The sequence below is a fragment of the Schistocerca gregaria genome, unplaced genomic scaffold (assembly GCF_023897955.1).
Source record: "Schistocerca gregaria isolate iqSchGreg1 unplaced genomic scaffold, iqSchGreg1.2 ptg000362l, whole genome shotgun sequence".
NCBI lineage: Eukaryota > Metazoa > Arthropoda > Insecta > Orthoptera > Acrididae > Schistocerca > Schistocerca gregaria.
In genome coordinates, this window is record NW_026061819.1 from 577,192 (window position 1) to 649,280 (window position 72,089).

Below are 72,089 nucleotides of genomic sequence, written 5' to 3' on the forward strand. Positions count from 1 at the left end.
TTTGGGCAGTTAGTACAAATAAAGCAATTGGAGCGACAATGGAAATAACTGTCAGAGGTTGTTATTTTTCTCTAGCTGTTATTATTCTCTCTAAGTTTCATTCTCTGACACTTAACAGGCTACCACTACAGGTAAGCCAGTGACATTTCCGGAGAGAATATTTACTGGAGTGAGCAAAATATTTTTGTACCGCTATGGAAATAACTATCTAGAACCCCCAGTGTCCAGCAGTTGACAACTAATGGGATTCTGTTCTTTCCATTTCTTGTAGTTCCTGTAACAGTTGACCTTCTATCTGGCCTTCGGTTGTGTTAGAGGGTATTGTTAATGGTTTTTAGAGTTTTACACATATTGAAATATTTGAGCATTGTACATGATCTAAAAATGGAGAATAGTGGAGTACCTTCTCAAAGAACACCATAGCCCCAATGCCTAGCGGCGCCATTATGATGAAAAAACGCTGGTGCTGTATGTAATTAGTGTATCTTATCAACTTGAGTACAAAAAACTTGTGTAATTTCATAAAACTTGTCTATGTGGCTTTACTAAGAAAAATGAGCTTTCTCAATTTGTACATATACACTGCAAATGGACTTTTTTTTATTTAATTAATTATTGGCGACTGATTTTGAATCATTTTCCACATAGTATTGAGCACATCAGTTTTATACAGGGAAATTGTACAATGGAATATTTACACTTCACATACAAGTATGGAAAATTAACCATTTGATCGCAGCATAGATGGAATGAATACAGGTATGCTTACAACAATAGTCAGATCAGGTACTTTGTCAGGAGCATTCAAATAAAAATATAGATTTACTTATATTAGGGTCTACTTGTACTTGGGTATTCTACATGAAATTTTTTGAATAATATATGCTCTTTCTGTTTTGAAAGAGGCCAAGGGTGTTCATTTTGGCCCTTTGGCCCTTTATTTTAAGTACACACACACACACACACACACACACACACACACACACACACACACACACACACACACACACACACACACAGGATACTGGGGCAGGGAGGGAGGGTGAAAGTGATGTAAAGTGCTGCAGGGAGGGAGGGTGAAAGTGATGTAAAGTGCTGCAGGCTAGACCACGGGTTTGGGAGAGGTGGGGAGGGGTGCAGAAGTAGCAGAAACAGAGGGAAATAAAAAGACTGGGAGTGGTGGTGGAATAATGGCTGCATAGTGCTGGAACGGGTGCAGGGAAGGTGTGGGATGGATGAGAACAGTGACTAATGAAGGTTGAGACCAGGAGGGTTATGGGAATATTGGATGTATTGCAAGGAAAGTTCCCACCTGCACAATTCAGAAAAGCTGGTGTTGGCGGGAAGGATCTATACAGCACACACTGTGAAGCAGTCATTGAAATATCATGTTTGGCAGCATGTTCAGCAACAGGGTGGTCCATTTGTTTCTTGGTTGCAGTTTGTTGGTGGCCATTTGTGTGGACAGACAGCTTGTTGGTTCTCATTCCTACATAGAATGCAGCACAGTGGTAGCAACTTAGCTTGTAAATCACATGACTATTTTCACAGGTAGGCCTGCCTTTGATGGGATTAGTGGTGATGGTGCCTGAACTGGAGTAGGTGGTGGCAGGAGAATGTATGGATGTCGGTGTGTTACAGAGGCATGAGCCATGAGGTAAGGGATTGGGAGCAGGGGTTGTGTAAGAATGAGTACATTATGTACGTTTGGTGGATGACAGAATACCATGTGAGGCATGGGAAGGATAGTGGTCTGGATACTTCTCATTTCAGGCCACGACAAGAGGTAATCGAAACCCTTGCAGAGAGTGTAATTCAGTTTCTCCGGTCCTGAGTGGTGCTGAGTTATGAGGGGCATGGTCGTCTGTGGTCAGACAGTGGGATTTTGGGAGGTGGTGGGAGACTGAATAGATAAGGCACGCAAGATTTGTTTTTATACAAGGTTGGGAGGATAATTATGGTCAGTGAAGCCTTTAGTGAGATATTTAGATTGGGGCTGCTCATCACTGCAGATGCGGTGACCGAGTGGGGATAGGCTATATGGAAGGGACTTCTTGGTATGGAATGGATGGCAATTGTTGAAGTGGAGGTATTGCTGGTGGTTAGTAGGTTTGATATGGACGGAGGTACTGATGTAACCACATTTGAGGTGGAGGTCAACATCTAGGAAGGTAGATTGTTGGGTTGAGTAGGACCTTGTGAAGCAAATGGGGGAGAAGTAGTTGAAGTTCTGGAGGAATGTGGATAGGGTATCCTAATCCTCACTCCAGATAGCAAAGATGTAATCATTGAATCTGAACCAGGAGTGGGGTTTAGGATTCTCTGTTTTTAGGAAGGGTTCGTTTATATGGCCCATGAATAGGTTGGCATTAGATGGTGCTATGAGGGTGCCCATAGCCATACCCTGGATTTGTTTGTGGGTAATGCCTTCAAAGCAGAAGAAATTGTGTGTGAGGATAAACTTGTCATGGTGACTAGATTGTTGGTTTGGAATCTGTCAATCTTTGGGAAAGGGAGTGTTCAATAGCAGGAAGGCCATGGGCATTAGGGATATTAGTGTACAGGGAGGTGGCACCAATAGTGACAACCATGGCACTTTGTGGTAAAGAGTCAGGAACTGTGGAGAGTCAGTGAAGGAAATTGTTCAAATGCCTCTGAACACTACGGGATGGCTACAGGACAAATGTAAGGATGTGGAGGCTTATCTCACTTGGGGGAAGATAGATACTGCCTACAGGAAAATTAAAGAGACCTTTGAAGAAAATAGAACCACTTGTATGAATATCAAGAGCTCAGATGGAAACCCAGTTCTAAGCAAAGAAGGAAAGGCAGAAAGGTGGAAGGAGTATATAGAGGGTCTATACAACGGCGATGTACTTGAGGACAATATTATGGAAATGGAAGAGGATGTAGATGAAGATGAAATCAGAGATAAGATACTGCGTGAAGAGTTTGACAGAGCACTGAAAGACCTGAGTCGAAACAAGGCCCCAGGAGTAGACAACATTCCATTAGAACTACTGACGGCCTTGGGAGAGCCAGTCATGACAAAACTCTACCAGCTGGTGAGCAAGATGTATGAGACAGGCGAAATACCCCCAGACTAAAAGAAGAATACAATAATTCCAATCCCAAAGAAAGCTGGTGCTGACAGATGTGAAAATTACCTAACCATCAGTTTAATAAGTCACAGCTGCAAAATACTAACGCACATTCTTTACAGACGAATGGAAAAACTAGTAGAAGCTGACTTCAGGGATGGTCAGTTTGGATTCTGTAGAAATGTTGGAACACGTGAGGCAATACTAACCTTATGACTTATCTTAGAAGAAAGATTAAGAAAAGGCAAACCTACGTTTCTAGCATTTGTAGACTTGGAGAAAGCTTTTGACAATGTTGACTGGAATACTCTCTTTCAAATTCTGAAGGTAGCAGGGGTAAAATACAGGGAGCGAGAGGCTATTTACAAATTGTACAGAAACTAGATGGCAGTCATAAGAGTCGAGGGGCATGAAAGGGAAGCAGTGGTTGGGAAAGGAGTGAGACAGGGTTGTAGCCTGTCCCCGATGTTATTTAATCTGTATATTGAGCAAGCAGTAAGGGAAACAAAAGAAAAATTCGGAGTAGGTATTAAAATTCATGGAGAAGAAGTAAAAACTTTGAGGTTCGCCGATGACATTGTAATTCTGTCAGAGACAGCAAAGGACCTGGAAGAGCATTTGAACGGAATGGACAGTGTCTTGAAAGGAGGATATAAGATGAACACCAACAAAAGCAAAACGAGGATAATGGAATGTAGTCAAATTAAATTGGGTGATGCTGAGTGAATTAGATTAGGAAATGAGACGCTTAAAGTAGTAAAGGAGTTTTGCTATTTAGGAAGTAAAATAACAGATGATGTTCGAAGTAGAGAGGATATAAAATGTAGACTGGCAATGGCAAGGTAACCATTTCTGAAGAAGAGAAATTTGTTAACATCGAGTATAGATTTATGTATCAGGAAATCGTTTCTGAAAGTATGGAGTGTAGTCATGTATGGAAGTGAAACATGTACGATAAATAGTTTGGACAAGAATAGAATACAAGCTTTCGAAATGTGGTGCTACAGAAGAATGCTGAAAATAAGGTGGATAGATCACGTTACTAATGAGGAGGTATTGAATAGAATTGGGGAAAAGAGCAATTTGTAGCACAACTTGACTAGAAGAAGGGATCCGTTGGTAGGACATGTTTTGAGGCATCAACGGATCACAAATTTAGCATTTGAGGGCAGCGTGGATGGTAAAAATCGTAGAGGGAGACCAAGAGGTGAATACACTAAGCAGATTCAGAAGGATGTAGGTTTCAGTAGGATCTGGGAGATGAAGAAGCTTGCACAGGACAGAGTAGCATGGAGAGCTGCAGCAAACCAATCTCAGGACTGAAGACCACAACAACAACAACAACAACAAAACATTTTTCGCAAGCTCGGAACCTTCTGGTCCATCAGAAACTATCACATTCATTTTTCCATAAATACAGTCTACAAATCTCACAAAATTTAAAAAGACAACCCTCTGGACCTTACAAAAGTAAGAGAAAGAATGAATAAGTAATTGTTCCTTCTCTTTCAACAACATTCAAATATTCACAAATAATGTTTGATGTCGCACTGAGACGGCGCGTTTGTTCCTCGAGCTGGACGTGTAACTCCTTACAAATCGAAGGCCTCAGACACGGCCAACCGATTCGGCTCAAATTTGGCAGGTCGCTTGTGTACAACCTAAAACGGAGGAATCTAAGATATTTTAGGTCAACACCGCCGCGTTATTGAAAAAATCATCCCTAAAAGTTATGAAGAGCAATCGACTCAAAATTGGTGGGATCGATAGATAATTGTAAATAGAGCATTTTTCAGTATCAGCTATGGTATCCGAAAACGCATACTGTTCCAGAAACCGAGGAAAGAAAGTTTTACAACTGTCGCTTCTGTTCCAACTTTTTAAACGGTTTTTGCCGACAGCACTGATAGCGCAACAGCAAAGGTAACTGGCTGGGAATCTGAGAACCCGTGTTCGAATCGCGAGGAAACCCAGTGGATGTTATTATTTTCGTTTGTATTTTTCCATATCTCACTTCATAGGAATAGGAGGGTTAATAAGGTAAATCTATAAGGAACGATAAAAATAAGGTAGGCAAATAAATTTCTGAAACTTCTTGGGGTAGTAAACAACTAAAATGTTACTCCAGGTCACTTTAGAATGGCTCTTCCAGTCACTGTTACTTGTCCTCATTTTTCGTCGAACAACTAGATGGGTGGTACTTGTCACATAAAAATTTGAAACAAATATACTCACGGCACCAAGAACATCTAATGAATGCAATCTTTCGAAAGCTACACTGTTCCTTCCCAAGAGTAGGCGGAAAACAAACTTGGTTTACATTTAAAAATGTCTTTTTCGGGAATTAATTTTGATGCGTACCACGCATACGATATCATTGCGTGAAAAATCGATGCTGAAAGTTGGTTATGAATTATGTTGTAATTAGTTATTGTATCCGTGCGGTTGTCCAATTCCCGCTGTGTTTCCAGAAGCACACTGCAATCCTGAAGCCTGGAAATAAAGTTTTTAACCTGGCGTTAGAAATCAACATCACACGGCTGGTACACAGGTGTACAGTTGGGCGGTATTACTTTTACCGTGCGCGTCGGCTGACCCTCGCCATTTATAATCATTGTGTCATATAATATAGCATTACTTTGTCCACTCCAGGAATCCACTACTAGAAAAAACTTGCTATCGGGAACGTATGGTCTTAAAACATTCTCAAGAAATGTTCTGTAAATCGCAATCGTCAGTTTGGAGAAGGTAATGTAAACATTTTTCAACGAGTCGGTTAAACGGTTGACCTCTTCTATAACCTGAGGACCAAATGTAACATTCGTTTCTTGTAAACATAGGAAAACCTTACGTGACAGTTTTCCAGAGGCTGTAGTGGCATGTTGCGCCGTGTACGAACGTGTTAGTAGGTTTTTACTGCCAACTGCCACAAGGATTCGTTTTTCTCCCTTATGCGATAACGTGCGTCGAATGTTCACCCAATACTCGCATCCTGTATGACCGGTGTTGATCACGTAATCACTATTACAACCGGTCATAAGTGACGCCGTTTGCCTGTTGAAAAGAGCTCCCACTTTCTGTATATCTTCTATATCTTGTACCTCCTTATGAGAGACGTATTTAGTGACTCGCCGTTGACGAATTTTATACCCCGATCTGAAATTTTTTGCCCAAGATAATGATGCAGCAGACGTAGAATCCTTGTTGGCAGTATATTGAAGCGCTGCAGCTGCAGCCCACTCCTGAAGTATTCTCGCTGTTACATTCTCGTTACGTCAACAAGATTCGACAATTCGGTCGTATGTCCACATATTTATCGCCTGGTATTTGTCGTATCTTGTCCCTCCTTTAACGATATCACTTTCCCACAATTTCAAGTCCTTCTTCTGTGACAGGGCTGTTGTTGCTCCATTCTTTTGCAGTGTTTGTAAGTTCAAATTTGGACGATTCCTGGCTAGCGCTACCGCCTTAACTTTTACTTCAAGGGGTATAGAGCTGTAGTTAAGTCGTTTAGTAACCGGTTCGTGATACTCATCGGGAACGGATGAAGCACATATTCCCAGTGACGTGGAGATTTCTGAAATGTTATGACAATTTAGCGATTCACTAGTCGGGATATCTTCCACTGAATCACCTTCTGCTTCGTCTTCATGGTATAGTACCTCAGTATCAAGAAAAGTTATTTCGTTCGTCACCACAAAAATCTCTCGACCATAGCCGTTCCTATCAACCTGGAACGCCGAGAAACAGACCTGGCTGCTTCCAGTAGTGCGTTGATAATGCATCTGTATTTGGCAAACCAAAACACAGCGACGGTAACTTCCCGCTTGCCATCGTCTGTGACAGGCTCCCAACTATATATTACAACGCTAGTCGAAGGGTGTACATCCTCCGTTACTCAGATTATGCACCTGAAAGATATGACAACAAATAATAACTAGTTACTACGGCATAAACAGACGAGCTAATTTCTACAAAGTACATACAGCACTCGTCATATGTTACTTACAGAATAACACTGTATTCATTCACGAAACTTATTTCATTCGGCACATTAATGATGGAAAAATCACTACTGTATCCGCCAGGATCGCGGCAGCCAAATGACGGAAAACAACTCTTTCCGATTTACGTCTATAAGGCTCGTGCTGGACACCTTCTCTCTTCCAGATTCACAACTATGATATGACGAACAGGCAACCGGGACAACATAACTCTCCCCGCGTGCATTCTGTCCCGTGCCTCGCTGTAAACAAGCGTCGCGCGGTTGGCTGTCTGTGATCCCTCGTGAGGAATTGGAAGCACTCTTACAAGGGGAGGACGCCAATTGTGAAATTCAGATTCAATTCATACTGCGCATAATAAAAGCTCATGGCCAGAGGTGCTATGTGGGAAAGCACCAAGATGTACTTCTCAGCCGTTGTCGAGAAAATCGACAGTTAAAAGGAACCGTTGCGGTGAAATACTCACTACGATTAATAGTTTTCTACAGCGTCGTGGCGCAGCGGTAAGCTCTCGGATTCGGGTTCGTAATTCCGAAGTGCGCCGGATCGAATCTCGCGCCATGCAACCATTTTTTTTTAGTATTTGTTTTTTGTAAGTCAAATGTGTGTACATACACACAATATATATATATATAATTCCCAGCAATCAGTTGCAACAATTATGCATATAATAAGTTGTTGAAAGTCGTTTGTCGTGGAAAAACTGGCAACTTCGAACATCATTATGTTTTCCGCAAACAAAGTTGTATTTCATTAATGTTATTAATTGTCTTCATAATGTTAACCAAGTATAGTTAACGGAAGACGTAGAAACGATATTCCGAAACGAATACGTATAGCGTAAATCAAACGTTCGAATTAGAATAGAAACCCCACGTACACAAATTTGCTGTGGCAGGTATGAAATATAAACTCCGTTACTCACTCGTTACACTCGAAGGACAGATGTTGAATGGACCGAAACGAGCCGCCGCATAACAGCGTAGTTGCCTGCCAACTTCGAAAGAAGGTAGGTGCGGTCCCTAGCGCAACTTATAACATCGTCGAAAATCAGTGCGGACGTGAGAGCTTTGGTACACCCTGTTAAACAAACGGAAAAATGGAGGCGGTACAATTGGAGAGCGATCCGCCTTCACCAACATGTGTAAGCAATTCATATATGAATTACAAAGCACTAATAATAAAAAATGTAGCATGGCGCGAGATTTTTTTTTTTATTTTTCCGCCTCTCCCGACACGCTTCATATACCCTGCGCTGCTTGTGCTGCTAGTTAGTTGGTTAGGCGTTCCATAGATTTTTTTATTTTGTTTATTTTTTTATTTAATTTTTGTTCATTGTATCTGCTCGGGGCGGACGTCGCAAGACACCCGTTTCAGTTCGTCGTTGATCCATTAACTCAGTTTTTTTTTTTTTTTTTATTACAGACGGCAGCTAACACACTGACCGAACACGCTAAGCTACCGTGCCGGCTGTTCGATCCGGCCACCTTCGGATTACGAACCCGAGCGTTTACCGTTGCGCCACGACGCTGTAGAAAACTATCAATCGTAGAGAGTATTTCACCGCAACGGTTTCTTTTAACTGTCGATTTTCTCGACAACGGCTGAGAAGTGCATCTTGGTGCTTTGCCACATTACACCTCGGGCCATGAGCTTTTATTATGCGCAGTAGGGATCGAATCTGAATTTCACAATTGGCGGCCTCCCCTTGTTAGTCGTAGTTGTGGTCATGTGACAAGGCTTAAAAGTTTAATACTTTACTAACCAACGGCGTTGGGGTAATTAGTTTGCCTACCTTATTATTATCATTCTTTATTAATTTACTTACCTTATTAACCATCCTATCCCTATCAATTGACATATGGAAAAATACAAACGAAAATAATAACATCCACTAGGGTTCTCCGATTCCCAGCCAGTTAGTTACCTTAGCTGTTCCGCTATCGCCGCTGTCGGCGAAAAGCGTTTACCATGTGGGTACATGAGCGACAATTGTAAAAGTTTCTTTCCTCGATTTTTGGAAAAGTTTGCGTTTGCGGACCCCATACCTGATGATGAAAAATGCTCTATTTACAATTATCTATCGATCGCTCTAATATTGAGTCCGTTGCTCGTCAAAACTTTTAGGGTTGATTTTCTCAAAATTGCAGGGGTGTTGACCCAAAATATCTTGGAGTATTTCATTTTAGGTTCTACACAAGCAACCTGCCAAATTTGAGCCGAATCGGTTGGCTGTGTCTGAAGCCTTCCCCTTGTTAGCCAGGATCGGCGACTACCTGCCCGCGCCTATCATCCGTCCCATACATGTCCGTCCTGCACACACATAATTGTGGTGCAGTAGATACATTTTACTTTACCACACTCATCTCTAAAATAACCCGTGTTCAAGACGGTGGAAATACGAGGGTCTCTAGGATGTACCCCGAAATTCTCGAGACACTACAATGCCTTCCAGAATGCTGGAAGTTAGCAAAGTATAATTATTAAATTGTCATTACTTCAACACCCCCATCAATTTAATACTTTCCTTAATTACCAGTAAGATTCACTATCCCCAGCTTTTGACATATTTTACCAAAAGCAACTAGGACTGGACATTTCAGTAAACTGCCATTTGTTCCTCAGAGCTAATGTATTGAACATTTAGATGGCCTCGCCCTGTATAAAGACCAACAGCCGTTCTATCACATTTCGTTGTCTCTGATGAACCCTCACCGTCGATGACAACATACTGCGTACTATTATTCAAGAAGTTTTCGAGCCATTCACATATCTGTGAAGTTATTCGATATGCTCGTAGTTTCTTTAACAATCTGCAATGGGGCACGATGTCAAATTCTTTCCGGAAATCTAGAAATATGGAATCTGCCTTTTGCCCTTCATACATAGTTCTCAGTATGTCACGTGAGGAAAGGGCAAGCTGAGTTTCGCACTTACGATGCTTCCTAAAGCCATGTTGATTCGTCGACGTAAGTTGCTTAGCCTCAAGTAAGTCTATTATAATCGAACTGAGAATGTGTTCAGGGAGTCTGCAGCAATCAGAAGTTTTGGATATTGGTCTCTAATTTTACGGGTCCGTTTCTTTACCTCTCTATATACTGGAGTCATCTGCGCTTTTTTTCCAGTCGCTTGAAACTTTACGCTGGGCGAGGGATTTACGACAAATGCAGGTAAGGGACCAATGACGTATAACACTCCTTGTAAAATCCAAAACCTATAACAATATTAATATACAGAAAAAACGCTGCGATCTTATGCACCATCCTAATAGCTTGCGATCTCAGAATTTGCGGCGTGAGGCACCGTCACACGTCGCGAGGGCCAGGGAAGACCACCCTCCCTTGGAAAAAGCACTTGCATTAACGTGCCTGTATACTAGACTTGCAGTCATTACGACACTCGCTTTCTAAGTGGCGCACACATTCCGCCAGTATCAGGGTTATCGCCTGCTAGTTAGACAGCAAGCTATACACGCCAGCTCCTATCTACACTCCTGGAAATAGAAATAAGAACACCGTGAATTCATTGTCCCAGGAAGGGGAAACTTTATTGACACATTCCTGGGGTCAGATACATCACATGATCACACTGACAGAACCACAGGCACATAGACACAGGCAACAGAGCATGCACAATGTCGGCACTAGTACAGTGTATATCCACCTCTCGCAGCAATGCAGGCTGCTATTCTCCCATGGAGACGATCGTAGAGATGCTGGATGTAGTCCTGTGGAACGGCTTGCCATGCCATTTCCACCTGGCGCCTCAGTTGGACCAGCGTTCGTGCTGGACGTGCAACCACGTGAGACGACGCTTCATCCAGTCCCAAACATGCTCAATGGGGGACAGATCCGGAGATCTTGCTGGCCAGGGTAGTTGACTTACACCTTCTAGAGCACGTTGAATGACACGGGATACATGCGGACGTGCAATGTCCTGTTGGAACAGGAAGTTCCCTCGCCGGTCTAGGAATGGTAGAATGATGGGTTCGATGACGGTTTGCATGTACCTTGCAATATTCAGTGTCCCCTCGACGATCAGAGGGTGTACGGCCAGTGTATGAGATCGCTCCCCACACCATGATGCCGGGTGTTGGCCCTGTGTGCCTCGGTCGTATGCAGTCCTGATTGTGGCGCTCACCTGCACGGCGCCAAACACGCATACGACCATCATTGGCACCAAGGCAGAAGCGACTCTCATCGCTGAAGACGACACGTCTCCATTCGTCCCTCCATTCACGCCTGTCGCGACACCACTGGAGGCGGGCTGCACAATGTTGGGGCGTGAGCGGAAGACGGCCTAACGGTGTGCGGGACCGTAGCCCAGCTTCATGGAGACGGTTGCGAATGGTCCTCGCTCGCCGATACCCCAGGAGCAACAGTGTCCCTAATTTGCTGGGAAGTGGCGGTGCGGTCCCCTACGGCACTGCGTAGGATCCTACGGTCTTGGCGTGCATCCGTGCGTCGCTGCGGTCCGGTCCCAGGTCGACGGGCACGTGCACCTTCCGCCGACCACTGGCGACAACATCGATGTACTGTGGAGACGTCACGCCTAACGTGTTGAGCAATTCGGCGGTACGTCCACCCGGCCTCCCGCATGCCCACTATACGCCCTCGCTCAAAGTCCGTCAACTGCACATACGGTTCACGTCCACGCTGTCGCGGCATGCTACCAGTGTTAAAGACTGCGATGGAGCTCCGTATGCCACGGAAAACTGGCTGACACTGACGGCGGCGGTGCACAAATGCTGCGCAGCTAGCGCCATTCGACGGCCAACACCGCGGTTCCTGGTGTGTCCGCTGTGCCGTGCGTGTGATCATTGCTTGTACAGCCCTCTCGCAGTGTCCGGAGCAAGTATGGTGGGTCTGACACACCGGTGTCAATGTGTTCTTTTTTTCATTTCCAGGAGTGTAGTTTAGGCGACAAGACTTCATAAACACTGACTGCGTGGAAAACTACCATATCATGCAAGACGTTTAAATCTATTACTTAGTTGCTACTTATTCTATTCGCAACATTTTTTGCAGACAATATCTACATTTGTACCTACAATATATCATTCTACAACTCATCTCAGTATTTGACATGTCTCCTGAACCATGAGTGAAAAACGTTCAGATTATGCATGACATTTTAATTTATCACTTATTAGAAACCAACTCTAGTCGCAAACATCATTCATATATGGCGCTCAACGTACCTACAAAATTATATAATTTTATAACAAATAGTTCAAAAGATATGACGTCATAAACAGTGAGATGCGCGAGAAACTGTCAGATGATCTGTGACGTTTTAATTTATTACTTCTTTACTGCCAACTGTGTTCACAACGCATTTCGCAGATAGTGGCCACGTATACTGCTGGATCTACCTGGAAAATTATCTCATTGTACAACACATATTTCAGGATATACGACGTCATAAACATTTAGCTATATGAAAACACAACAGCAGGGTGAAAATTCGCTAGGCATACAGGTGAAATATGTATACAAATATGATCGAAATTTGTCTGAAATTAGGTGACGTGTACGTATACGAGCAAACTAGCGGTAAAATGCTCATCCTAATCCTTGAAACGACTTCAGTCATATTTGGCACACATATTTGTCCCTGTCTAGAATGAAGAGCTAAAATCCACCAGCTTCCTGCTGGGGTGAGCGTGATAGCGTGGAGAGAGACGAGGGGAGGAGGAGGAGGAGGAGGAGGAGGACATGGACAGCAGAAGAGAGGAAATGGACAGAGAGAGGGGAGAGGACGAGATGGCAAGAGAGAGAGGGGAGATGTGGAGGCCGTGGATAAAGGAGGGACGGGAGAGAAGAGTGGATAAAGAGAGAGAGAGGATGGCTAGAGAAAGGGGGGAAGGAGGTGGACAGAGTGAAGCGGGAGGAAGAGATGGAATAACAGAAGACTAGAAGAAATAAATACCTGCTCAATGCCTGGTTTCTCTTCTAGTTAGAGTACTTAATTTTTTGCTCATTCAGGCTTCGAAAATTAATAGACAGTGAAGCTACATCAGGCAGTGACAAGCGGCAGCACATCGAGTCGAACTAAGCTCGTGTGACAGACAGGGGTGCCGCGAGGCATTCCACGCTGATACGACTCTGTATCGTACTGAATGGAGGGTGGTGATCCGCCACACAGAATACCAAAATATCACAAGAGTAGCGACTATGTTAAGGTACTGTCGCAGAGACCGACACTAGCGCTCCAAATGGCCTGGCGGTGAACTTTGAATTCGGGGAAATATGACGTGATAATCTGTATTCTTGCTCTGCAAAATGCGAGTACTATATGATAATATTTTTCATTTATATGAGTGGGTCTGGTGCCAAAGTGCATTTATTTTAAAACCCAATAATGCAATTTCTAACGTTTGGCTGTAATCGAGTTGAAATTATGTTCCCGATTAAGACATCTCTACCGCGAGACCGCTACGGTGGCAGGTTCGAATCCTGCCTCGGGCATGGATGTGTGTGATGGCCTTAGGTTGGTTAGGTTTAAGTAGTTTTAGGAGACTGGTGACCTCAGATGTTAAGTCCCATAGTGCTCACAGCCATTCAAACCACTTGAGGACCTCTCTGTGTGTATTGCAGTCTTTGAATTGCATTGCAAATACGTTGCTCGTATTCTGTTTAATTTTTGCTGACATCCGTATTATAGGGTGAACTAAATGCTTCTGTATTTGTTTTTGTTGCATGCTAAAGGACGCTGGTTTTGTCTCGCGGTGTTCTGCAGACTCACGTATTTTTGTTACAGCTTAAGAACCTCGATTGAAATCCATTGTTAGTGTACTCTTCGTATCCTTTGTTATTTTTGTTCCCATTCGTTTTTCGTACTCCACCAAAATTTTCATTGACTTCTGCTAAAATGCACTATCTGCACTGCCTGTTAATAACGTGTGAAAACATTTGCTAGTTACTGAGACTACGAAACAGACATCTACACCTACATCGACACTCTTCGAGCCATTGTGAAACGCATGGCATCCAGTGACGAGAAGCAACAGCACTCAATGCAGAATTAGATACAAGTTCCGCAACAGATGTAATAATGTGGAATAGCAATACTGTCGACACCCGCTAAGATGGAGTTCTTCATTAAAAGCGTGAAAGTACAGGACACGTATGTAAACAGATGTAAAGTGTTGTGTTGGCAGAAGAGCCAACACCGTGTTACAAGAGGTGGGCGAAATGCACGCGTTGTAGCTCACGCAGGCTGGCGTGAGGAGGAAAGTACTATACTGACGTCAGATCTGGAACATGACAAGGAATTAGAATTCAGAAAGCGGACGTAATTATTTTGATACTTAACTTTAATCCATTAATGATGAACGTCGCTCTTGACGGTACATGATTCACAATATTATCTGTTCAGAATACATTCATATTAACTGAATATGGCGCCTTGCTAGGTCGTAGCAAATGACGTAGCTGAAGGCTATGCTAAATTGTCGCCTCTGCAAATGAGAGCGTATGTAGACAGTGAACCATCGCTAGTAAAGTCGGCTGTACAACTGGGGCGAGTGCTAGGGAGTCTCTAGACTATACCTGCCGTGTGGCGGCGCTCGGTAAGCAATCACTGATAGTGGCGACACGCGTGTCCGACGTATACTAATGGACCGCGGCCGATTTAAAGGCTACCACCTAGCAAGTGTGGTGTCTGGCGGTGACACCACATAAAATATAATAAAAGCAGCGTTCTTAACAATTGTCTAAATCGCGTAGTTAACACACAGATTCGTAAGTGGTAACAAAAATCATAAATCTCAGAACATCATGTGAAGAAACCAACTTCTGTTTTATTTGAACAACAACCAAATATGGAATCATTTACCCGACCCAGTATTACTGATGTCAACAGAGCTCAATCAGAATATGAGCAACATACTTACAACGTAACTCAAAGAGTGCAAAGCACACAATAAGGAATAAGATGCACAATGATTTGAAACGAGCATCTGTTAAGTTCCGTTCACTACGGAACGAAAACAAACACAGAACCTAACGATCATCCAATAAGAAAGCGACATGATGCATTAATAAACTTGCAGCACTGCAAGTGGCCTGACAGCGAACCGAAGTCGTGTTACGTGTAGCCCCTACACGGGTTTCACCCCCTGTTGTGGCTGTCTCTGCACAGTTCGTAGCCAGTGTTTCTGGTGTCTGTTTAAAGCAACAGTCTGGAACGCTCTGTATCGACGCAAAGAGGATTATATACTGAGCATGGTGGCGCAGTGGTTACCACACTGGACTCTAGTTAGGGAGAACGACGGTTCAAACCCATTCCGCCATCCTGATTAAGGTTTTCCGTGATTTCCCCAAATCGCTTCAGGCAAATGCCGGGATGGTTCCTCTGAAAGGGCATAGCCACCTTTCTTCCCCATCCTTCCCTAATGTGAGGGACCGATGACCTTGGTGTTTGGTGCCCTCCAACAATTCAACCAACCAACAGTGGATTACATGTACCGAAATCCTGGCCAAAATTATTTTTGATAGTTTCAAACCTTTAAAGCACTCCCTTTCACTACTAGGTTAACTGTAGTTGTGAATACCCCTAAACTACTCCACTGCCGTCCATAGAGAGGTGCCTGGGATGAATCGGCATGCATTTGTTAGTTTGTGTGCCTGTCTTTCAGTTTGTACCATGCCACTTTCCACTAGTTCTTAACCTTTTGTACTTGAAAATTTCAAAGTAGATTCGTGTGATACCCTTAATTTGCTGTAACGATTTTACTGGTGACGTGATGACAGGACTGCTTCTACTAGGGCACCGAATTGCTCGTCACGTGTATGATTGTTCCATATGTAGTTAGTTTGCCATACTTTTCTCGCAATTTTTAAATGCGCCTTCAAACTAATTATAGCTATGTACTGTGTTATATATGTGCGTATTGAGAAGTGTATGTTAGTGTGTGTAATCTAGGTTGGTTCTGCTACGTTTATTTGTCTAATGTTACCGATCACAGCAGGTGATTGTCCCAGGCCTGTCGCAAAGTTCTTTTCAATTGCACGTTGGTTTACTTTCTAACTTCTCGCAGTTCACAGCCTGATGCGATAGATGGTGCTGCATGCAGCGCTAGATTGCAAGCAAAATCTATCGACGTAGGGGGGCAACACATCTGCACGCTTCACCGTGACGTAATCCAGCAAATTAGATGCCTTCCTATGAGTATGAAAGAGGGAACCTTGCCAGTTCACGACAGTCAGTTTTAGTCCCTGACGACGATGGTGGAGGGTATCATCGAAAGCGTGGAATTTTCTGAAAATTTGACGAGGCAAGTGAACCGAGAATCTTTCATGTACTTGCTACAATAGTTGACCAAACGTCCATTTTTGCCATTTTGGCCATAATTTCGGTAAATATGCTCCGGTGTGAGGCACAGTTCAGCACAGCAAGGGCAACATGCGATGTTGCTGTAATGTGTTGAAAGATAATGTCAGGAACATCACGAAGAAGGGTCATAGCCACCGTCCTTAAGGCGCCAGAAATGTGATAGGTACAGTCCAAATTACCATCTGTGTGGACAAGACGCGATCATCTTATTTACCCAGTGGTACCCCATACCAACAAGTCAGATGATGAGCCCATGAGAAGATGACGAAAGCAGTCTGGCAAAGTTCGTCCTCCTCAGAGCTTGCATGCACGGATACGTCAAATGTGATGTTGTACACAGGACTGGGACTCGTCTGCAAAGACGACATAGTGCCACTTTGGTATGTCCAGTCTCCTTGTTGGGAGTTCCACTGTCGGCCGCCTCGGTCTGCTGTCGCGTCGATGTGGGCTTCGACAGCTGTTGTCGCTGGACGTCGCCGCACTGTCCGTGAGGGCGCTCTTCTGGCCACCAGTGAGCTCGCTGTGTTCCTAGACACAGGGGACCTGGTGTGTCTGTGTGCTCCTGCACAGCCAACCAAACAGCACGTCGAGCCTCTCAGGCGCTAGTCACGTAGGGCCATTAACAGCCTACGTGACGCTCGCGAACCGATAGGCACCGTATACACGTGACAGCGCGAGCAGCGTAACGACAAACTGCAGTCTCGGACTTTGGTAAGTGCTGGTAGACGTTTCCCCTTCGTACACAAGGTGTCACACAGTCTTCCCACAAACAAACAACACTCAAATGCGATTTCTGAACGACAAACCCGCTGTAAAATCTTTACTTACATACAGAGCATAGTGGCAGCTTTGGAAAATCAATGTCCACATCTACCCTATACCCTGCAAGCCGTGTAATATGATGTGGCAGATGGTGGAGTCCGTGCTGGATACAGTGGCCGATGCGCAGGGAAAAGTTACTGAGCGAGTTCATTTGGTTCTTTAGGCGGGGCCGACCTTGTCTGGTCACTTCCAGCCGGCTGGCGACACACTGCGATGGCAGAAGCGAGCCACACGCCCAGCGTTCTTCCTCAAACGATTTTACAGATACTATTCCGTAAAAAAAAAAATCATTTTTCCCTACTTATAGCTTTATATGCCAGCTTCGTGTGACGTGCCCATCATTTCGTTAATGGTGACAGTTATTATGGTACTTCGATTTAAGTAAGACACTGCATGAAATATGAAAAAGTTTAAAATAGAAAATAGGGGTTGCTAAGATTTTGCGTTTGGTACACATTACATAATATGTTGCCGCGTATAAAATTCAGCTGAGATAATGAATTTTTCTTTATAGACTTTGGTGGAAGTCTCAGTCACCAATGACGGAAAAATTAACCTTATGTAGCGCACTCATCTGCAACCGTCCGAGCCAGCGAAAAAGCCAGAATGAGATATTCTCAACATTCCTCACATCTCAAACGGTTTGAGATATGGAAACAAGATTTTGGCAAATGACAGCACGCAAAGAGAAGAGTGCTTTGCCGTATGGTTAACATGCAAAACTTAATTATTGACCGCATTATACGATGAAACAATGTAATTATTAAGGGGCATCGATAGCTGGTGAAACGATACATACTGTGGGATATAGTACAACGTAAGTGAAGACATTACAAGCTCATTTTTGTATCGGCGATGTGCTTTTTCATAAACGTTTCCTCCCTATTTTTCCTCAGTTTCTTACTTAAAAAACTTCATAACCACTGTCGATTTTCAATTTCTCGCGGCGTAATGAACAGTCCATTAAATTTTGGGCACGCAGGCGCGCAAATAAAATTTTCTCCACTGATATTTCGGCCGCGTATCGTCCGGCCATCCTTAGAGTGAGTCATAAGACTGACGACAAGATGCCAAGCGCGGCCTTAGATGCTCCACCGCGGCGGTACTGCGCATGCGAGTCAGAGATGTTGGTCGGCGGCAAAGAAATACGCTTATACATGCACCGCGTGTGGCGAAGGCGTACAGACATTCGATTCGCTTATCGATGTATGATCGGCGGCGGTGACACCGTGACGACTTCTCTGCAGTTCAATTACCCCAAGAGCCGGATTCCATGCTTTGTCCAAATTAAAACCATTATCTCTGTTAATTAAATTATTAGCTGCTCTAATCTCTATACCTTGAAGACAGATTCCCAAAAGGAAGACGTGGATGTTAAAATATTCACATCACTGTTATTCATGGAATGACCTGTACCAAGACAATGTTCGGCCACAGCTGACTTGTCTGGCTGTAATAAGCGTTTGTATCTTCGATGCTCTACACATCTCTCATGAACGGTGCGTGTTTGATCTCTGTACGATTTCTCACAATTTCCGCTATAAATCTGATACACACCCGCTTTACGAAGCTGTAAATCGTCCTTCACAGAGTATAGCTGCAGCAGTCTTCGTTGGGGGGGGGGGGGGGGTGAAAGACCACCACAACACAGAGTTTCTCAAGAATACACCCACATCGACAAAAAAGTACTAGATTTGAAAGAATTAATATCTTCTTCCTAGGTTTTACATTGAATGCTCTACAAATTTGTTGCGGGGAAAATCCATTCGAATTAAAAATGCTCTTAAGGTATGTAAGCTCTTGTTGCAAATTGTCTTTATCGGAAATAGAGTGTGCCCTATGCACTAAGGTCTTAAGAACACATACGGTCTGTGAAGGGTGATGGCAGCTACTGGCATGAACATATACATTTGTATACGTTGGTTTCCGGTATACGGCGTGTCCTAATGTGCCATCAACTTTACGGCGAGCGACAACATCCAAAAATGGGAGGTAAACGTCTTTTTATATTTCCATAGTAAATTTGATACTAGAATGGATGGAATTCTAATGCTCAAGAAATCGATGTAATTCATTCGTCCCGTGCGGCGATACCACAAATGTGTCGTCCACGTACCTCCAGAAGACCGTTGGTTTAAAACTTGCTGAGTCCAGTGCCTTGTCCTCGAAGTCTTCCATGAATAAATTAGCTACCAGAGGGTAGAGGGGGCGTCCCATGACAACACCATCGATCTTGTATGAATGCATGGTTTCTCGGCGATATGAATTAATAAAATGTTCTCAGGCTTCCAGCGGTTAAAATCGCACGAGCTTCCGACCGAGCTCTCCCCGGTCATTGTCAAGTGGTAAGACTGACTGCTGTGTCGACGTGGCCGCGTCGTTATACAGCCGCACTGCTAGCTGTGACGTCACTGGTGCTCTCTTCCTCGACAAACAGGGTGTTGCAAAAAGGTACGGCAAACTTTCAGGAAACATTCCTCACACAAATAAAGAAAAGATGTTATGTGGACATGGGTCCGGAAACGCTTAACTCCATGTTAGAGCTCATTTTATTACTTCTCTTCAAATCAAATTAATCATGGAATGGAAACACAAATCAACAGAACGTACCAGCGTGACTTCAAACACTTTGTTACAGGAAATGTTCAAAATGTCCTCCGTTAGCGAGGATACATGCATCCACCCTCTGTCGCATGGAATCCCTGATGCGCTGATGCAGCCCTGGAGGATGGTGTATTGTATCACATCCGTCCACAATACGAGCACAAAGAGTCTCTACATTTGGTACCGGGGTTGCGTAGACAAGAGCTTTGAAATGCCCCCATAAATGAAAGTCAAGAGGGTTCAGGTCAGTAGAGAGTGGAGGTCATGGAATTGGTCCGCCTCTACCTGTCCATCGGTCACCGAATCTGTTGTTGAGAAGCATACGAACCCTTCGACTGAAATGTATAAGAGCTACATCGTGCATGAACCACATGTTGTATCGTACTTGTAAAGACACATGTTCTAGCAGCACAGGTAGGGTATCCCGTATGAAATCATAATTACGTGCTCCATTGAGCATTGGTGGAAGAACATGGGGCCCAATCAAGACATCACCGACAAATAATGCCTGCCCAAACGTTCACAGAAATCTGTGGTGATGACGTGACTGCACAAATGCGTGCGGATTCTCGTCAGCCCACACATGTTGATTCTGAAAATTTACAATTTGATCACGTTGGAATGAAGCCTCATCCGTAAAGAGAACATCTGCACGAAAATGAGGATTGACATATTATTGGATGAACCATTCGCAGAAGTGTACCCGTAGAGGCCAATCAGCTGCTGATAGTGCCTGCACACGCTGTATATGGTACGGAATCAACTGGTTCTCCCGCAGCACTCTCAATAAAGTGACGTGGTCAACGTTACCTTGTACAGCAGCAACTTCTCTGACTCTGACATTAGGGTTATTGTCAACTGCAGGAAGCATTGTCTCGTCCATTGCAGGTGTCCTCGTCGTTCTCGGTCTTCACCAGTCGCGAGTCATAGGCTGGAATGTTCCGTGCTCCCTAAGACGCCGATCAATTGCTTCGAACGTCATCCTGTCGGGACACCTTCGTTCTGGAAATCTGTCTCGATACAAACATACCTCGCCACGGTTACTACCCCGTGCTAATCCATACATCAAATGGGCATCTGCCAACTCCGCATTTGTAAACATTGCACTGACTGCAAAACCACGTTCGTGATGAACACTAACCTGTTGATGCTACGTACTGATGTGCTTGATGCTAGTACTGTAGAGCAATGAGTCGCAGGTCAACACAAACATCGAAGCCAACATTACCTTCCTTCTATTTTGCCAACTGGAGGTGAACAGAGGAAGTATAGTACATACTGACGAAAGTAAAATGAGCTCTAACATGGAAATTGAGCGTTTCCGGACACATGTCCACATAACATCTTTTCTTTATTTGTGTGTGAGGAATATTTCCTGAAATTTTGCCGTCCCTTTTTGTAACACACTGTATATAGTCATGTTTTCATTCCGCGTCCGTCGCGCCCGTTTTAACATCGCGATAGTCGGGTTCCGTCCTTGTTGTTGGTGTTTTCAGCGGTTTTTATTTCAATAGCTTCTTTCATGACGCTATCGCAAAATCCCTCCTTCATATCGACATGTTTCGTCGAATAGAATTCGATGTCCACTTTCTAAGGCGTGTTCTTCCACGGCTGATTTTTCTGGATAGCGTAGGTGTAAGCACCTCTCGTGTTCCTTCCCGACGTTGCTCTACCATGCGTACTGTTTGGCTGACGTAGTAACAGCCACACTGACATGGTATCTTGTACACTCGAAGCGTTCTAAGCTCTAGATCGTCCTTCACAGGCCTCATGAGCTGACGAACTTTTGCTGGGTACCTGAACACCGATGAAATGTTATATCCCTTCAGTAGCCTGCTAATCTTTCCCGACACTGTACCACAGAAAGGCTAAAACACAAGTTTCTTGTTTTCTTCTTCGGTGGTGTTCTCTTCTCTCTTAGTTTGTTTTTTGCGTGTCGCGCCAGATATAGCCTGTGATACCTGTCCGTGGCTGTACCCGTTTTCCCGGAAGACGTTTCGGAGGTGGCTCAGTTCTAGTGGCAGACTTGCTGCGTCTGGGACGACTTTAGCACAATGAACGAGGGTATTCAGAAGGCCACTTTTTGTGCCGGATGGTGGTGGCTGAGTTACCGATCTGTGTGTGTAGGTTTCCTGCGGGCACTGTGGCTGAGGTGCCCGTTGGTTTTCCGTCGAACGAGTACGTCAAGCAAGGGCAGTGCATCATCTGTCTCGACTTCCATCGTAAACTTGATGTGGCCGAGGAGAGCTCGGTCGAAAGTTCGTTGGATTATAACCACCTGACGCGGCTGGAAGCCCGAGAAAATCTTATTAATTCATATCGTTACGAAACCACGCATTCATACATGGCGTACCTCTACGGGGGGGGAGACGTGGCGCCTAGGGAACCTGCTTGGGAAGAAGGCTAACCTGTTAAGCTCTGTAGCCTTCCTGCTACGCTGTTGAGATGAGAACGCGATTCCACGATTTACCTCGGCAGCCAGGTGAATCTACCGTTCAGCCAGCTCTGCCCTGTTGCGGGAAACGATATACTTCACTAGGAGGCAGCTGGATTTAAAAGGTCGCGAACTGCTGGCTATACATCTGCAGTTGACAGAGGTACTCTCACAATTAGATTTTGAGTGGGTCGACGCTGCCACCACAGCAAAAGAAGGCCACAGAGAAACAGAAAGGGTAGTTCGCGCGGATATCTTAACAACAACACGGTGCAGAACGGAAATCAACAGAAGGAACTGTCATCAATATGACGGAGAAAGAGGTCGATGCGGGTGCCATTTCGGCGCTTAAGAAAGGTCTTAACTTCGCACCAGCGCCTCAGAGCATCCCTGTCTATGATGATATAAGTGGGGTTGAACAAGCAATCCGTAAGATGCCTAGTGAGAATGCTGACGAAATTCATCGCGAATCGTGTCGCATCATTTCAAAATCTAAACCACCGAGGTCTAACTTGACTAGGGCTAAACGCAATAGTCTTCACGCACTCCGCAACGACGCACTCATCGTGGTTCTGCCAGTCGACAAGGGCAATGCATCCGTCATTCTAAATAAAGCTGACTACGATGCCAAAATTCAGTTAATGCTTGAAGAGGATATATAGCGTTAACTGCCACGGGACCCGACGTCAAGAATAATGAGGAAGACATCAGAGCTTCTAAAACAGTCAATGCTGGAAGAGGGCGTTATTAAGACTCTGCTCCCTCAGGCGCCGAGACCACCTTCGCTTTTTGGACTACCAGAAATCCACAACCGGATTCTCCTCTTCGTCCCATTGTGAACACCATTGGGTCACCCACTTATAGACTGGCAGAACACCTGACCAGCCTCCTTGCTCCGCATGTCGGTCGTTGTGTGCATCACATCAAGAACACCGTCGACTTTCTCAACAGAATTAAACAACTGCGTCTTAGTCAAGGAGATATGATGGTTAGTTTTGGTGTGGTCTCCCTGTTTACACGTGTTCCGGTCAAAGACTGTATAGATCTCCTCTCACAATTATCTGATAGCACAATTGTGGGACTGTTTAAGCACACAGTGACATAGTCGTACTTCCTACATGGCGGCCAGTATTTCGACCAGTTGGACGGCGTGGCTATGGGAAGCCCTCTGGCTCTATCCATAGCCAAACTTTTTATGGCAAAATTTGAAGACTTCGCCTTGGACACGGCTCCAGCTAACCCAAGTTGCCTTTAGCGTTACGTTGATGACACTTTCATCATGTAGCCCCATGGTCGTGAATTTTGGAACACGTGAACAGCATTCACGGCCACATCAAGTGTAAGATGGAAGTCGAGACAGAGGGTACATTGCCCTTGCTTGACGTCCTCATTCGACGGAAAACCAAGGGGCACCTCAGCCACAGTGTCTACAGAAAACGGAGACACACACACACACACACACACACACACACACACACACACACACACACACAGATCAGTATCTGCACGCTCTCAGCCACCACCATCCGGCACAAAAACGTGGCGTTCTGAATACCCTCGTCCATCGTGCTAAAGTCGTCCCAGGCGCAGCAAGTCTGCCACTAGAACTGAGCCACCTCCGAAACGTCTTCCGGGAAAACGGGTACAGCCACGGACAGGTGTCCAGGCTATATCTGGCGTGACACGCAAGAAACACACCAACAGAGAAGAGAACACCACCGAAGAAGAAAGCAAGAAACTTGTGTTTTAGCCTTTCTGTGGTACAGTGTCGGGAAAGATTAGCCGACTCCTGACGAGATATAACATTTCATCGGTGTTCAGGCCCCCAGCAAAAATTCGTCAGCTCATAAGGCCTGTGAAGGACTACCTAGGGCTAAGAACGCCTGGAGTGTACAAGATACCATGTCAGTGTGGCTGTTACTACGTCGGCCAAACAGTACGCATGGTAGAGCAACGTCGGAAAGGAACACGAGAGGTGCTTACACCTACGCTATCCAGAAAAATCAGCCGTGGAAGAACACGCCTTAGAAAATGGACACCGAATTCTATTCGACGAAACATCTGTCGTTATGAAAGCGGAAGGATTTTGCGATAGCGTCATAAAAGAAGCTATTGAAATAAAAACCGCTGAAAACACCATCAACAAGGACGGATGTTTGCAGCTCAGCACAGCCTGGGACCCGGCTATCGCGATGTTAAAACGGGCGCGATGGACGCGGTATGAAAACATGATCATATATGGCGTGGAAGAGAGCACCAGTGACGTCACATCCAGCAGTGCGGCTGTATAACGACGCGGCCACGGCGACACAGCAGTCAGTCTTACCACTTGACAATGACCGGGGAGAGCTCAGTCGAAAGCCCGTGGGATTTTAACCACCCGACGCGGCTGGAAACCAGCAAATTTTTATTAACTATCCAATCTTCTCATAAAATTCACCATTAAACTGGAAATAAGATGATAAAAGCACATGTTCAAATAAGGCCGTAATGTTCGTATCAAGATGTTGGCTGATAAGAGAAAGAGTCCTTTAAAGGTACCGGTGCATAATGACAGCAACGTCAGGCTAAATAATAATGATGTGCTAGTTAGTTTTGACGTGTTAAGTCTCAGAATAAAATCCATAGAATTACGAATGTGGTGACTCCATTTTCCTACCAATTGTTTTAATTAGGAAGCCAAGTGTTTGGCAGAAAAATACGTCGGTGAACCAATAGCGCTCGTTATAGGTCTCATAGACCTCTACACTCTCATACTTAGACATTTTGTGAACTTTAGGAAGACCATAATATCTCGGTGGTACTTCTTTTGACTTCCTTTGGTAGTGATGAAGCGTTCAGCAAGGCAGCAGTCCATACTGTCGCCTTGATAGTAGGATCTTTGTTAATCTTCCGGTATGCACCAGAACTAAGTAGACCACATAGCTCTTCCTTGTAGACTTTCTGAGGCAAAGGGACCGGAGCATTACCCGCACGCGCTGCAGTCGGAAAACTATAAGCGCGACGCCACAGATAGTACAAGGGTACTAATATCGATACGCGCTGCTGCTGCGACTCACGGAGAGAGAGGATAACAGCATAACCGCGAGAGACTAATCACAGAATATCAACCAAAACCAAGATTTAATGGGAAGCATAACACGAGCCAGCCACGGCTCAACCTCCCGCCCTCAAACAAACACGATGCCGGAAGGGGGGGGGGGGGGCTACTTAACCATCAGACTAACTAACTGGATTTAACCTGGCTAAGGTGAACCCAGTACTGGTTACCGGAATGGTTATCCTTAACCAGCAGATTCACCGGGCCTAAAATGCGCAAATTGGTGCTAGGCCCCAGAAAATGAGGAGTAAATTTACTCATATTTCCGACACGCACCTGCCTACTGGGGAAACTACGGACATAGACCTGATCTCCTGGCCTCCCTCTAAAGGTTCGCCGATTACGATTGTAACGCTCACCTTGATTATTATGGACCCTGAGTATATTACGTCTGGGACGGTTCCAGTTTTCATTGATGACTTGAGGAACTAGATCTTGAATTCCCCACAAGTTCGAAAAAGGGGAATTAACAGGATAGGAAAGGATCAAAGAGGCGGGAGTAGCTCCCAAGGCTTCATGATTTGCGGTATTAAAAGCAAAACTAAGCCAAGGAAGACTAGAGTCCCACTTACTAGGCGTTTTCTGAAATCAAAGCGGATTTACGATTTCGGTTAACCCTCTCCGTAAAGCATGCCTGCGGATAATACGACGCAGTCGTGATATGCTTGACACCGTTCTGAAAATAGGACGCCTTGAAAGGAGCCGAAAGGAAGGCCGGCGCATTATCGCTAACAATTTTCTTAGGGGGGCCAAAAACAATGAAAACTTTAGTTAAATGAGAAATAGTGGTGGTAGCAGTGACGTTACGGCTCGGAAGGAGCCAAGTGAATCCGGAGAACGCATCAATAATAACTAACACGTATCGATGACCTTTCTTAGTACGAAGAAAGGGTCCTAGATAATCGATATAGAGCTTGTGCGTAGGACAGGACTCGCGCTCAGAGCTCAGCAAACCCTGTTGAAGAGCATTCTTGGGTTTGACTACATTATACAGCCGATATTGCTATACCATCTCTCTGACATTTCGCTCCATGGTGGGCCAAGTCAAATGCTCCTTGACTTTTTTCAGAGTCTTAGGAACTTATAAGTGGCTACCCACCAACGAATCATGAAAGTACCGACAAACCGGGCGCACCAGAGCTACTGGCAAACTTCTTTAACTGCTTCGCATGTACGACCCTTTTACGCAGAATGCAACTGTTAATAATATACTCATGCGACAGTTCCCCAGCCAAATAGGGTCCTGATCCCGACGCTGAGCGACATCAAACTAAAGAGGAATTTCTCCCAATCCTGCCTCCATCTGTCTCCCGGGTTCCCTCACTAGGTGTAGATTCGGCGAACTACCGGCTGAGGACATCCGCAAGGATATTTTCAGTGTCTCTCACGTATTTAACTTCAAATTAAATGCGTACCTCTCATCTGGCACTACGGCCAGTTTTACGCGGCCTAGCCAGCACCCAGCTCAAAGCCTGATTGTCGGCTTCTAACTGAAATTCCCGATGCTCAAGGCAGAAGTGGTACTTCTCCAATGCAAACAAAACGGCCAACGCCTCGCACTCGTAGATGGAGTACTTAAGTTCGGCGCCAGTGAACCGACGAGACGCGTAAGCTAATGGCTGCGTCTGACCATCGAACAGCTCAAATACCAGCATTAGATGTGTCATTTTGGACAATAAACCTTTTATTAAAGTATGGTACTCCTAGAAATGGACGATTGGCTACAGCTGCCTTAATATACTCAAACGCGGGCTCCTGGACAGGTCCTTATTCAAAACGCACTCTCTTCCGGCACTGTTCGTTTGAGGTCGCGGCCAACTAAGCAAAATTAGGGACAAAACGCCTAAAATAGTTCAACATGCCTATGAACCTAGCAAATTCCGCCTTTATCAGTAGGCGGAGGCAACGCCCGTATGGTCTTAGTTCGCTCTTGTTCGATGCGAATACTCTGACCTGACACTAGGTGACCTAAGAAGAACACCTGCTGCGTTTCTAATGTCATCTTACTGGGTTTAACAGTCAGCCCGGCTCCCTGAAACCTCGAAAGACCTTTCTGGATATGATCCAAATGGTCCAGAAACGAACGGCTATAGATGACTAAATCGTCCAAATAATTATAGGCAAACACTAATTTCAAGTCCCTAAGGATATTATCCAGCAAACGAGTTGCCAAACCAAAAGGAACTCTGTCAAACAGATTCCAATCAGTACAAAATGCGGTAACATGTTTACATTCTTCAGCTAATGGAATCTGATAACAGGCTTGGTTCAAACCAAGAACAGTAAACCAATTAGTACCGGCAAACCAGGTAAAAGTTATGTAGATCAGAGGCAGAGGCACATTCGAAGACAACCTTAGTGTTCAAGCACCCGGTAGTTAACCACAGGTCTGAAATAGTGCTCCTGATCCTTGGGAACATGCATATGGGGGAAGCATAAGTAGATGTAGAAGGCGTAATAACTCCTTGTTGGAGCATTTGTGATATTCTCGCCTTCAGTATCTTCACCTTAGGAGGTGAGAGGCGACGTGGGGGCTGCCTGACAGGACTATCGTCGGATAGAAGGATATGGTAATTAAGAACATTAGTGACACTCAAGTTATCACTAAGAAGCTCAGGAAAACTCTGTAACAAATCCCGTAATTGAGAAGCGTGATGCGGCGAGAGATGGGTAAGATCAAACTCATTAGCCACATCCTGAACGGCCAATGCATCTGCATTTCGATGCACAATACGTTTAGCGCACTTATAAAACGAAACATAAGGTGGCTTGCGGAGTATGGATGTAGATGTAGAAACTTCTCCACAGGACCTAACTTAAAGAAAAAGGTGTGCCCAGAATAATCCAAGAATAACCAAGTATTTATTGAAATCACATCCCAAAATTAGATCGACCGGCAGCTCCTTGACCGAGGCTAATGACAATGGCCAGGAAAAATCCCCCATCGATATACTCCCTCGGACCCAATCATGCAGAGGCAACACCTGGTCATTGGCCACCCGACATCTCTGCACCGGAGAAAGCACCGACCGAAGTTTCGTAAAATGACCAACTTTCAAAAACCACTCGAAGCACAATAATGAAAATGAGCTACCAGAATCGGAAAGAGCACAGATCGGTTCGCCACCTACTCGAGAACAAACGTAAGGTGAGGGCGGTGAAGAGGGAGCGACAACACGGGTACGCCAGCGTCTAAAGGCTCGATCACGAGATAGCTGCCCAGTCCGGCGTCATTTATTGGCTCTGAGAGCGCGAGGCTGAATCCGAGAGAGCTCCAAGTGAGCCGTGCTGCCGCACCTGAAACAACACCGGGGTTCCAGTTTTACTGCTTCAGCGGATGCAGACACTTCGGAATTTCCCTAGCCACCGCCGGTGGCCTGCCCCTTAACTTCGTGACATACATCGTATCCAAGCGGCAACGCCCATATCGCTACAACCGCGGCACGGAGTTCTTCCCAAGTTGAAGGCTGATTACGGAAGACATAGTGCTACTTATCCGCAACGCGCATTCCCCTAAGAACAATAGACACCGGCTGTTGTTCAGGCAAATCGATTAACAAAGCCAAGGACGCCGTCTGAACTCTGTCCACATACTGATGTAACTGCTCTTTATCCCGCTGCAACTCCCAAATGTAACGACATTCAAGCGGTTTTCGAACTCCTGTGGTCAATCTCTGCCTAATGACGAGCTCCCTGAACTGCTGTAAGGAGAACACTTCAGCCATGGCTCGGAAGAGGAGGTTCTGCAACTCACTTCTAGCTAACAGGTACGGCAGTGACAAAATTACTTGGTGTGGAACCACGAAAGGGAGAAGCATAAAGTTCAAGACGAACCGACAACCGTAATAATTTTTCGACCTGTTCAAGCCGCTCCACGACTAATTCAGTAATATCACGAGAGGATTAGGCAACTTGGCAAACATTGCGTCTAACTTCACCAAGGACGTAACAGTACCATCCCGGGTAGGCTCTCGCCTTCTCCCGAGCACAGCAAGTCCCGCTACTCAATCCTCCTCTCACCAACTCTAAACACGTAAGATTAAACTGCAATGCACTAACCAAAGAGCCCAATTCGGCGGCTAATTTTTAATGGTGATCTTCCAAAGCTAACATGCCCAAATCCGCTTTCCGATTTGTTAAATACATTAACTGGGCCTACACCGTATCCAATAGACTGGCACTAGGTTGAGTGCCTTCCAAAACGCAAATAGTGTCCACAAGGCCCCTAACAGCCTTCAACAAAAATTCAGTGGCCGCTTCTGTCTCACCCAACACCGCCGGCGTGACGTCAACCGGCTGAAAAACGGCAGCACCTAAACGGGCCACTAAATCCGGATCACTGCCCTCAGTAGCTTGGCGCCTTATTTCCAACTCGTAAACAAGATGTTTCTGAGCAGGCCGATCCCCGGACTCTGACTGACCGCCATTACAATACACCTGAAACAATCAACACCCAAAACAATGTGGTGTCACAGAACAGAAATAAAATTGAAACTAACAGTAACTGGAATGGCAAGAACACAAACGTAACCACGCTCTGCTACCAGTGAAATCCCTGGGCTAGCAGGACGGAGCGGATGCGGTTAGATTTGTGGAAAGAGGTCAAAATATGTTACTGTCAGTTGCACACCAACATACAAAATTTATTTCTTAAAACACACAATCAGACAAGCAAGAATCAAAACTCTCAAGGTTTTAACGAAAGACCTCCTTTGATTTAATTTAGATCGGCTGAAGGCCACATCGAAAATCCAAGGCACAAGGCCTAAGCAAGGTACAGGAGTTCTTCTGGCGGTTTCACTTCTTCAGAATTTTTTTTATCTTCAATATAAATAGGTTGAAAGCCTTAGCTTTAATTTTATCCCATATAACGCGGCTGAAGGCCTCACGTTAAACAAGAATAGTGTCGCAGCTTAAGGCCGAGACAAAGATTTTCAAAGTTTAATTTAAATTGGCTGAAAACTCGGTTGAAGGCCGCATATCAACAAAACAATTTTACGGATTTTGCCTGGGAAGAAGAGCTTTCAATTTGAAAAGGCTGAAGGCCTGATCTCAAAATACTTCGTGTAAAACTCTGCTGCAGGCCTCATATTAAAAAATAACAATCTTATGACTTAAGGGCAAGACAAGGATTTTGAATTTTTAATTTAATAGAGATTAAAACACACATCATGGAGAAAACAATTTTACGACTTAAGGCCTAAAGGAAGAGATTCTGAATTTCAACTAAAATAGGCTAAAGTCTTTATCCTAAAATGCTTCACATAACACTCGGCTGAAGGCCACATACGAAACCCAAACAATCTCACGTCTTAAAATTAAAAATTGGAAATTTCTTTGTCTGGGCTTTAACTGAAAAACTCGGCTGAAGGCCACATAAAAACTACAAAATATTTCTTCCGGCTTAAATCCTAGACAAAATTTTCAACTCTTGATTTTAAAAGGCTGAAAACTCGGCTGAAGGCCACATACCAGTCAAGAAACTTTTTTTACGCCTTAAGGCCTAAGAAGAAAAGCCTTGAAATTTCAATAAGAAAAAACTCCGCTGAAGGCCACACACAGTACTTAAGACTAAAAAGGAAATCACTCTGTAAAACACAAGGAGCGGCGCTCAGAAGGTTCCAACCTGGGGAAGTAACTAACGCACTTTCAGGTGAAACAGGCAGCCAGACCGACAACTTCTTAATCAAAAGGCAACCCAACAAAAAGCCAGCCGAGGAACCAACCAACAACATCAGTTCTACTGCATCTGAACAGCAAAACGACAACAAGATGTCAATCGCAAAACGTTCCGGATACTGGTGGCCAATCAAGCCAAATGAGAATAAACGCCCAAAACTACCAACACCTTAGCTGTCACACTACACGCTGTGCTGCACACACGTTGTTGCTCGCGTGGATCTCTCAGAAAGTGACAACCAGGATCAAACCAAGAGATGTGATAGCAGTTGAGGCTTGATAGTAGGTTAAGTGAGCACTCAACTTTAGTGTCCAGTTTTGGTGGCTGACGAACTTCGTAACCCTCGCAAGAAGTGCCTCACAACTCCAACCGCACGTGCACGCCGCCAGCGGCTCCGGTCTGACCACGCGCCACAGATACTTCCTCGTTGCTCTGACCCAACGGACCGACTGTCACACACAGCACACCCGGAAAACATATCCGCCACACCAGACATAGTACAGCAGTACTAGTATCGATACACACTGCTGCGGCTCACGGAGAGAAGACAGCAACGTTATTGCGGTAACCACTGGGCTACAACAAATGATAAAAAAAAAAAAAAGCAAGGCACCCATCCAGCCAGTCACGGCTCACATACGTTGCAAAGAGCAATGGTGAGGACAATTCTTTTCAGTATTCAATACTGCCTTCTCACGTTGCCATCCTGATAAGTCAATGTTGACTTTTATAGAAGAGATATTCATTTTCCAAAAACATCGCAGTTCTTCCACATAAAACATGTTCCTTAATTCTACAACAGTTATTCAAAAATGGCTCTAAGCACTATGGGACTTAACATCTATGGTCATCAGTCCTCTAGAACTTACAACTACTTCAACCTAACTAACCTAAGGACAGCATACAACAGCCAGCCATCACGAGGCAGAGAAAGTCCCTGACCCCGCCGGGAATCGAACCCGGGAACCCGGGGGTGGGAAGCGAGAACGTACAACAGCTATTGTTTCTATACAGGCTACACTTTAGTTTCTCTTTTTGGCGTGCTTCTGCCTAGAGCGGAATGCTGTCTGTGTATTTCATTGGTCAAATTTTTCAGTGTAACGAAAATATGATTCTCTATAAATTGTTCGAAACAAAGAGTAGGATATGACCAAATGAGGAAGCAAATAGACCATCGTGAGGCCTAGTTTTGCGAAAAACGATTTAACTTCTTTAAATAAATCAGGGTAACTGAGAAAAAGTTAAATCTTTAGTTGCTGATGGGATACATCTGTCATACTAAAGTCATACGCAGTGTTTAGAATTGTCACGTCGATGTCTCATATCTGCCTAGTGTTAGCGAGATGCTTTAGGAGCTTTAAGTAGAATGCTATGGACCACAGGGTGTACTCAAAAAATGTCTGAAGTAACTAATTGTGTTTTCTTATACATCATAGGTATTGTTTTGCAACACTACTATAAATCTCAGAAATTCTGCTGGTTTGTACATAATGCGGATGTAGTGGAACATAGATGCTCCAGAAAATGGCGCAAAATGTGCAAAATATTGATTTGTGTTATGTCAAAGTCATCTGTAAATATTATGTCGAAATTTTGTGACCATACTTTGTCCATAATTAGCGTCCTGATACAATCGCTCTAAAACAAAAAAATTAAGTCTGAAATCCTAGGTTCACTTGAAAATATGTATCTATTAGGCTGGTGCAGAAGTTCACAGCTTTTTCTTTTTTTTTTTTTTGTCAGCTGGTATTCAGGTTGCTATGGGTTTATTTAACGATTGTCAGTTTTTATTTTTAGTTTACTGTTGCTATTTGAGTTTACATGTTGAAATATTGTGTCTGAAGATAGTGAGTGGAGCTGTCGACGCTACAAAATGGAGTACAAACAGGAGAAATCGGAACATTTCCGACATTTTTCACGGTCTCAGTTCATTCGAGGGGCTACAGCAACGGAGGCACCCAGAAACATTTGCACCGTGTGTGGGGATAATACTATTGGACTATTGGACAGAGAACTCTAAGGAAGTGGTTTTCTCTTGTTAAGGAGGATCGTTTTGACGTTAATGATTTCGCTGTTTGATGGAAGTCGTTCACACACATGAACCCACAATGATCCACGCGAGTGTTCTCGAGAGCTGGTAAATGTGGTAAACTGCAATTATTTCACCACCGTACGAATTTAAGTGTAATGGGAAAGGCTCAAACATCAAGAGTACGGGTGCCGCATGCCCTAAGCCAAAATCACAAAATCAGCAGGTGACCACATGTGCATCATTGCTTGGCTCGTGAACAACACCGACGATGACTACTCCGTACCGCTACTGGGGTGCAAAATAACTGATGATGGTCGAAGAACAGAGGATATAGAATATAGACTGGAAATGGCAGGGAAAGCGTTTCTGAAGAAGAAAAATTTGTTAACATCGAGTATAGATTTCAGTATCAGGAAGTCGTTTCTGAAAGTATTTGTATGGAGTGTAGTCATGTATGGTTCAAATGGTTCAAGTGGCTCTGAGCACTATGGGACTTAACATCTATGGTCATCAGTCCCCTAGAACTTAGAACTACTTAAACCTAACTAGCCTAAGGACAGCACACAACACGCAGTCATCACGAGGCAGAGAAAATCCCTGACCCCGCCGGGAATAGTACCCGGGAACCCGGACGTGGGAAGCGAGAACGCTACCGCACGACAGCCGTGTATGGAAGTGAAACATGACGATAAATAGTTTGGACAAGAAGAGAATAGAAGCTTGCGAAATGTGGTGCTACAGAAGTATGCTAAAGATTAGATGGGCAGATCACATAACTAACGATGAAGTATTGAATAGAATTCGGCAGAAGAGGAATTTGTGGCACAACTTGACAAGAAGAAGGGACCGGTTGGTAGGACATGTTCTGAGGCATCAAGGGATCACAAATTTAGCACTGGAGGACAGCGTGGAGGGTAAAAATCGTAGACGGAGACCAAGAGATTAGACGGAGACCAAGAGATGAATACACTACGCAGATTCAAAAGGATGAAGGTTGCAGTAGGTACTGGGAGATGAAGAAGCTTGCACAGGATAGAGTAGCATGGAGAGTTGCATCAAGAAAGTCTCAGAACTGAAGACAGCAAACAACAACAATGCTAACACAGGGAAACGAAAGGAATGGTTGAGCTTAGCAAAGCAGCAACTCCCCGAACAACGACCTGTAATCATCTACAAAAGATGATGTTATGCATCTGGTGCGCTACGAATTGCTTCCCCGAAGTGTAACCATCACTGCTGACGTTTATTCTCAGCAGCCGCGACGTTTTGCAGACGCAATCCAAGAACGACAAGGAGGAAGACCGCGTGAAGTGATGCTACTCCACGATAACGACCACCCGCATTTTGCTAGGCTGAGGGAAGACACTATACGGGAGTTGTGTTGGGGAGTCCTTCCGCAACCACGTTATTCAGCTGATCTGGTGTCCTCATACACAGATACAACCTTGAAGGAACTTCCCTTTCCAATGAAGATGCTCTATGAACATGGCTCGACGAGTTCTTCGCCTCAAAACCACGTGATTTCCACAGTCGCGGAATATAAAACGTACTCCAGCGTTGACGGATTGTTTTAAATAGAGAAGGAGAACGTATTATTGATAAACGTCTGTGTTACGTTAGAACTTATGCACCAGCCAAATACCTTTTCTGCATGAGACACGGCAGTCCGCAGAGCTTACCGGTGTGACGGGATGCCGCAGCGTGAGGGGAACGTGCATCCAGCCATGAGGTTGCCCCGCTGAACCGCAGGCGTTCATGTACAGTACAAGGCGTAGGGTAGTATCTGACAACTTCTCGCGCTTCAAACTACCCATTTCAGCGGTAGTATTGCTCTTAACGGGAATATTTTTCAGTCTCTGAGTTTTGACGTTATAACAACAGCAGTTGCCGAAGAGCACTGAAACACATAAATCAAAAGAAGGCAGCTGTAGTAGACGAAATTCCTTCAGAGTTCTTGAAACTCTGGGTGAACTTACCTTCGTAGCACCATTCCACTTGGTAAGCGAGATATATGCATCGAGTAACACATACTCTGACCTCAATAAAAAATATAAAACCGCAATTCGGAAGATGCTGACATCTGTGAAGAATATTACGGCTACGAAGAAGTCTCGGACGAAATATCAGCACAGGTCAGTTACTGGATGCAGCAGTATTCCGAGCACTTTATTCACCGTGGTCGTTTCTTTACGTTTGATTAGCCAGATAGGATTCTACAAGCAGTCAGCTGAATTACTTCTTAGCAGCTTCCCTTACGGTTGGGCAATGCCTTTGCCACACACATAAAGAAAGACGTATTTCACAAAAAAATTGTCAATGTAAAAGGATTCCTTTCCTGGTTAATGGTTGGTTTACGATATCTCTCAGCATTCGCAACCACTGTGTCCTGATGATTAGTAAATCTTCTTGGCCTCAGTATCATCCACGGGCAATTATCGTCCTAACTTACAGGCAAAGCAAGTGGAGGTCCTTCTGTACATACAAAAGCTTGGTGAATGTTGGGCGGTCACATCATTGTCCGGCGAGTTGCAATACCTACCTGTCACTCTGGGAATGATGGGATTCCCTCAAACATATATACATGAGATAGTCCTTCGGATGTACGCGTGAGACTCCTAGCAGTTGACGTCTAAATGTGATTTTTTATGTATTTATTTGCAATGGATTTCGGTGTCTCTCCATTTTCTGGCATGTCTACGGTACCACGTGATCAGGCGTGTACCGGGTAATCATCAATATACACATGTCTCATAGAGGGTATAACACCAAAAATGCAGACAAAGTACCGTCTGCAACATCCAAAATTTTCGCCGTTTAATTTTCGTTGATATCTTGCACTATACTCTTGATTCTGATGCTATATGCTGCACTACAGAAATTAATTACATCAATACTTCGATTACGTATTATATAAAAATTTGACTGTATATAATTGATTGTAATTATAATAGAAATATTATAAATTGCCGGGTAATAGCCAAGGGAGCTTTATTGAGATGTATCAATAGCAACGACGAAATGATAATAGCTGTACCGATGTTTATCTTTGCGCATGGAGAGCCTCTGTCGCGTGGCGTGCAGATGGGAGGCAGAGCAGTTTGTGTCATGAAAGAGTGCGGAAGTGTTTGTTGAACGCTCCGGCCGACCTGGTGTGTACCTATACTCGCGCCAGTGTAGACATCCCTCACTCGTTAACCTGCGATTACTGAGAGCACGGTAGGAGTGGACAGGCGGGGGAAGCTGCAGTTTCAGCTGTTGCCTGTCCCGTACGTATCCGTGGCTCTGGAGACGACTCGGGGTTCCTCTCATCAAGCAGCAGCAGCAACAGCAGCTCCGCATTGTCGTCGGCTACATACTTGTCATCCGCACAGCTACAATATCGAAGGACTGTTAATTGACAAACATTGTAGTGTAGAGAGGCTTCAACCAGCAACATTTCATTCACAGAGTATGAATAACTTGAATAATAACTTGCAAAAGTTAAAATTTCTAGGACACCTGTGTTGCATTGTCCTCACACATTATTACCATGCAGGGTCCCTTTCCTTTCTATGCAATAATCGAGTGTCATAAGAATATCAAAACTGATTCAGCAGATTGTAGCGCAGTCGTTAGGCATTTGTACAAGTTAGTTGATATATTCTTTGCGTGTTCCGCTTGCGTTATCTAGGCACGTTCTCGTGTTTCGGTAACTGTTGTGAAACATCGATTAGAATGGACAGGGACTGCGATTGCTGTGTTCGGATGAGGGTTGACTTGGCATCCCTTCGCTCACAGCTGCAATCGGCGCTGACTTCGGTCGCGCAGCTTGAGGCTGTTGCCAATGGGCACCACTGTGGGGAGCCGGGCTCGGGTATCACGGGGATGTCAACCTCGTCCCGTCTGTCCCCAGATCGGTCTGCCGCTGTGGTTGCCCCGGTTGCTGCCCGCAGTGGGGCTGAGCCCTCGCCTGTGGTTGATTGGGAGGTCGTTCCAAGGCGTGGCAGGCAGCGAAAGGCGTCCCCGGAGGCTGATCAGAAAGCCTCCCCTGTGCGTCTGACAAACCGGTTTCAGGCACTGTCTCTGGCTGAGCCAGATGTAGCTGCCTGCCCTGTTTCAGAGGATCATTCTCAGCCTTCAAGGTCCGGGCAATCGCAGAGGGTGGGCTTACTGGTAGTTGGGAGCTCCAATGTTAGGCGATGTAATGGGGCCCCTTAGGGATACGGCGGCTAAGGAGGGGAAGAAATCCAGTGTGCACTCCGTGTGCATTCCGGGAGGAGTCATTCCTGATATGGAAAGGGTCCTTCCGGATGCCATGAAGAGCACAGGGTGCAGCCAGCTGCAGGTGGTGGCACATGTCGGTACTAATGACGTGTGTCGCTTTGGATCTGAGGAAATTCTCTCTCGATTCCAGCGGCTATCTGATTTGGTGAAGGCTGCCGGTCTTGCTTACGAGATGAAGGCAGAGCTCACCATCTGCAGCATCGTTAACAGAACCGACTGCGGACCTTTGGTGCAGAGCCGGGTGGAGGGTCTGAATCAGAGGCTCAGACGGTTTTGCGACCGTATTGGCTGCAGATTCCTTGACTTGCGCTATAGGGTGGTGGGGTTTCGGGTTCCGCTGAATAGGTCAGGAGTTCACTACACTCAGCTGGCGGCTACACGGGTAGCGGAGGCTGTGTGGCGTGGACTGGGCGGTTTTTTAGGTTAGAAGTCCTCGGGAAAGTGCGGGATGGGCTGCAATGTCAAAGGGTGCTTGGCAATTACAGGACGTGCTTGGATCAAGGAACAGTCGGAATTATAGTTGTAAATTGTTGTAGTTGCGCTGGAAAAGTCCCTGAGCTTCAAGCGCTAATAAAAAGCACAGAAGCTGATATCGTTATAGGTACAGAAAGCTGGCTAAAGCCTGAAATAAGTTCTGCAGAAATTTTTACGAAGTCTTAGACGGTGTTCAGGAAAGATAGATTAGGCAGAATTGGTGGTGGACTGTTTGTGTCTGTCAGTAGTGGTTTATCTTGTAGTGAAGCCGAAGTAGGTACTCAGTGCGAATTCGTATGTGTGGTGGTTATACTTAACAACTGAATTGGCTCCTCCTACCGACCCCCAGACTCCGATGATATAGCTGCTGAACAGTTCAGAGAAAATTTGAGTGTCGTAACAAATAAATACCCTCACTCTAACGGTTATAGTTGGTGGGGAATTCAACCTTCCCTCGATATGTTGGCAAAAATACTTGTTCAAAACCGGTGGTAGGCGAAAACATATTCCGAGATTGTCCTAAATGCTTTCTCCGAAATTGTTTCGAGCAGTTAGTCCACGAACCCACTTGAATTGTAAATGGTTTCGAAAACACACTTGACCTCTTAGTCACGATGCTATTAGCTCTGGACTGTTTGTGGCTGATACAGGGATTAGTGATCACAAGGTCGTTGTAGCTAGGCTCAATGCCATTTCTTCCAAATCCACCAGAAACAAACGCAAAATAAAAGCGGATGAAGTGTCACTAGAAGCCTTCCTAAGAGACAGTCTCCATTCCTTCCGAACTGACTACGCAAATGTAGACGAGATGTGGCTCAAATTCAAAGATATAGTAGCAACAGCAATTGAGATATTCATACCTCATAAATTGGTAAGAGATGGAACTGATCCCCCATGGTACACAAAACAGGGCCGAACGCTATTGCAGAGGCAACGGAAAAAGCATGCGAAGTTCAGAAGAATGCGAAATCCCGAAGATTGGCTAAAATTTACAGACATGCGAAATTTGGCACGGACTTCAATGCCATATGCTTTTAATAGGTTCCACAACAAAACATTGTCTCGAAATTTGGTAGAAAATCCGAAGAAATTCTGGTCATATGTAAAGTACACAAGCGGCAAGACGCAGTCAATACCATCGTAGCGCAGTGCCGATGGTACTGTTACCGACGATTGTGAAGCTAAAGCGGACTTACTGAACGCAGTTTTCCGAATTTCCTTTACCAGGTAAGACGAATAGAACATTCCAGAATTTGAAACACGAACAGCTGCTAGCATGAGTTTCTTAGAAGTAGATATGGGCAAGTCTTCAGGTCTAGATTGTATACCGATTAGGTTCCTTTCAGATCACGTTGGTACAATAGCTCCCTACGTAGAAACCATATACAACCGCTGGCTCACCGATAGATCTGTATCTACAGATTGGAAAATTGCGCAGGTCGCACCAGTGTTTAAGAAGGGTAGTAGGAGTAATCCATCGAACAACAGACCTGTATCATTGAATACAGTATATGCTCCAAAACCCTACTGAAAACCGACGTCAACCATTATGAATTACCTCGAAGGGAACGATCTATTGATACGTAATCAGTATGGTTTCAGAAAACATCGTTATTGTGCAACGCAGCTAATTCTTTATTCGCACGAAGCAATGGCCACTATCGACAGGGGATCTCAAGTTGATTCAGTATTTCTAGATTTCCGGAAAGCTTTTGATACCGTTCCTCAAAAGCGCCTTCTAATCAAGCTGCGCGCCTATGGGGTATCGTCTCAGTTGTGTGACTGGATTCGTGATTTCCTGTCAGGAAGGTCGCAGTTCGTAGTAATAGACGGCAAATCATTGAGTAAAACTGAAGTGATATCAGATGTTCCCCAGGGAAGCGCCCTGGGACCTCTGCTGTTCCTGATCTATATAAATGACCTGGGTGACAATCTGAGCAGTTCTCTTATTTTGTTCGCAGATGATGCTGTAATTTACCGTCTAGTAAGGTCATCCGAAGACCAGTATCAGTTGCAAAGCAATTTAGAAAAGATTGCTATATGGTGCGGCAGGTGGCAGTTGCTAAATAACGAAAAGTCTGAGGTGATCCACATGAGTTCCAAAAGAAATCTGCTGGAATTCGATTACTCGATAAATAGTACAATTCTCAAGGCTGTCAATTCAACTAAGTACCTGGGTGTTAAAGTTATCAACAACTTCAGTTGGAAGGACCACATAGATAATATTGTCGGGAAGGCGAGCCAAAGGTTGCGTTTCATTGGCAGGACACTTAGAAGATGCAACAAATCCACTGAAGGGACAGCTTACACTACACTCGTTCGTCCTCTGTTAGAATATTGCTGCGCGGTGTGGGATCCTTACCAGGTGGGATTGGCGGAGGACATTGAAAGGGTGCAAAAAATGGCAGCTCCTTTTGTATCATCGCGTAATACGGGAGAGAGTGTGGCAGATATGATACGCGAGTTGGGATGGAAGTCATTAAAGCAAAGACGTGTTCCGTCGCGGCGAGATCTATTTACCATATTTCGGTCACCAACTTTCTCTTCCTAATGCGAAAATATTTTGTTGAGCCCAACCTACATAGGAAGGAATGATCATCAAAATAAATTAAGAGAAATTAGAGCTCGAACAGAAAGATTTAGGTGCTCGTTTTTCCCGCGCGCTGATCGGGAGTGGAATGGTAGAGAGATAGAATGAATGTGGTTCGATGAACCCTCTGCCAAGCACGTAAATGTGAATTGCAGAGTAGTCATGTAGATGTAAATGGGGGGTAAGAAATGAAAGAGGAAGCAGCCTGGTAGAATTTCGCACAGAGCACAACTTAATCAAAGCCAACACATGGTTCAAGAATCGTAAGAGAAGGTTGTATACATGGAAGAATCCTGGCGATACTAGCAGGTATCCGATAGAGATTTAGGAACCAGGTTTTAAGTTGTATCTTACCGTTGTATAGTCTAAGAGATTTCCAGGGGCAGATGTGGCCTCTTACCACAATCTATTGGTTGTGAACAGTAGATTAAAACTGAAGAAACTGCAAAAAGGTGAAAATTTAAGTACATGGGACCTGGATAAACTGACTAAACCAGAGGTTGTACAGAATTTCAGGGGGAGCATAAGGGAACAATTGAAAGGAATGGGGGAAAGAAATACAGTAGATGAAGAGTGGGTAGCTTTGAGGGATGAAATAGTGAATGCAGTAGAGGACAAGTAGGTAAAAAGACAAGGGCTAGCAGAAATCCTTGGGTAACAGAAGAAATATTGAATTTAATTGATGAACGGAGAAAATATAAAAATGCAGAAAATGAAGCAGGCAAAAAGGAATACAGACGTCTCAAAATGAGAACCACAGGAAGTGCAAAATGGCTAAGCAGGGATGGCTACAGGACAAATGTAAGGATGTGGAGGCTTATCTCACTTGGGGGAAGATAGATACTGCCTACAGGTAAATTAAAGAGACCGTTTGAGAAAAGAGACCCAACTGCATGAATATCAAGAGCTCCGATGGAAACCCAGTTCTAAGCAAAGAAGGGAAAGCAGAAAGGTGGAAGGAGTATATAGAGGGTCTACGCAAGGGCGATGTACTTGAGGACAATATTATGGAAATGGAAGAGTATGTAGATCAACATGAAATGGGAGATACGATACTGCGTGAAGAGTTTGAGAGAGCACTGAAAGACCTTTCATTTACTCTGTATTAACCTTAGAGAGTGACTTCTGCTACCTTGGTATTTATTTGATTGTTGTTATTTTAAAAGTGAAACCTATTTCTCATATGCTTAAAGGTAATTCAGTTCAATCTTTCAATAGTCAAAAATAAATGCTTGCCGTTTTCTAAATTTTGCATTAAGTTACACTGAGGTTACTGAACGTCTTTTTTTGCATTACATTTAACGTTACTTTCAAAATTTAGTGTTTCAGAATGAGTAACTTCAAGTAGTGGGGCAACTGATAACGCGATTGATGTTAGCTGATGACACGATTACCGTTATCCAAGATGGTGGCTTTTGGAGGGAAGATAGCTCAATTGCGCTACCTCTACTAACCTAAAAAAATGGCGAGAAAGAATTGGCTATCTCCACTAACCTAAGTCAACTCTTCCTAGGAAGTAGGCATAAGTCTTTATTAAAACCATTAGAGGTAGTACCACTATCAAGTGTTTTCGCCATGCTCTTGTCAAATGTTCACGAATTTTCCTCTAAGAGCTTACTCCTGCAGCTGATGCAAGTTATTATGATATTGTCATTCAATTCGAATATAATTTTTATAAATTTGTTTAAATATGTTTAAATTTGATTAGATTTCTTTAAATTTATTATCTACCTACGGCATTAGTGTGTTACCACCACGAGGCTGAGATATAGGTTGTCGGTATGTTACATCAAATCATTCAACTCTACACATAAGTCCTTATTAAGCAGTTAGAGCGAAATTAACGTGCATTTTCCAAGAGGATTGTGGTACTGCCTCTAAGAGCTTACTCCCACAAATCATGGGAGTTAGTGTTGTGTTGCCTCCACTAGAGCCTGCTCATTCAATTCGGATATAATTTGTTTAAATTTATTATCTACCTACAGCATTATTGTCGTGTTGCCGCCATAGGGGGCTAAGATATCGATAGCTCTATTACTTGCACTGGACATAAGTCCTTATTTAAACAATTAGAACCTCTACAACCCTCAAGTGTGTTCGCCACCGTCTTTGAGAATGTTCACGAAATTTGCTCTAACACTTTATTCTTGCAGCTGATGAGAGTTAGTATGGTGTTTCCTTTCAATTCGAATATAATTTGTTCAAATTTTTATAAATTTATTGCCTATCTGCTGCATTAGTTTTATGCTACCGCCACAACAGGCTGAGATATGAATAACTGTATTACATGAACTAGACATAAATCTTTTTTTTAACGACTATAGCACTACAACCATCCACTCTGCTCACGAAATTTGCTCTAGCAGCCGATGGGAGTTAGTAGCGTGTTTCCAATTCACTTCGAATATAATCTCTGTAAATTTGTATTAATTTCTTTAAATTTGTTTAAATTTATTATCTACCTACAGCATTAGTGTTGTATTACCGCCACAAGAGGCTTAGATATCGATGTTTTAATACCTGTAGTACATGCACTGTATCTACGTGACAGCGTTGTGTTTCCTCCTCGGATAATAAACATCGTCCGGGTAGAGTAGAGTGCGGGAATCGGCATAAGAGGGTGACATACGTAAAAAGAGAGCCAGACTTTGACGCTCAAAACACCAGATCTCTTCCACTGGCCCACAACGGAGCCGGTGTTGGTCTGTATTCTAGACGTTGCAGTTCACACATAAGGCGAATCTGCAAGATGGGTAATACGGAGAGTCCCTCGAATACCAGGTCGAACGTACACCAGGATCGAGAGTCACCGCGTTGACAGTGCACCATACTACGTTCCAGTGCACGGTAGGACACGTCAATTCGACGACATTAAGCGACCGGCGGCGAAGTAGTGTGCGGCAGGTGACTGGCTGTTGGTAAGCGAGAGACGGGGAGGTTGCCGTACTCCAGGTAAAGCCTGCCAAAGCAGGAAAAGGGCACCCGTGTCTGACCTGAGGGTCAAGGGAACACGGTGCCAGGCCATCCGTCAGTAGGCCGGTGAGGCTGGTCGGTCATCGTCGCCAAAGCCTGCGGTGCAAACTAACGAAGAGAAATACTGCTCGATAGTGAACACTGACAAGGCCAAGTCCGCCTCGTTCTTTCGGAAGAGTGACGGAGTAATATCGAACCTTTAATATCATTCCAGCGCTGACAAAGGAACCGAATGCGGCGACGATGCTCCGAGCTATGTGTTTAGGCATCGGTAGTGTTTGCGCTACGTGCGGAATTCGTGATGCCCGATAGACGTTAACATATTCGGTCCGTTGATGTAGGTCCTACACACGAAGACGAAGATCCACAAGCCCAGCACTTGCAAGAGACTCCGATAATTGATGGTGGTCGTGCGTGAGATGTAGTCCGTGAAGTCGATACCGAGACAACGGATTTTATCGCGCAGTGCCACCCTCGCAGGTGTCATCCCACGCCAGTGTTCAAAACCATTGATTTATGTACATTTACACGGCATCTCGAAGCTTCGAAGTGGCTAACCAATCCAATGATTTGCGCACATCACGTTCGTCACGAAGAGGTAACATCAGATCATCAGCATACGCAGTGCACCTAAAAAAGAAGCCACCAAGAGACAAACCCGTGAGGCGGTGTCGCAGCCCGCACAACAAAGGTTCTACTGCAAGGCGTACAGTATTGTCCATAATAGGCGTACCTGTGTAACACAGCGGCGAATTTACAAGGTGTTCGACAGTCTAACGTTGACAAGCGCTTTCCCTGTTGCGCCACGTAGGAGACGAGTAACACCTCGGAGGAAGCGTCGGGGTAATGCTTATTCTGAAGAACAGCAGTTTAGTACGTATGACTGACGCAATCAAATGCTTGACGAACATCACAGCCAGAGCTCCCGATACGCGACGCACCTTAGCGAGGGCAATCAGCGGCACAGGGCGGAGCGGATATTATGCGTCCCACCTATCGATGACTCATCAATTGATAGGACACGGGATGTCGTACGCAGAATTCGAGCTGCCACTCGATGCGTGAGATTTAGGAACCAGGTTTTAAATTGTATGATATTTCCAGGGGCAGATGTGGACTGTGACCACAATCTATTGATTATAAACTGTAGATTAAAACTCAATAAACTGCAAAAAGGTGGGAATTTAAGGAGATGGGATCTGGATGAACTGAAAGAACCAGAGGTTGTAAGGAGTTTCAAGGAGAGCATAAGGGAACAATTGAGAGGAATAGGGCAAAGAAATACAGTAGAAGAAGAATGAGTAGGTTTGAGGGACGAAGTAGTGAAGGCAGCAGTGGATCAAGTAAGTAAAAAGGCGAGGGCTAGTAAAAGTCCTTGGGTAACAGAAGATATATTGAATTTAATTGATGAAAGGAGAAAATATAAAAATGCAGTAAATGAAGCGGGCAAAAAGGAATATAACCGTCTCAAAAATGAGATCGACAGGAAGTGCAAAATGGCTAAGCAGGGATGGCTATAGGACAAATGTAAGGATGCAGAGGCTTATTACAAAAAACTCAATGGTTTGTCACCTAATGGTTCCATGTCACAGACATCAGCGAAAGTTCTTCACCAAATGTTATGCACAGATCACATCTGGATCACCAGTGAAGACGGAACAGGCTAATATTGTTGCTCACATGCCAGTTGCGCAGTGAACTAGCTTTATTGCTGTACACCTGTACTGTGTTGAGGGACAAGGATAAAGTGATGGCATGGCGATGGAACTTGATGAGGTTTGTTTGCCATAAATACATTGACTTTGCACAAAAGAGTAAACAAGTAACCGGCAAATGAAATCTATTTATAATGTCTACTAGATGGTGAATGCGGTAAATGATGTTCTCACAGGAGTGCACGTTGAGGGCATACAGGCCTCAGTGATATGAGCATGTCGTCCGATCACGTGACCACGGAATAACAATGGACGTAAGTCTGGAGTGAAGCAAACTTTCTTTATGAACCACCAGGCACACTGTACTTAGGAACGAAAGCGAAACATGTGGACAGCCCTAAATAAAGCCAAACACATCAGTAGCTCACGTTAAACTCAACCCAAGTAGTCCATGGCTTGTGCACCAGACCCAGAATACGTGTATACACGGTACTATAGCCCATCTCAAACTGGTTTGTTTTTTACTCCTGTGTGCATCATACCATTGTCATAATTCGGCCTAACATAATATTTGCTTGTGAGTGGACACCACGTGCCACACGCTTTGCGCTGATTGCCGTCCACATATTTCTGCGGGACAGCTGTCGTGATAGTCACTAGGGGAAAGATAGACACTGCCTACAGGAAAATTAAGGAGACCTTTGGAGAAAAGAGAACCACTTGCATGGATTTCAAGATTTGAGATGGAAACGCAGTTCTAAGCAAAGAAGGGAAACCAGAAATGTGGAAGGAGTATATAGAGGGTCTATACAAGGGCGGTGTTCTTGAGGACAATATCATACAACAGGAGGAAAATGTAGATGAAGTTGAAATAGGAGATATGATACTGCATCAAGAGTTTGACAAAGCACTGGAAGACCTAAGTCGAAATAAGGCCCCAGGAGTAGACAACATTCAATTAGAACTACTGACAGCCTTGGGAGAGCCAAGCCTAACAAAACTACCATCTGGTGACCAAAATGCATGGGACAGAAAAATTACCCTCAGACTTCAAGAAGAATATAATAATTCCAATCCCAAAGAAAGCACGTGTTGGCAAATGTGAAAATTACCGAACTATCAGTTTAGTAAGTCATGGCAGCAAAATACTAACGCGAATTCTTTACAGACGAATGGAAAAACTGGTAGAAGCCGACCTCAGGGAAGATCAGTTAGGAAATATTGGAATACGTGAGGCAATACTGACCCTACGACTTATCTTAGAAAATAGATTATGTCTACAAAAGCTAGAAACGTAGGTTGCCCTTTCCTTAGAGTATTCCAGTCAACACTGTCAAAAGTTTTCTCTCTTTGAATTTCTGAAGGTGGCATGGGTAATATACAGGGAGCGAAAGGCTATTTACAATTTGTACAGAAACAAGATGGCATTTATAAGAGTCGAGGGGCATGAAAGGGAATCAGTGGTTGGGAAGGGAGTGAGACAGGTTTGTAGCCTCTCCCCGATGTTATTCAATCTGTATATTGAGTAAGCAGTGAAGTAAACAAAGTTTTTATTTCTTCTCCATGGATTTTAATACATACTCCGAATTTTTATTTTGAGGTTCGGCGATGAAATTGTAATTCTGTCAGAGAGGGCAAAGGACTTGGAAGAGCAAATGAAAGGAATGGATAGTGTCTTGAAAGGAAAATATAAGGTGAAAACCAACAAAAGCAAAACGATGATAATGGAATGTAGTCGAATTACGTCGGGTAACGCTGAGGGAATTAGATTAGGAAATGAGACGCTTAAAGTAGTATAGGAGTTTTGCTATTTAGGAAGTAAAATAACAGATGATGTTCGAAGTAGAGAGGATATAAGATGTAGACTGGCAATGGCAAGGTAACCATTTCTGAAGAAGAGAAATTTGTTAACATCGAGTATAGATTTATGTATTTATTTCATCTCAATGTCATCGGCAAACCTCAGAGACAGCAAAGGACTACGAACAGCAGTTGAGGGGAATGGATAGTGTCTTGAAAGGAGGATAAAAGATTATATCAACAAAAGCCAAACGAGGATAATAGAATGTGTTCGAATTAAGTCGGTTGATGCTGAAGGTATTACATTAGGAAATGAGACACTTAAAGTAGTAAAGGAGTTTTGCTATTTTGGGAGCAAAATAACTGATGATGGTCCAAGTAGAGAGGATATAAGATGTAGACTGGCAATGGCAAGGAAAGCGTTTTTGAAGAAGAGAAATTTGTTAACATCAAATATAGATTTAAGTGTCAGGAAGTCTTTTCTGAAAGTATTTGTACGGAGTGTAGCCATGTATGGAAGTGAGACATGGACGATAAATAGTTTAGACAAGAAGAGAATAGAAGCTTTCGAAATATGGTGCTAGAGAAGAATGCTGAAGATTAGATGGGTAGATCACATAACTAATTAGGAGGTATTGAATAGAATTGGGGAGAAGTTTGTGGCACAACTTGACTAGAATAAGGGATCGGTTGGTAGGATCAAGGGATCACCAATTTAGTATTGGAGGGCAGCGTGGAAAGTAAAAATGGTAGAGGGAGACCAAGAGATGAATACACTAAGGAGATTCAGAGGGATAGAGAAGCATAAGGAGCTGCTTCAAACCAGTCTCAGGACTGAAGACTCCAACAAAAACAACGTGGGATATGGGGGGCAGTCGTTGATGATTCCAACCATTTGACGAGTTCAAATGATGGTCCCTTCACAGTGTTGACGTGCTCGGTTGACAGTCATCTGTCGAGCCCGTGTTTGTCGCATAACGGAACAATACCTGAGGATGGCGTAGTAAAACTCTGTGATTCCCGGGGGGGGGGGGGGGGGGGGGTCAGGGATTTTCTCTGCGACGTGATGACCGGGTGTTGTGTAATGTCCTTAGGTTAGTTAGGTTTAAGTAGGCACAGTCTACACGTGTCTCCAACTGCCGGTTGACATTCCGGTGAGATCAGGTAAGCGGGCAGCGCCTACGCCATAGTAGTTGTCGTCGAAGCTTGATGGTACAGGCGTAAGCAGTGTGATCAGTAAATGCAGCTGGCCACAACTCGGCTGCCTTGACCGCATCCTCGAGAGAGCGGGATGTATACATCCTTTTAATTCTGCCTGATTAATGTCCCGTAAAGTGCGCGAAACCCTATCAGCACAGATGATGATCCAAGTGTCTATCTAATCGAGCTCGCAAATGACAGTGCCGAGTTCTGGGCGTAGTGTATGCTGAGGAATTTGGTCATAGCGAATTGTACAATAAAACTGCCCCTGATCACCATATCATCTATCCTGCCTGGGCATAATTGTGTTAATTCCTCAGTAAAGAACTGAGGAACGTTCACGCCTTTTGTTGGTACCGGACGCTGCGTAATCATTGGCGAGGAGTATCTCTGGGATTATAAGAGCCATGCCCCTGGCATTTGATAGGTAACTTATATCGGTCGCTATTAAACTTTCTTTGAAAAGTTTTGCGGGGCCACTGCCTGTATCCAACGCATGTCGTGCATCCAGAGATGTCCTGGAAGCCAAGAATGTATATTTCCTGCAATAAGGCCACCTCAGTGTCGGCTGAATAAAGTGTGTCGCGTAACAATGCAAGATTCTCGCGCAACTGGATGATATTGATGTTAATCTTCACGAATCGACATGACTGTCGTTCGCCCTCGACGGCAGAGTCAGTCATCGGTGCACCCGGTGGCGACAGGTTCGCTCACCCGCACGCCACCCTGACGTTACCATTACCATGTTGTCCGCAGGAGATGGGTAGGATGATGTAACTCCCCCTCTTCTGCATGTGGTGTGCCCACCTGAGAGTCGTCCGCCCACGAGTTACTGGAGAGAGGCTGTCGGTGTGGTTCATCGGCTATCAAAGAAGCCCCTCTTGTTACGATTCCTCGCGGCTGCGTCGGTGTTCCATCGCCCCTCCATCCCCGCACTAGTGTCAGCAAGAAGAAAAGTCCGTCGTGGCAGTTCCTAAGAGTGAGCAGCGTCGGTCGACAACTCTGGAGCACGGACATCCACGACACTGTCGACATCGGTGTGATCGTTTGCCCCTGCCCACAAGAGACAGTCCCGAGACGGCGTGCCTCCGTGCCTCGGCGCCTTCAGACAGGAAAGTTCGGGTTGGCACGACTCGTGAATCAACATCCAGCCGCTCGTTGTGAGGTGACGATTGCTGTTCAGGTCAATCAGGCGACTCCGTCTGCATAAGGAGGACCGTATGTGGCTCATCAACAGCGTCTTCGCCCGCCTGCGGTGGCAGCATGTCCCGATCCCCGCCGCACGACGTCGCAGATGTACATAAGTAACTGGCAGGATCGATGGAGGAACGTGCTGTGCCGCTTCTCTTGAAGGACTCTTGGCGATCCGCCCCTGCAAATAATCAGAGCGAATGTGACTCTCCTGGCTGCTTCCTGAGCATGTGCCCGGTTGTCCATCGTACGCGATAATTGTACGACATCTCATTTTCATTTTGTTCGTTGCATCTGCTCGGGGCGGACGTCGTAAGCCATCCGTTTAAGTTCGTTGTTGCTCGATTATCTCAGTTTTTTTTTAATACAGAGGGCAGCTAACCCTCTGACCGAGCACGCTGAGCTACCGTGCCGGCGTCCATCTAACCCACCAAGGGCACAGAGGATAGCGCGACTGCAGGGATTTACCTCTGGCACGCCTCCTGCGAAATCCACATTGTGCGAATGCACGAACAGTGCCCGAACTCTTACGGGAATCGCCAATGCGCCGTGAGGAATGAGTATAATGGGCGGGGACACAACGAATGTAGTGCGGGACAATACGTTGAGAATGTGGGTTTCGCAGGAGGCGTGCCAGAGATAAATCCCTGCAGTCGCACTATCCTCTGTGCCCTCGGTGGCTCATATGGATAGAGCGTCTGCCATGTAAACAGGAGATCCCGGGTTCGAGTCCCGGTACGGGCCACACATTTTCATCTGCCCCCGTTGACGTATGTCAACGCCTGTAAGCAGCTATGGGTGTTCATTTCATTGCAATATCATTCTAACGAGCTGCATGGTCAGCGATGGTATCTGTTCTTTCGGACATGTCCAAGAGAACAGATACCATATATATATATATATATATATATATATATATATATATATATATATATATATATATATATACTTGAGAGGGGGGGATAACGGACTTCGTGGATACCTCAGAAAGTGGCCTTACACCCCTGCCTGCGTGTTCAGCGGTATCAGCGCCGGTAAGTCCATCAAAGTACGTAAACTGTGGTTTGTCGGCAGTGCACTGTTCTTCGTCAATCATCTAAATATTGACTACGCTGGCTGTGTGCTAAAAGTGAATACCAGTTGTGTCCTTTGGATCTAGACGCAGTTCGTCACGCAACAAGTTTTCTACTTCGTGTGCTCGCGGTCTCAGATATTCGGCTTGGAATGTAATCTTGGTAGTGTTCTTCCTAAATGAGTTCGTCATGTCATTGCAGTGAGCTTGTAGTAAGCGTCTCGCGCTCGCGAACGCCACGAGGCCGGCGGGGCGGCGACGACGCGTCCTCGCCGGTCCGTCACTGACGGCCAACTTTGGTCGCAGTAATTCTACCGACGTGGAATTCTTATATTTCGACCGTGTCTACGAGTTCGAATAATGATTTCCAAACGAAGCGAAAGGATGAGTTAAATTGCAATGTATCTTGACAAATACTATATCCTAACTATTGTGTTGCTTCTATTTGCAGTCGTAAACAGCAAGCTGAATCTCCACAAATCGCTGAGATGTGAATACAGGCTCTTCTGAACTTGGGCATTGGTAATGCTCTGTTCTTGGACTCTAAATTATTATTTTGCCTAAATTATTATTTTGCCCCTCATTGTACATTAGTCATAGCAGGACGTCAGGTTTTGCCGGCCTCTGTGGTCGAACGGTTATAGACGCTTCAGTCCGGAAACACGCGGCTGCTACGGTCGCAGGTTCGAGTCCTGCCTCGGGCATAGATGTGTGTGATTTCTTAGGTTAGTGAAGTTTAAGTAGTTCTACGTTCTAGGGTTAAGTCCCATAGTGCTCAGAGCCATTTGAGCCATTTTAATAATATTGTTTACTTTTTTCGCACTCCACGGGGTCAGTAATCGTGTTCTGATGCAACCACAACTCCAATTGCGAGACGAGCTGCAATAGGTATCCAGGTTGAGGATCCGTGGTGCGAACACACGGATCCAAGTGGTCCCCCAGATTCTCGACTGGTTTTAAATCCGTGGAGTTTGGTGACCTGGTCCTCTTCGAACTACACACGTACACTGCCAACTGTGTGACAAGTTGCATTGTACTGATGATAGATGCAGTGGTGCTGAGGAAAAACGAGCTGCATATAGAAGTCGACACGGTTCACAGTGGTGGATGCATACATGTTATGATCGACTGTGCCTTCCGGAATGACGATATCACCCACGGAAAGCCACGGAAAGATTTCCAGGTCATAACGTTGCCCCCCCCCCCTTCCCATCACCCCCTCCCCCGCCTGGACCATTCCGATGACTGTTGAAAGGTACCTGCTTTCAGATGTCTCATTCAGATGAAGCGTAAAACGTGATTTACCTGAAAAGGCCACTCGGTGGACGTCCAGTTGCAGTACTGGCGTGCAAACTCCACCCTTCGTCGCCAGTGAATGGCAAACAGCAGTCGCCACGGGCGCAGGAAGCGGGCGCCTACTGCTCAAGCCCACAAGTAGCACCGTAGGAGTACGCATTAGGAGTGATTTAAAATGGAATGATCATATAAATTTGATAGTCTGTAAAGCAGATGCCTGACTGAGATTCATTGGAAGAATCTTAAGGAAACGGAATCCGAAAACAAAGTAAGTAGGTTACAGTACGCTTGTTCGCCCACTGCTTGAATACTGCTCAGCAGTGTGGGATCCGTACCAGATAGGGTTGATAGAAGAGATAAAGAAGATCCAACGGAGAGCAGCGCGCTTCGTTACAGGATCATTTAGTAATCGCGAAAGCGATACAGATATGATAAACTCCAGTGGAAGATGGAGAGATGCTCAGTAGCTCGGTACGGGCTTTTAAAGTTTCGAGAACATACTTCACCGAAGAGCAAGCAGTATATTGCTCCCTCCTACGTATATCTCTCGAAGAGACCATGAGGATAAAGTCAGAGAGATTAGAGCCCACACAGAAGCATACCGACAGTCTTTCTTTCCACGAACAATACGAGACTGTAATAGAAAGGGAGAACCGATAGTGGTACTCAGGGTACCCTCCGCCACACACCGTCAGGTGGCTGCAGGGTATGGATGTAGATGTAGATGTAGATGTAGATTATGTCAACGACTGGCAAAGGTCCCGTGTTCGAGTCTCGGTCTGGCACATAGTTTTAATCTGTCAGGAAGTTTCAACGACTGTATTGTTTTCCGCTTCCCTTGACATCTTTCATGTACCCTCCACTGCCACTGCTGCGGCGTGCTGTCTGTGAGTGATTATTGCACGCTGACGTCAGACTTAGGCAGTGGTCACGTGGACTGTCTACATACAGACCATGCACGCCACTGAGCGAGGTGGCGCAGTGGTTAGCACACTGGACTCGCTTTCGGGGGATGACGGTTCAAACTCGTGTCCGGCCATCCTGATTTAGGTTTTCCGTGATTTCCCTACATCGCTTCACACAGATGCCGGGATGGTTCCTTCGAAAGGGCACGGCCGATTTCCTTCCCTATCCTTCCCTAATTCGTGCTTGTGCTCCGTCTCTAATGACCTCGTTGTCGACGGGACGTTAAACTATAATTTCCTCCTCCACAATGCACGCCCTGCCTCCACCACGCTTGCGTGTGACACCAACTGAGCCGTGCTGCGGTCACGTTGGTGCTGTTCTACAACGTACAGTTTTCGCCCTCTGTTTGGGGCCAGACGGTATCGTTTAGTTGGCACGGTTGAGTTTGTTTGTCAGCTTCTCGTGTTGACTGGCGCCACTCGGTTTCGCAAGGGTTGCATGCCAGCTAGTGGCAGCTGCGGCTGTTATCGATATGTAGTAACTGTTGCCCCATCTTTGGGGCGACGTCGTTGGTTTTCTGGGTCGTGTGAGTTGGCCAGTTCGGTTGGGGACTCAGGAGGAGCCAGGCCCGCACAGTGCCAGAACACGTCGGGGCCGCTGGCGGTACGCATGGACTGCCGGATGGAAGGGCTGTGTTCACGAGGGAGTACGACCTCGTCGTAAACCGGATCCAGCAAGCTTTAAGGTCAGTGCATTTCAATCCATGTACAGAAACCTCCACCAATGTGATATCTCGCGATTCTCCAGTGACTTGGGTTCGTGTTGCTGCTCGTAGTTTCGCCGACGCGAAGAGTAGCGAGTGGAGTGCTTGGGAAAGGCAGATCTGATTAGCTTCTTATTACTATTTACTGCGTTCAACTTGTTACAATTTGTTAAGTTCAACAAACGGTAATTTTTTTTTTTTGCCTGGTGGCCGCTAACGTCCCAGTTACCTACCCTGGGGGTTAGTGTGCGTAACGGCAGTGTAAGTTTCCTCGCCTTTCCTCTGCTGTCCAGTAAAGCGCGTAGTTTTGGAAGTTTTCTTGATCGTAGGCCGGCTGGTGATTCTTCTACTCCGGTTGTAGTGATTGCTTTCTCGTTCCGGGGGCTCTAAACACAGTATTCTGGGGACGTAATGCAGACTGCCGGTTCCAGCTTTGGCGTATTGTTCCATCGTTGCATTTGGTTTATCAGACGTCAGGTAGCTTCACCAAAATTACCATTAGTCATTCGTCTGAATTACCATCTCGTGAAGTGAATGCAACTCTTGGCTGTCAATCTCATCGCTCGCGAAAGTGTTTGTTGCCGGAGCTTCTCTGAGGTCGATTCCTGGAGCACCGTCTGTGGCCCCTTGGTTCTTGTAAGACATGTGTGTTCCAAAAGGACTGATGGCCAATAGTTCTGTGTTACGCTCCTTCAGCCCACGCCTTCTGCGGGTATAATCTGCCTCAGTACCCTTTAGGGAACTTATGTACTGGTCCTTGTGTTTTAGTATTGTATTATTTACTACAATACCTTGTAATGCCTACATTAGAGGTTATATATGTCTACTTAATAGTTCTGGTCACCTTCTGGAATAAATCTAGCAGTGTAGCGTTCAGTGGTTGGTTAACTTTGAAAGCGTTGTTTTTTAATTAACCTTTGCTATTGTTTTTGCTGTTTTACAGCAGATTTCTAAACTTTTTTATATTATTGCCGTTCCTGGCGTGATTGTGGCCATCTGCCTTAAAATTCTAATTTGTCATTCCTGGCCTCTGATGCCTTCTGCTGTGTTTGTGGCGACTTACCTTTAATATTCCAATACCAGTAAGTTGTGAATTGCAGCTAGTTCTTATACAATTCTTAATATATTGCCATTCCTGGCGTGTAAGACATTCTGCCCAGATCACAGTGGCTTGCTTTTAAAACATTATCTGCTGTATCTGTATTTAATGGTGATTTGCTAAATTCTAACACACTGAAAACTCTTTTTTAGACAGTTGTTTACTTCTTCATTATTAACGTGTGATATTTTTTATTTATTGTTGAGTATGGAATTACTGGTTTAAAATAAATTGTGTATAACGGCCCCGTCCACAAGCGTAACCAAATCCTGCTTTCTCTTGCCTAGCAGGTTTCACCAATAACTAACAACGTAAGCCACATGAAGGGGAACGGAACAAAATCGGCAGATGTAAAGGTAATATGCAGAGTACCACAGGGACGTGTTATAGCACCGTTGCTGTTTACACTATATATATATAAGCGTGGGATGCCTTTCAAGGCTATTCGCAGATGATGCAGTTGTCTATACCATAGTAGCAACGCCACAAGATGGTACGAATTTGCATAACGACCTGCACAAATTCGATGAGTGGTGCAGGCTCTGACCGTTGACCCTGAACGTAAATAAATGTAACATTGCATATAAGTAGGAAAAGAAATCCGCAACTACACAGCTATACCATTGATGACAAGCACCTGGAAATAGCATATGCCGTAAAATATCCGATAGGCGTAACTATCCAGAGCGACCTTAAGTGGTATGACCACGTAAAAGAAATAATGGGAAAAGCAGACACCAGACTCCTATTTCCTTACGATTCTTGCGATCAGTCTAACTCAGCAACGAACGAAGTGGTTTATAAGGCGCTTGTTCGCCCGATTCTTGAGTATTGTCCATCCATCTGGGATCCCTGTCAGTTAGGACAGAAGTTCCAACGAAGAGCGGCGCGTTTCGTCACGGGATCGTTTAGCTGGCGAGAGACTATCACGGAGATGCTAAACAAACTCCACTGGCAGACGTTACAAAAGAGGCGTTGTGCATCACGGAGAGATTTACTACAGAAATTTCGGGACAGCACTTTTCAGGAGGAGTCGGACAACATATTACTTCCCTCCACATACCACGCGGAGAAAATTACAGATCTTAGAGCCAATACAGAGGCTTACAGTCAATCATTCTGCCCACGCAGTATTCGCGAGTGGAACAGGGCTGGAGGGATCAGATAGTGGTACCGTAAGTACCCCCCGTCACACACAATTAGGTGGCTTGCGCAGTATGATGTAGACGTAGACGAAAATCTGAGTTTCTATCATTAAACACGATGTGAAGAGGAGCTGACATTTGCAGTTATTCTCATTTGTAATTAAAAATCAAGCACTCATTTTAACAACTAAACGAATTATATTAGTATTACTCTTGTAATACGTAGTTAGTGTAATTTTTACGAAATTCGTAGTTTTAATGCGATTATTAAAGTTTTTGCATCTGGCCAGGTGAAACGTACTGACAGTCCTTTTTACAGGCGACACAGCTACAGTTCTACAATGATTTCCTGGTTCTTGTTTCATTATGGGCCATTTAGTTCACTGCTTCCGCAACAGAAGAAGAGAGAATGTTAGTTTGGCAGGAAGAATAGTTTCCTGACGATTCCTGAAAAATGTTTTTCACCCTTTTGTAACAAATGAGTCTCCGTTTCTGTCCACAGCGTCTGGTTCTTACACAAAAGGAGCGTTTATGTTTTACGACTTTTACTTACTCCAATACATACACGGAAACATTATGAAGATAAGGTCTTCATATAAGGGTTGATCAAAATGTTTCTGTTCGAAGGCCGTACAATCCAGAAACGATATTTCAATCCGGCGAAATCCCCGTCAGCATTGAGGTACTCGCCCCATCGGTGCACCATGTTGATGAAACACGGTGTCCTGCTGCGTGAAGAAGTCCGTTGCTGCGTGCTACACATCGTCCATCCTTCAGTGGCTTTTCTGAAGGGACGAAAGGTATGACAATCACATGGGGCAGAGATCAGTAGTTGGCACAAATGCGTCACGGCATGTGCAATGTGGAGACGTACGTTATCGTGAAGCACCAGCAGCCCTTAGCGCACGCATTCTTCATTCTCTGAAGGGCGTCAACCGCTGCTTATCCTTCGGCAGTGAAGGAAACAATAACAGCACGTTGGTCCCTTTTCGACGCATTTGGTAATATGCCACGTTTAGACATTTACCGAACACACGTCGGATAGAAAGGGATACCACACTAATCCCTTGCCTGGATCTTACTGTTTATATACCCACATATAAGTCAAGTTACGTTATATATATGCTGCAGCAACGCCCTAAAACGGAACTTTTTGGTCGACTCATATTATACAGAGTGTTACAAAAAGGTAAGGCCAAACTTTCAGGAAACATTCCTCACACACAAATAAAGAAAAGATCTTATGTGGACATCTGTCCGGAAACGCTTAATTTCCATGTTAGAGTTCATTTTAGTTTCGTACTTCCTCTATTCACCGCCATGATTTCATATGGGATACTGTGCTGTTCGAACACGTGCCTTTACAAGTACGACACAACATGTGGTTCATGCAATATGGAGTTCCTGCACATTTCAGTCGAAGTGTTCGTACGCTTCTCAACAACAGATTCGGTGACCGATGGATTGGTAGAAGCGGACCAATTCCATGGCCTCCACGCTCTCCTGACCTCAACCCTCTTGACTTTCATTTATGGGGGCATTTGAAAGCTCTTGTCTACCAAATATACAGACTCTTCGTGCTCGAATTGCGGACGGCTGTGATACAATACGCCATTCTCCAGGGCTGCATCAGCGCACCAGGGATTCCATGCGACGGAGGGTGGATGCATTTATCCTCGCTAACGGAGGTTATTTTGAACATTTCCTGTAACAAAGTGTTTGAAGGTACGCTGGTACGTTCTGTTGCTGTGTGTTTCCATTCCATGATTAATGTGATTTGAAGATAAGTAATAAAATGAGCTCTAACATGGAAAGTAAGCGTTTCCGGACACATGTCCACATAATATATCATCTTTCTTTGTGTGTGATGAATGTTTCCTGAAAGTTTGGCCGTACCTTTCTGTAACACCCTGTATATATTATACAACGTTCGTTATGGAGCAAACCTTCTAAAGAGTTACATATTAACATGTTGTCGTCTTACGATCCTCGTCATTCCCGGAGTTTTAGATCTGAGTACCAACATAGCAATTTCCAAGCCGTGTAAATATCTCTACAAGCACTGTGAAATACTGAAATTTATTCCTGAAATTCAACTTAACTGTAAAAGGTATAGATGTACTACCGATGCGACATTTGAAAATCTGATACCAGGACCGGCATAAATTTGTTTACAAGGTGTACAACTTTGCTTCCCCCGTTTTTCCCCAACATTTGAGGCTTTAGAGAAAAAAAATTGATTACACTTGTATCATTCAAGGTATTTTCGACCGGTGGCCAATACGTTCTCCCATCTTTCGGGCACTGTACGAATCCAGCGTCGAAAAAGTTGTTCATCTTTTGAAACGTTCCAAGAATAGATCCAATTTCCTACTTCTTCACGAGTTCAGAACTTTTCGTCAGCCAGGCCATGCGCCATTGATCTAAACAGGTGATAGAGGGAGCAATGTGTGAAGAATACGGCGAGTGGGGTAGGACCTCCCATTTTAACGTTTCCAAGTACATTTTGACCTCCTTTACAACGTGGGTCGAGGGTTGTCGTGCTGCAAAATCACGTTATCGTGCCTCTCGCTCTATTGCGGCCGTTTCTCTTTAAATGCTCTGCTCAAACGCATTAACTGCGTTCGATAACGAGCACCTGTGATTGTTTCACTTGATTTTAACACCTCATACTGCACCACACGACGCCGAGCTGGTTCCACCAAATGCAGAGCATGATCTCGGAGTCGTGAATATTCGGTTTGGACGAGATATCCCCATGATTTTCTGCCTTTAGGTTATCGTAATGAACCCATTTTTCGTCCCCGGTCACAATGCGATGCAGATCCCTTCCGTTTTTGTCTCTGAAGCAACTATTCACACAAAAACGCCGTTCAACATCTCTCGGTTTCAGTTCACAGGGGATCCACGTTCTTTCTTTCTGAATCGTGCCCATAGCCTTGAGACGTTTTGAAATATCTTGCTGTGTCACTCCCACTAATCGTGCCAATTCTTCTTAAGTTTGACGAGAGTCTTCACTCAGCAATGCCTCCGATTCTGCATCTTCGAAAACATTCTCTATTCCACCACTATGCCGGTCTAAGACGTAAAAATCACCGCTCTTGAATCGTTGAAACCACTCACGCAACGTTCTTTCACTAATAGCGTCCTTACCATACGTGCTTGAGAACATTCGATGAGACTCGCCGCTGTTTTGTTCATATTGAAACAAAACAGTAACACCTCCCGCAAATGACGAGAATTAGGATCGTAAACTGACTTTATTACGCAGACACAAATCGACTAATGTCTGAATGAGGTTATGTTGACCGAGGTCAAGGCTAACTGCCTGACGTCTGCGATCTGTTTCTCTCGACCGCTACTTATCGTTGCCGCCACCTATCGGCAAACGGCGGAAGCAAAGTTGAACACCTTATATATTACAGTTAAGTTGAATTTAAGAACTAAGTTTCTGTGTTTGAAACTGTAGTTCGTCATCAAATATAAATTCAGAAATATTTTTGCTGCTTTGACGTTTAGCTTAAAATTATATTTTCAAAATAAGGGTCCAACCATTCCTTCGCACTTCAACTGTGGGAGAACCGTAACCAGAGTTAAGATTACTCAAGTACGGTGAACAGGAAACAGTAAAAAAGAAAAGACCTTGTAATTTATTTTTCATATTTCATTAATATCTGCAGGTACTTTTACGAAATAGACATTTGATAACCCTTATCAATCAGTTTCCAATTGTAACTGCTAGGTTCCAGATTTTCATTGTGTGAGTATGTGATCCTTACGGAAGCTTGTACAAGACTCGAGAATAAACTATCGGTAGTAGACAGTGGGGAGCGAGATTGTCGCGCAGTGCGGATACTAGTTGAAAATAACATGTGGAGTGGATTCTGACCGACCGCAGGAGAACAGTGACATTGCATTGCATTGTACTGTATGTTAACCGGGAACCTAGAAACGACGGAGAGGCTCCGTCCCGGCCGCAGCCGCAGTGGTTCACAACCCCACGACGACTACCGCAGTCCACTTCACCGCTCCGCCGCCCCACATCGAACCCAGGGCTATTGTGCGGTTCGGCCCCTGGTGGACCTCCCAGGGAACGTCTCGCACCAGACGAGTGTAGCCCCTATGTTTGCGTGGTAGAGTAATGGTGATGTACGCGTACGTGGAGAACTGTTTTGCGCAGTAATCGCCGACATAGTGTAGCTGAGGCGGAATAAGAGGAACCAGCCCGCATTCGCCGAGGCAGACGGAAAGCCGCCTGAAAACCATCCACAGACTGGCCGGCTCACCGGACCTCGACACAAGTCCGCCGGGCGGATTCGTGCCGGGGACCAGGCGCTCCTTCCCGCCCGAAGACGTGCGTTAGACCGCACGGCCAACCGGGCGGGCGAACACTGACATAGTCGGATTAAAGTTTACATTGTCACGGTGAATTAAATACGTTAGGTCGTCTACTCGCAGTTGAAACAATTTTGGAGTAATATTAATAATGACAGCACGAAACAGATTAGTAACTGCAATGCTGTCGGCAATAAAGCTAACATGACACAAATCGAAACTCAGAGTGAGTTTGATGGATATCAGAAATCAAACTTGACAGTGCCGCCCATGACTTGAGTTGGGAACTGTCGCAGAGCTCGAACTCTGGCTGTGTCGATTGGCTAGGGTATGAGAGAGTGCTGCAATTAGGTGCCAAACTGATTCTTATAAACCGGATCCAATCCCCGCGAGTAACCCTTTCGCTACGATGAACTTCTGTAGAAGTCGGGAGCGAATGTGGCGCTCAACCGGTGGACTGGTGCAGCAGTTCCGCTTCGCGTCATACTTCTCCGCTTCACTACGCTCGACTTGTGTGGAAGCTTGACCTATGCACCATCTAGCGGCTTTGTTCAACGTCTGTAGTTAACAACAGTCGCTAGATGCAGTTGCAATCACTTTCAAAGTGTTTGTTTCGCTCATTTCCCGCCTTGATTCTGATCTGAAGTGACGTCTTGTTAACTTCAGTTTCTACTAGAAGTGATATGGCAGGTAAGCGATATACTGTGGATGAAACTCTTTCTCTCATACTGGATAGTGACTCTGAAGGTGAAAGGGAATCATCGTCCGAATCTGACGATTAATATGGAACACTTATGAGTGATTTGTATAAATCTTGCCTAATAAATATATAGTACAAAGTCCAATAATGGCGACAGCACTACGAGTGTGAAAGCAGGACAGAGCAGAGCTGCAGGGCGCGCAAAAAATGCGGCGTGCAGCGGGCACTGGTGCTCGGCCACAGCGCACGGCGCCGGCATCAAAGGCTGAATATGAACTGCACTCACATAACGCACCAAACACACCACAAAGTTAATCCTTTTCTCAACATTCATTCCTACGGTACCATTTTTCTGGCAATTTTAGAAGCAGTACATATACACGTGAACTAATATTTAATGCGGATAACAAAACTGTCATGTTACAATTATGCATGTAATAGATATTTTTAACGGAATTCGTGTACGTCTCCAATGTAACAACACTTTTTAGTTTCTGTGATGTGTAAAGTGTAAAACTAACTTGCAGAGACGTTAATCAGCCACACTCAAACTAAATTGGAGGACCGAATAAAATAGTAGAAGTAGACGAATCTTATATATATTAGACGAAAGAACCAGAGAGGACGGCCTTCTAAAAGTGAAGTAGATCATATTTGGGTGTCCAAATAAAATGGCTCTGAGCGCTATGGGACTTAACATCTATGGTCATCAGTCCCCTAGAACTTAGAACTACTTAAACCTAACTAACCTACGGACATCACACAACATCCAGCCATCACGAGGCAGAGAAAATCCCTGACCCCGCCGGGAATCGAACCCGGGAACCCGGGCGTGGAAAGTGAGAACGCTACCGCACGACCACGAGATGCGGGCAAAGAGAGTACCGCAAGTGTTGTGAGGGTATTGTCCCGAGACAAGTTGAGTTTAATCGGTCTCATAAAACACTTCATACTGCCTCGAACAAAAGTAATCACACAAGATTTCAGTCGTACCAGACTCTGAAGGCTGAAGGGTTCTACCACGAATTTGTGAACCACTCTAGCGTCTTCCAAAGAGACAAACTCCACAGTGTCCACACCCAGAATATAGAATGGCTGTGGAAGTCTGTCAAGTCTCCCATAAAAAGAGAAGGGCGTCCAGGACAGAGGAACGGACTGTACTCCTTCCAGTACCTGTACTTCCACAACTTGGCGTTTGCAGGGAAAAGTCGATGCATGCGACACTCTTCCGATATTCCTGCGCGATTTTGGCAGAGTTTATCCTGGCCACAGGAAAATGGAATTGCCCCTGTACTTTATACATCACACGGTCTGTTACAAGACGATAACACCAACGACGAGTAAGGTAAGTCGTCTCCTTTGAATTTACAAATGCTTCTCCAACACTTTTCTTTGGTCGTTTTTGTAGTGACAACTTGAAACATACTCATAACGCCCGCCACGAGACTTCCGTAATCGATTTACTATCGCACGTTCGATATGTATCGTTTGGACCCCACCAACTTCGATAGGCAATCATTCTTGGGAATTACCAAAATTTCAGTATCTGTGCACGTACCGGAGACGTCAATATATGAATCTATTTTATACACAAAAATTAGGGCTAACATCCTGAGCAGTGAATCTGACAGACTATATTTTATTTTTCAGATCAGCAAATTTTATGGAGAAGGTCTGTACACGGCATATAATCTGATATAACAACTAGCATTTTTCTATTATTGCAGTTAATGGTGCCGAATTTAGCGCACGGTCTGTCAAAGATCATTATAAACAGTCAGCTACTCAGCGAGGAAGGCTTTCCGTTGAGATGTCAGTGAGGAAGAAGTTCACCTGAGAAAGTAAGTCGTCGTTCTTTTCGTTGTCTAAACAAAACTGTTGCACCCATCGTATGAAAAACAAAGAACAGATACGTAGATGCCCTACACAGAGTTATCATCAATTATCGAAAAGCTTACTGAAGGCTTACAATAAATATTAACTATATGACGTGAAGTGTTAAAAGTACAACAAAAAAGACAGTTTCAACACAGGAATGTAGATCGTCACTATTGTGTTTTAATTTAACGGTATTTCTCGCAGCTGATACTGAGTAAATGATTTAGATTTATTTGATAATTCGCGTTACTCGACTCGAAGCTATCAATTTAATTTTGTGATTTTCTCGTGTTACATTAGTTGTGTGATGAAGGCGTTGTATGAGAGTTTGATTTATTGGTGACAGACAATGATAGTTCAGTCTAGCTAAACGAATCACGATGCACTGAAGTACGATTCTTTCCTTTTTTGGCAGTATAGACTTGGTGGATCGAATATTAACACTCGATTGCAGCCCAAGTTGCAAAGAAGACGTGTGTGAAGTATAAAAGCGTATGTATATTGAACAATTGTTACCAGTAAGCTGGTTTGTTAATCGTTTTAGTTCAAAATTAATTGTTGACAACTTAAATTTTGTTAAACTGTCTCGGGAGGGTGCAGTACATGAGTGGCAGAAGACGCAGTTGAACCAAAAATGGATCCATACCTGAGGCGAAAAAAATTAGTTGACAAGTTGAGAGACTGTGTAGATGATATAAACTGAAAACGGAAGAAAATGGACTCTTTAATAGTTTATAAGTTACATAGCCACTTTTGTATCGGAATATTTAAACAACTCCACAAAATATATAAAAGAGTGTCTGTGTCGATGATTACACATTAACAATGAGCGTTTTAATAAAATACCAGCGCGAAAATAATGAGTAATGAAAGAGAGACTGACGACACACATGAAATACTTCCACTTTTAACTGAGTAAGCTTGGTGTCCGCCATTATAAGTGATGCGCGCTAACTTTCCTTTACCTGTCATGTGTTCTTGTAGCTTTACAACTGCACCACGTGCTGCATTAGTTTGGCAGCCAGTGGACATCTTTTTATATTTTTTTTACGTTACGTAGGGTGTTTACGTTTACATAATAGGTATTTTCTCGTTAGCTAATATACATTAAACCATATTATCGATCCGTACTTTTACTGTATGCCTGTAGTCAACTAACTTCAATGCCACCTAATAATAATAAAATATATTTTGGGTTCTATGTTTTTATGGGTGATGGGCTGTTTAGGCTCTTTGAGTAAGACCAGTGTACGACTAGCGCAATAATTTCATTTCTTTGTTATGTTATACGTGGAACTGTTTCATGTTTGACTAACATATTCAAACAGAAAGATTTTAAACAAAACGAGCTTTGGTCACCACTTTTTTACTGTCAATCATACTATTAAAAAACTACATCGAACATGCCATTGTGTTAAAATCCTATATCGATCCGATGTGACAACATATAAAACTAACTGACAAGTTCATTTGTAAAATGAAATGAAATGTCGTGTGACGAGGTCCTCCAGTCGGGTAGACCGTTCGCCTGATGCAAGTCTTTCGATTTGACGCCACTTCGGCGACTTGCGCGTCGATGAGGATGAAATGATGATGATTAGGACAACACAATACCCAGTCCCTGAGCGGAGAAAATCTCCGACCCAGCCGGGAATCGAACCCGAGCCCTTTGGATTGACAGTCTGTCGCGCTGACCACTATTTTTTTATTTTTATTTTTATTTCTTTTAACAGTAAGGAACAGAAAACTAGTAAGTGCACTCGTTGCGTCGAGTTGGGGACGCACGTAACTAAAACCATACTAATAGTTGTAGAAAAGGGCATAAAGAAAGAGAGCAAAGTGCGGGGCGAAGGAAACCATGAAACAAAACTGAAGGGTGGAATCCATACCACCATTAACCAGTGCTACATCTTGCACCGGATGGGAAAACTAAAACTGCGAAGACCTTTTCGCACCGGGGACAAAAAGAGGAAATGGGACAAATACTGCTACAGAGTGTGAGGGTTCCCAACGAAACTCTCCATCTGCTGTATCATCCAGGTATGACTTCTCGTAATGATGAAAGTAGATCCCACCTTGTACCGTGTAGTGTTCTATTATCGTATTGTAATTTTAGCTTCTCTTACCCGTGATGTTCCAGCTACGTGGAGGGTCGTGGAACGCACTCCACAAAAAATTGGAAAAATATTGTCGATACTTTGGGTTACGGAGGATCTTGCAATGCCGTTCCTGCAAATAGTTCCAAAAGTCTAAAGTGTCCTTAGTGCCGTCTTGAAACAAATAGTGCACTGCATGTCCACGAAGCCACGTCGTTGCATTAGTTTTAGTGCGTGGGTAATACGTTTCATCCGGGTATAAGATAGTCTTGGGGTCGATATGATGCGGCGTTACCCGAAGGAAGTATGCTGACATTTGCCTCACTAAGTGCCACACTGCTGTAGACTCGCCACAGCTAAGGCGGTGTTCATCGTTGTCTTGAACGCCACAGCTCGTGCACATGGGTGAGTCTACCATGTGGATCGCATGAAGCCTTGATCTGGTCACCTGCTTACCGTTGATAGTGATATACCACATCGCCGTGACGTCAGTGTCTAGTGTTACGTGGTGAATTGTCCTCAACACTACTCGCTAGTTGACGTTTGGGTGCTTCCTCTCCACGACGTTATCGGGTCGTCCACGTTGCAGGACCCTACAAAGAGTCTTTGCCGTCGCCAGTTGAGTCGCTGGTAAGGCAAGTCGAACGTAACTGAGTTCGAGGTAAAAGACACCGATGTAGAAGAGCGATGAGGGGACGTGGTGTATTGGCACAGGCGGCAACAGGGAGGGCGGTGCTAGTTCTTCTATTAACAAACTGGTCAGACTGTCCAGACGGCGGTGCCATAGTTTGACTAATGTGCTGACAAATAGGGCGACCGCTTTGTCATAAACGTGATAAAGGCCAAGCCCTCCCCGATCCGGGGGAAGGGTGAGAGTCTCATATTTGATCTTGAAAAGCATTCCAGAACTCACGAAGAACCCAAAAGCCGCAAGTATACGGCGAGCTAACATCACCGGTATAGGTAATATCTGGGCGTAGTGCGGAATGCGTGACGCTAAATGTGTGTTGACATACTGGGTCCGTTGGACGATATCCAGGGCTCGTAGGCGGTTGTTGGCAATTCCAGTCCGAACATTTCGTAAAAGCCTTCGAAAGTTGTGAGCAGCGGTCCGTCGTATATCATCTGTAAAATCAATGCCGAGACATTTCCAACTATCACTGAGCTGTAAGGGGGTGACACTGTTCTCAGACAATCTGACCACGATGTTCATCGCCACCAATTTTGCGACGTTGATACGACTACCAGTGGCCATGCCATATTTCGCTATCCAAGTTAGTGCGCTAGCGGTGTCGTCACCGTTGCGGATGACAATCACCAGGTCGTCAGCGTACGCTTTACATCGGAAAGTGTGGCCTCGTAACGTCATACCCGTTAGTCGTTGGCGCAGGCCGCAGAGGAGAGGTTCTGTGGCCACAGCGTAAAGTATAAGTGGACAGAGGGCAGCTTTGGCGTATCGATCGAGAAATGGTGAGGGGCTGCGTAGGTCGGCCGTTGACTATCACCTTGGACGTCGCGCCGCGGAGTAGTCGCATGACGACAGTGACGAATGGCTGTGGGTACCGCATATGTTGGAGGACCGCTTCCAAATAGTTGTGGTCGAAAGCTTGACTAAAATCGATGGCCGCCAGTGCACCCTTCAGACTACATGCCCTCGCCAGTGAGATCAAGTCACGATATTCGCTGAGTGCCGTTTGAATATTATTGTCGCCTCCCAATGACGTCTGATCGGGTGAGATAACATTGCGTAGGGTCTGGCGTATCCGCGCCGCCAACAGTCGAGAAAAGATCTTAAAGTCGCAGTTCAATAGCGTCAACGGGCGGTAGTCCTGCAGTCGTGAGCCACCGGACGGTTTGTGAATAGGAATAATCATCCCTTCCACAAGGGCCGCAGGGAGCGGCACGTCCGGGGATAGTAGTTCGCGACAGATGTCCGTCCATCGGGAGGCTAATAAATATTAAAAGTCCGGTAAAATTCCAAGGGGAGCCCATCAGGACCCGGAGACTTGTTGACAGCCCCTTTTCTAATGGCGTTGATCACTTCTTCTTCTGTAATTTCTTCCATCAAGGCCGCTTCTATTACCGGGGTGACGGTGCCGTAAATCGTCTGAGAGACGTCCTCCAGTGCTGTCGGATCAGGGGTCTGTGCGGAATTGAGCTGGGATTAATGATTGTAGAACGCTGTGTTTATGTCTTGTTGCGTGGTGAGGCGATGACCGTCCTCCGTGTCGATGAAGCGTATCAGCGCTCGTTGGCGTCGTTTACGTTCACGAAGGACGTGGAACATTGACGGGCGTTCGCTAGACATCCGATCCTGCGTCCTCGAGCGGATGACTCCCCCCTCTAGGTGGCGTCGCATATGAACGAGAATATGAGCCTTAGCACGGTGGACCGCCGTTTGTCGTTCCGGAGACGGCGCCATAGTATCGCAGTCGCGCTGGACCCGGAAGTAAAAGTCGAGTGTATGTCTTCGCCAAGTAGCGTGGTCTCGACCGTAGGTTATCAACGTTCGCCTCAGTGACGGTTTGGCGCAGTCCAACCACCAGCGGATCGTTGTGGGATATGCACGGAAGGGATTTTCACACGAAAGCCACGTATCCTCAACGGCTTGGCGGCAATCCGGGTACGACAGGTGAGCGATGTTTAATTTCCACGGGCTGCGGCTTCTCCACACTTGTTGCCGCCGCAGGGTGACGGCACAAATGTAAGCTGAGTGGTCCGAGAATGCTGCAGGCCACAGTTCCGCATCTTGTGTTCCAGCGGCGAGAGAGCGTCAGACATAAATCCTGTCTATACGACTGGAAGAGTGACTCGTGAAGTGCGTGAATCCCGGTCGGTGGCTGTGAAGATGTTCCCAAGTGTCCACCATCTGCAGGTCTCGAATTAGCGTCTCCAGTTCCGGGCAAGGATTATGTCGTGGGAGTTGGTCTCTGGGCGCCAGTACGCAATTTTAGTCACCTCCAAACGACAGATGGACGTGGGGGCCTTGGAAGACCGGGGCGACGTCTTCCGCAAAGAATCGTGAACGTTCGCGACGTTTGTCCGTCCCGGAAGGTGCGTAGTTATTGATAAGGCGGACACCCAGTACTGTGAGTGCCGTTCCTCTTGCCCCAGGCAGAAACAGGATATCGTCTGCCACTACCCCTTCCTGAAGAAGTACAGCGACACCGCTGCCTTTTGGGGAAGGTGGAGAGACGCAAGCATCGTAACCGTACATGTCTGGGAAGTCGTCGACGTACACTTCCTGGAGGAGGGCTATGTCGATGGAAGCCGAGTTCAACATATCCTGAAGCAATGATAACTTAGCGCGCGTCCGTATAGTGTTGATGTTTATATTTGCAATGCGATAAGTTTGAGGTCTATCCACAGCATCTGTGTTGGCCATCAGTACCCCTGTAAGGCTGTCTCGTCACTCTACCTAATGGCGGGAAAGGGTCAGCACTGGTGGGATAAATTTCCCCCCGTGTCGTCCGACACGATGGGCAAGGAGTGTGCCTCACAGTTGTCTGCTCAGTCGCCATGAAATACCATCGGCTGTTGGTGGCTGTTAGTGGCTGCTGTGGCACTCGGCGCTGACTCCATCGGCTCTTCTGGCTGGGAATCGGCAGCGGCTGTCTGCTTGTGATCCTGCTGTTCTGTGGGGTCGGAGGGGCTGAAGCCGTCACCACGGCGATCTGTTGAGTTTGAAGTTACAGCGGCCTCTGTACCGCCGGTACCGTCGTTGGAATTTCCACAGTCCATGGCAGACGATTGCTGCAAGCACTCGTCCGATGGAGCACGCCGCCGTCTCTTGTGTTTTCGCGGGGAACGCTGTTTACGGACGTGTGCTTCAGTATCTGAATGTGGGTAGATTTCTTCAGCTGCTCCGGTGTCTGGAAGAAAAGCTGCTGTCGGCACAACCCGTGGGTCAATGTCCATCCTGGCATCTACGCCTTCTTGCAAGGTCGGTCGGTGATTATCTTCAGGTGGGGGTGCCGGATCCTGTACTGCAGAAGCCATTATGTTCTCACCATCGAGGGCGGTTATCGGACTAATGTCGTCAGCAGCGGTAAAGGTTGCTGCCCGTGTAACTTCGGCGTAATTGAGAGGAAGGGTCGTCACCGTAGAAGGAGTCATAGATTCACCTGTCGGGATTTGAGTAAGCCGTCGTCGGAGTCAATCCGAACGGACGTGCCCTACTTGGCCACAACCAGAGCAAGTGCGTGGCTGACCGTCATACATAATGATCGCCCTACATCCGCCGATGACAGATATGACGGAACATGTTTGGTCAATTCAATTTTAATCTGTCGTACCCCGTTAAGAACGGGGTACGTTGTAAAGGTGGTCCATTTTTCGGCCATATGGCTGATTACTCTGCCGTTGGGCTGGAAAGCCGCGGTGACTACGTCCAGTGGTACTTCAAAAGGGAGTTCGAAGACGCGTATCGTACGTAGGCCAAGCCCAGCGTGATCGATAGAGACCGCCCGAATATGGCCATCAGAATGTTTGAATTTCAGACCGTTGGCATGTGCGCTCACGATTCTGTTGCACACCTCGTCACTTACTAGCTTGACGTAGACAACACTGCTCGTGATAGAGAGATGGATACCAATTACGTCTCGCGGGTCAATTTTAACGTCGTCATGAAGGAAACGTTCCACTTCAAAAGCTCGCGGTCGTGCATTATCGGGTTGAAAACTGATCTTGATGGTGGTTTGTCTGTATGAATGTGCCATGTTCCGTCGGTAGTCATGGACGCTAAACTAGCGACAACGCAGTAGTAAACAACTACGAGCACTCGCGACCGCGCGGACGGGACGTAAACAAGACGTCCTCGCCGCAGCGCTGCGGAAAGCAGACTGAATCAGCTACCGGGGGCGGACCATTTGTATAAGATTTAGTCATCACAAAATTTCTGATATATGTGCAACCTACACGACACTTGGTGAAATGCACATGTGAGCATTCTGAGCATTCTTCGTTTTCTTTTATACACGCAAATGAATAACGCAAGTGGGTTATTCGGTAACAGGGAATGGTAGTGCAAACAGATGACATGATCACCACTAGAAATGTAAATAACAATTTATTCGAAGATTCGAAATATCTCTGACAGTAGATTAATATTTCAGCACTATCATCCCAAAATACCTTTAATAAAGATTCATATCATTGTCCAACTGAGACTCTATTCCGTTGGTGTAACTACTTAATCACCAATAGAGGGCTTCACCACGTTAGAAATCCCTGGGTTCGTAAATGACAGAAGTGGATTCAAATCTATGAACAGGGGTAACGATTTCTCTTACACCAACGTCCTCAAAACACAGACAAACTTAATTGATGTTCAGTTTTCATTCCCTTCAGCAATTTTACAGGAGGGCATATGACTCCGCTTTCGATGTATTAACAGAGAACTGTAAAGTTTTCACTCCAAGAAGCAGTTAACATATGTGCTGTTCCTTTACTTCGGTGACTGAACCTCTTCTTTATGTTGTCCGAAACACACAACCGCGGCCAGGGAATGTTTGTGGAGGCACAAGGACGACGTCAGGACAAAGTGTCATGTTTGTCTGCAGATTGCTAATGTGGTTACTGCAGACAACTGGCGTCGCCCTCCCGTCACCCTACCGCTGAGTGACGTCTTATATAACGTCAAACAAACAAAGGCGGGCAGCCGCCACCCCTAGTCTCGCAGCAGGAGGTCACTTCTGGGAAAGCACCGGCCCTCCACAAAATGCAGCTCCAGATTTGTTTTGCGCCGAAGCTCTGAGGGCGCAGTTAAGAAAGCACACAAACACTGAGAAGGCTTACCTAGCGAGTGGCTAGGCGTGTTCGAGGCCCTTAGGCATGTTCGAAAAAGTTTGACGTGATAGGTGCTACAAATCGGTTCAGATCTTTGTTTATTTTGATCAAACAACGTGAACTAATCACATACTGAGTATTATAGTGACATACCCTTGTTGAGGTTACTAATGAGGTAAGTAAATCTGAAGAAATCATTATTGCACTCAACGAACAGCAAGACTAGACAGACTCAATAACTACAGTAATTTATTTATTCCCCAGACATAGGTTATCGATCTAAAATACAAGGTACGAAGTACAAAGCGGATCCTGCTTCGTATTTTTCTAACAATCCCACCAAGACATATACTTGCAGCCTTACAACTTCCCAATTTTATCGCCACATGTGATAGTCTAATTCGTTGACGAAAGCCGCCGTTCATATGTAAACTATCGTCCAAGTGTCGAGGAAAAAATAAATATGCATCCACGAAGATAAAGAAGACAGGGGAAAGGAGTCATAGAGAGAATAAAACTAATATGTCTACAAATCGATAACAAAACTGTATTCCAATATGATTCTTCCGATGTCTATGTTGGTTGGTTGATTTGGGGAGGGGACCAGACAGCGAGGCCACCGGTCTCGTCGGCTTAGGGAAGGGAGCCGGCCGTGCCCTTTCAAGGGAACCATCCTGGCATTTGCCTGAAGCGATTTAGGGAAATCACAGAAAACCTAAATCAGAATTTGAACCGTCGTCCTCCCGAAAGCGAGTCCATTGTGCTAACCACTGCACCTCCTCGCTAGGTCTGATATGCCTCTAAGCCATTATTTTAGAAGGTCTTCTGCTATTTCACTTTCTTCATTTGGAAATAATCTTTGATTGTTCATCAGTTTTTTCATACGCTGATACCTTCCAAATTTCGTAGAAGCTATAAACGTTTATAGATACACATAGAACCTATACAGGGTGTTACAAAAAGGTACGGCCAAACTTTCAGGAAACATTCCGCAGACACATATAAAGAAAATATGTTATGTGGACATGTGTCCGGAAACGCTCAATTTCCATGTTAGAGCTCATTTTAGTTTCGTCCGTGTGTACTGTACCTCATCGATTCACCGCCAGTTGGCCCAATTGAAGGAAGGTAAAGTTGACTTCGGTGCTTGTGTTGACATGCGACTCATTCCTCTACAGTACTAGCATCAAGCACGTCAGTACGTAGCATCAACAGGTTAGTGTTCATCACGAACGTGGTTTTGCAGTCAGTGCAATGTTTACAAATGCGGAGTTGGCAGATGCCCATTTGATGTATGGATTAGCACGGGGCAAAAGCCGTGGCGCGGTACGTTTGTATCGAGACAGATTTCCAGAACGAAGGTGTCCCGACAGGAAGACGTTCGAAGCGATTGATCGGCGTCTTAGGGAGCACGAAACATTCCAGCCTATGACTCGCGACTGGGGAAGACCTAGAACGACGAGGACACCTGCAATGGACGAGGCTGTTCTTCGTGCAGTTGACGATAACCCTAATTTCAATGTGAGAGAAGTTGTTGCTGTACAAGGTAACATTGACCACGTCACTGTATGGAGAAAGCTACGGGAGAACCAGTTGTTTCTGTACCATGTATCAGCAGCTGATTGGCATCCACAGGTACACTTCTGCGAATGGTTCATCCAACAATGTGTAAGTCCTCATTTCAGTGCAAATGTTCTCTTTACGTATGAGGCTTCATTCCAACGTGATCAAATTGTAAATTTTCACAATC